A 60,948-nucleotide genomic window follows, 5' to 3' on the forward strand; every position below is an offset into this window, starting at 1 on the left:
AACAACTTTCCAATCAGACTCCAAACCACCCTTGTACTTAACACCTCCAATCTGTTAGAAAACAAAATTCAACCCAGTAAATCTGAAGATCCAGTTGGGTTTATTAAATGATTTATGAATTGGGCAGCATCTCTTCTAGCAAGTAGAAGGGTGCTCTGAAGGGGTTGTACAAAACGGAAGGTTTTTGTAGAAAGAAGAGTGGGGCAGGGAGTTATTAAGCTATCAACAAAAGAAAATAAAGGATTATTTTTGGGCTGGGCCATCACCTGAAAGGAATGAGAAAGGTTTTGATCGTGCAGATTCCTTTTTTTATGGGGGATGAAGAGCTTCCCCCCCCCCACCACCAAAGATTACCTTACTGATGCCTGACCAGAAAATTCCAGACTGGCTGGTTAAGATTACATTTTTGGGAGAGGTAGAAATTGCAATTAGGTCAAGTATTAATCTAGGTTTGGTATCATGGGCACAAGTGCACAAGTGACGCCATTTTGGGCCTGTGGTTTTCTCCTTAACCATTCTAACCAAATGACTCCAGAATATGTTTGGCACTTTCTTATCTTCGTGTCTCCTTTCTCACCTTCCCTGCACCAGAATCCCATCATAGCATAATATAAGTGGAACGGGACCCAACCTCCAGTCCATTGGGTGTAAACTGCCTATGCAGGGACCAGCATTATCAGTGTCACCAAAGATGCTTATTAGAGATCCTTGAGCTCTATTCTTAGCTGATTTTGGTGCACAGCCAAGTTTGGGAACCCCTAAGAGCCCAAACTCACTCACCCAATGCAGGTCTTTCCTCTGTACCAGCCTAACACATGGAAATCAACATCTGTTTGAACACACTCTGTGGTCTGGAATTCCATTTTGAAACAATGCTATTGCCGTTTGTTGAGGCAATATGATCTTCTTTGCAAATCCTACTTTTTGACCTACTTCTGTCATATGAACCTACCCAAAATAAGCCCAATAACTCTTCCCAATAGCAGTTGTTCAAATATCTGAAGATAGATATCACCTCCCATTCACTTCCTTCACTACTCCCCCTCTTCAGTCTTCAAATTTTCTGGCTAAACAACTCTAATTCCTTCAAATGAAAAATAATAATTTATCATCATCATCTTCATAATCTTTGCCATCGCTCCATGAGATAGGCACTGTTAATTATTTCCATTGTATAGATGAGAAAACTGAGACTGAAGGAGGTTAACTAACTTCCCCAACGTCACACAGTAAGTATCAGAGCTTGGACCTGAACAAGTCCATCTGATCTCAAAGTGGATGGCCTTAACCACTTTGCCAGACTGTCACCAATTTGTTCATGTATTTTGGGACAGGCTCCACTTTTAAAATCTCTCTCATTAAATGTGGTATCCAGAATGGGACACAATGTTTGTGAACGTGTCTGCCCAGAACAGAGTACAAAGTTCTCGAATGTCCCACTGCACACTTCTGTTATCACAGCCCAAGATAATCTTGGTATTTCCCGGCAGCTCCATCACATGGTTCACTAATATCAATTAAAACTCCTGGTCTATTTTCACATTGACTGCTGTGAAGTCAGCTATGATGTTTTATTAACTGCCTATTATGTGCAAATCAAAGAACTATGAGATACGGATATAGGACTGGATTCAATGTTCGATAGGCACACTTTGTTCTCAGAGGAACAAATGGAAGGAAAGGGAGGAAGAAGAGTGGTAAGTGGGAGAGATGATGTAACTGGTTCCCAACCATATCACTGGCATTATAAAACTGTCAACTGAAGAAATCTCAGGGAGACAATCCTTTTCTAACTTTGTGATTAATGTTACTTTGTGACTACGTAATCCCTGGAGGCTGAGCAGAAGGGCAGGTCAGATGCTTAAACCTTATAGATCTTATCCTGCACCTGTAAGTTTAATTTATTTTAAACCGGAGTTAAGGACTTTCCTTCTATTTGTACTTATTGTATCTTATATGTTTACCCTGTAAGTGTTGGTCTATTTTTCCAACCCTCAGGTGTTTTGTTGTTTAACCTGATTCTACAAGAAGCAGATTCTATGGTGTCAATACTCCCAGCTCTGACCCTCCCACAAATGGACTTAACATACCTTCTATATCACTGCTATAAGCATTAAGTGGGAATTAACCGTGGACAGGTAGCATTGCCATAGAGACACAAGCTCAAGCTGAGAAAGGCCAATGTCTGGCTTGTTCATCACTGAGTCCCCAGAACATAGCACAGGGCTGGACACAGAATACTGTGTCAAGCCTTGTATTAATCAGTCAATTAACTAAGATCCTTGTCCAGTTTCAAACCACAGAATATTAGAATATCCTAGATGGAAAGGACCTTACGAGTCATTTAACTCAACATCTCCCTTTCAAAGAATCAGAAAATGAAACCCAAAGAGGAACAATTATTTACCTCAAATCATCTACTTAGAGAAAAAGAACAAGAAAACCAGATACATAACTCAGACTTCCTCTTTTCTAACGCAGAGCACTTTCCACCACCCCAAGCAGTGGACTTACTAATCAACAGTCTCCTCTTGTATTATCCACTCCATAATTGTACTATTATTATCTAGCCTAGGGGATTCTGACTCGGAGGCCAAATACTCTTGGGTGAATGAAGATAAATCCCTAGCTCCTTAGGTGCTAAATTTATCATAACAAGGGAAAGATTTTTAACAGAGAGCTCCAGAAAATAGCTCTGCAGTCCCTGGGGGTGGGGTGAGTCTTTCCTCATTCCTTAGTCACAGCAATTGGCTCCCAAAGTAGCTCTCCAGGGTACTAGACCACATCAGAGGCCCACGGCCCCATAGGCTGAGCATTCTATCTCTGGGGCTGACCTACTATGAATTCTGCATTGAATATTAAATGCTACATTGAATATTCATTGAATATTAAATTACATTGAATATTAAATGCTATAGGTTGTTGAGTACCCCTACCAAATGTCAGCTCCCCATACTTGGCTTTTACCTTCTTTATTTCAAATCCTCATGACAACCCTGCATGCTAGCTTTTATAAGCCCATTTTCCAAATGAAGAAATAAAGATCCAGAGAGGTTATGTAACTTTTCCAAGGTAATAAATGGAGAAGCCAATATTGAAACCCATGTCTATCCATCTAAATCCAAGATTTAATTCAAGGCCATCCACTTTCTTCCTTAGCACCAGAATTCTTGACCTGTCCTTAATTATTTCAAATTTGACCTAAACTAGCCCTCAAACAAGTTACCCAGAAAAATATGAATTTGGCTACCACCCATATCTACAGTCTTTCCCATCTGCTACTCCAGACCAATCTCCCCACGGATTCCTAACGTAGCCTACATTTGCAGCCTTCTTCTGCAAGAACTCTGCCCTAAATGGTTCTATTTACTTAACCATATTACAGAATCAAAAACTATATGACTTCAAGGCTACATTTAACTCATTCAATACTACCACAGACAGGGAGGTGTCTGGGAGTTTTTTCCCCCCATTAAAGAAACGAAGATCATAAAAATAAACAAGTTATATTTTTCTGGATAGTCATAGAAATGTACTTGTTTTCTGTTTCTAAATATACAGTACATTTTTTTATCAGCACCGTACTCTGACCAACTGTGGTAATCAGCCACTACCCTGCATAGTACAATTTTCACATAAATAAATAATTTCTCTAATTTTTGGTTTATGGTGGTATAACTTACATAGAGTAAAAGGCACCCTTTGGAGGTACCCAATTTTATGAAGTTTGATTCTACACTTGTTATTATGGACTAATCACGCACCCCCAAGTCCTTATCCCCAATACGACTATACTTGGAGACAGGCTCTCTCAGGAGGGAATTATGGTGAAATGAGGTTATAAGGCTGGGACTCTAATCCAGTAGGACTGGTGTCCTACTTATAAGAAGAAGAGAAAATGGCAGGAGTGTGCTCACACAGAGGAAAGGCCATGTAAAGACACAGCAAGAAGGTGGCCGCTTGCACACCAGGATAAGAGGCCTCAGAAGAAACCAACCCTGCCAGCACCTTGATCTTGGACTTCCAGCCTCCAGAACTAAGAGAAAATTAAATTTCTGCTGTTTACACCACCCTGTCTGTGGTATTTTGTCAGGGCAGACATAGCTTAGAAATACAATTCTGTAACCACCATCATAATCAAGATATAGAATATTTTCATCATTTGATGTCTTCTCTTTGTAGTCAGTCTTCTTCCCCCACTCCAGTCCCTGGTAATCACTAACCTGACTTCTGTTTCTATAGTTTTACCTTCTCTAGAAGGACATATCGATGAAATCATATAGTATGTAGTCTGTTGAGTCTGGCTTTTTTCCCACTGAGTACTGTGCTTTGAGATTCACCCATGTTGCTATGTGGATAATCATCTCTTTTTGAGAAGATGTTTTGAGATTGTATGAGCTGAAGGAAAGAGAGAGAAGGAAAAGGAATAGGACACTGGCTTTGAGAAGTACGGTGATGTTAAGTCAAGAATCAGGTACTTGAAAAACTGAATACACTCAAAATACAAATAATTACTTTAGGTTTCTCTAAAACCTAGACTAGAGAATCTCTCCCCTCTTTCTCTTTGTGGACATAGGTCAGAGTCAGGATAATCGTTTTTCTCTGTTCCCAATATCTGAATATCCTTAGTCTGTGTGAGGCCTTACTCCTGCTTAATTGTATTAAGTTGCTCAATTTATTCTCTATACCACTGCTATTCTTCTCCCCCCAGATTCTCTTACTCTAATGTGTTCATTACATGTACTTGGGTAGATATGGATCCTTTAAGTCTATATAGCGCCGATTTATATATTTATGTGTTTTAAATATACATAAATGGTATTGGAGTATAGAGCTTGTACTGGTTCTTTTCCACTCAGCCTAATGTTTCTAAGATCAATCCATAATGAGGTAATGTGTAGTACTTTGTAAACTGCCAAGAACTCTACAAATATTTACTACTACTACTAGTAATAATAATAATAGTGATAATTTATTCTAGAAGTCTTTTTGAGCACCAACCAAATTCTAGGCACTTTTTAAAAACCCTGTGTAGAGAGAAATGAGTTTTAAAAAGACAATTCCTTGTGGAGAAATACAGTAAACAAATAATTGCATAATTAACTATATAAATATGATTGTAATAATCCTAAAATTGTAAAGAACTAAGTGGGATGAGAGTTTCCAACAGGAAGGCCTAACCCCGTCTTGAGATTCGGGGACATCTTGTCTGAAGTGGGGACACTTAAGCCCACTTTCCATCCCTTGAGCTCAGACTCATAAAAGACCCTGATAAACCACATATATCGTGCATATATCAGATAGGTTTTTTATTTTTTTATCAGAAGGGTAAATTTGAACAAAGGAAATCTAGGACTGAGCTGCAGAAAATTGGGTCCAATGACTGCTTTGGAGAAATGAGTCAAACTCAGGAGACGTGGAGATGAGTTAGAGATACACTGCTTATTTAAAATTGGACTCATCGGTATTGTGAGTCAACTTCTGATTTCATGCAAGTGGATGTCAGCAGTGGCACCTCAGCGTCATCAGAAGATATGTCGTTGAAACTCCTATGACCGTGCATTGTGACTGTGGGTTTGTTTGCTTGCTTGGACAGAGACAGTAACAGAATGCCCAGATGCAAAACCTCATCATCACTCTCAGCATTAGTACTGAATTGCACCCAAAGGAAAACAGTCCAAGTTCAAAATACGAGATGAATGCCCTCAAACTGACTAAGCAGTTCACACTGCACTAATTTCAATTTCATATAAAGTTAAAAGGAGGAACAAAAGAGAAAGATGCACAATCTAAAAGCAGGGAGCACATACCCAAGTGTGGCTGTTCAGAGAGCAGGCAATTCCAACTTTCTAATTCCATTAGTCTTAGTGTCATGTGGGTTAGTGGCATACGAGGTTGGACAACTAAGTTCGCGAACTCTTCCTGGAAAAAGCGCTGCACACCTCATTGTTGAATATCACTACAGTCACCTTCGAAGTATTCCCCGTGAGAAGCTATGCACAGAGGCCAGCGCCCAGTCCACCCTTCAAAGCAATTTTGGAACTCTTTTTCTGGAATGGTTATCAGAGCTGTCGTCATATTACCCCTGATGTCCTGAATGTCATTGAAACATTTTCCTTTCAGTATTTCCTTTATCTCTGGGTAAAGAAAGAAGTCATTGGGGGCCAGATCAGGTGAATAGGGAGGGTGTTCCAATACAGTTATTTGTTTACTGGCTAAAACTCCCTCACAGACAGTGCCATGTGAGCTGGTGCATTGTCCTGATGCAAGAGCCATGAATTGTTAGCGAAAAGTTCAGGTCGTCTAACTTTTTCACGCAGCCTTTTCAGCACTTCCAAATAGTCAACTTGGTGAACTGTTTGTCCGGTTGGTACAAATTCATAATGAGTAATCCCTCTGATATAAAAAAATATATATATTAGCAACATCATCGCAACAAGTTCATGAACTTAATTGTTAGGCCTCATATACTATCTTTCCTTTAGTGAGATAGCCAAATAAAGATCTTGAGAACTGTCAACAGGATTTTTTTTTTAATACAAGCCTATGTAAACATCGTTCTTCATTTTTAGAGAGCATATATGTATTTTCTAATAATGCAGACTTATTTGAAAACAGCCTGGTTTATCCTCCCAATCCATTTCTACCCCATGAACTAATCCCTTAAAAGTCTGTGTCCGTGTGTTGGAGGAATAACAATACATTATAACTGCTTACTGATTTGCAATGCTCTCTCTGACTGAGGAAATCTGAAATTGCAAACTGCTATGTACGATTCACCAAAATGCCTGATGTTTAATGTTGCCTAAAAGACTAAAGGTCATGGCTTATTCAAATATATTTTGAAAGCTTCTCAGTTTGCCTTGTAATATGTTGACCGGAGTGGAGATTTAATACCAAAGGTGACTAGAAAGTAATGAAACTTATCCATAAGCCCCAACGAGTACACTTCCATAATTATTTTTTAGTCTTACTACCTGTTTGAGTACGATTCACAGTAACAAATATTTAAGGAGCCTTTCTACTATATTTAAGAGAAAAACAAAAATTAACCAAATTCAGACTTAAAGAACCACAGTCCTTAAACTCAGGTCCTTAAATGGACTTCTAGTGTTGATTTAATGGCCATATTGTTATTAAATACCCATATCTCTAAATCTACATGGGGAAAAACTGGGCCCCAAACTTTCTTCAGATTCTCAAAGGCACCTATAGCTTCAGGACATTTAAGGATCACTGTCCTAGTTGCGGAATAAGTCATATATAAAGACTGAATTATAAATTGTTAAAGGCGAAATAGTACTTAAAAGTCATCTAGTCTAAAATCAGGCTTCTTCAGTTTACAAATGAGAGAACTGAGGCAGGATGAGGAAAGAAGACTGGCCCTTAGTGCCAGATAGAATTAAGAAATGGGCCAGGAGGTGGGCGGTTAGCTCAGTTGGTTAGTTGCCAGTTCGATCCCCACATGGGCCACTGTGAGCTGCCCCCTCCACAACTAGATTGAAACGACTTGACTTGGAGCTGATGGGTCCTGGAAAAACACACTTAAAATAAATAAAAGTTGTTTGTTTTCTTTTTAAAAGGCCACATCCGTCATTCTGGAACTAACCATAGATAAGACAAGGGTAGGGAAGATAGTTAACAGAAAAGAATTACAGGAGAAAAGGGGAACAATTACATTTGCTTGGGAGTGTCAAAAAAGGATGGGATGAGGGATGTGGCCTTTGTAATCAAATAAGTCTCAAATAAGGGATTTTGAGACATGTAATTGGGAAGGCCACAGTGAGAGTGGATGGAGTATGAGTGTCATCTGGGGAGAAGAAACTTAGGAAAAACAAAGTTAGGAATGTATGAATTCCATCTGACCAAAAGTCAGTGTGCGCGTGTGTGTGTATGTGTGTGTGTGTGTGTCTGTATACTCAGAGGAACACATGGAGATGGGACTGGAAAAAGGTATCAGAGAAAGAATGACAAATTACCCTCCACGCACAACACAAGTTAAAGAACCCATGAAGTATCTATCATATACCTTCTATCAAACTTCCAAAGACTGCTTTGAATGCTTATACTTACTCAGCATTGGCAAAAGCTCATAAAAACTGCTGGTGGGATTGTTCATCGTTACAACCTCTCTGGAGGGCAATTTGGGAATCATAAATAAAAAGCTTTGAAAAGTGCATAGCGTTTGACCGGGCAATACCTCTTCTAGGAATTTATTCTAAGTAAACAATAATCAATGTGCATAGAGATTTTAAGACTGTCCATTGCAGTGTTTGTTCTAGTCATGAACAATTAGAAATCACCTACTGTGACATGTAGGGGATAAGTTAAATAAATTATGGTACTTGCACAAGATTGGATAAAATATGATCATTAGATACATTATAGAAGAATAATTAATGGGGAAGTGTTCATGATAAATTGTGAAAATTTTTAATTTGTTTGATTATTTTACCTTCCCTATTATGTTTTTCTTTCTTTTCTTTTTTTAATGGGGAAGGGGAACAGGACTTTATTGGGGAACAGTGTGTACTTCCAGGACTTTTTTTTCCAAGTCAAGTTGTTGTCCTTTCAATCTTAGTTGTGGAGGGTGCAGCTCAGCTCCAGGTCCAGTTGCCATTGCTAGTTGCAGGGGGCGCAGCCCACCATCCCTTGCGGGACTCAAGAAATCAAACTGACAACCTTGTGGTTGAGAGCCCACTGGCCCATGTGGGAATCGAACCGGCAGCCTTCGGAGTTAGGAGCACGGAGCTCCAACCTCCTGAACCACCGGGCCGTCCCCTATTATGTTTTTCTTAGATAAAAAACCAGAGGCACTGAACTTCCTGTGTGTTTTATCTGCACAGAAAGCCCATGACACATTTTTAGAGAAATAAAGCAAGTTGCAAAGCAGTCATTATACTATCATCATTAGCATGAAAAGGTATGCAACACATGTATATAGGCTAAAAGGATATTCATCAAAAAGTTAATAGTGGTAATAATTTCACCCCTGATTGTGAAATTAATATTTAAACATTTTCACTTTCTGTTTTTCTATGTTTTCTAGGTTAAAAAAAAAAACAACAACAAAAGGTGATAACTTAAAAAGTAAAACAAAACAGGTGTTATTTTTAAAAAAAGGGTATCCCTGAAGGCTGTTTACTTTTAGTGAGAAAGTTAACCGTACCAGGATGAGGTCCAACCTCAACAGTTCTCTTTGGTATAACATATCAAAATGCCACATGTCACTTCCCTTTCTCAGCCCTTCCTCTCTTATTTTGAAGACTTATTTAGTCTGGGGTAATTTGTTTAGGGGCTTCTATCTCTTAGTACTTCCTCCCTTTTGGAAGCGTCTCTACAAACCAGCTTTTTAAACAGGAATATTCCAAAGACTCCTACCGAACACATATTCAGAACCTACTTCCTAGAAAAGTTACTTCGGGTGTTGTCGAAAGTTCCATTGCTGACCAGATGACACTGAATGATCAGCTAGTTACTACCCTTCTATTGGAGAGAAGAGGAAGCAGCCTTGGCTCTAACTTGTCCTTCTGTCCTTCCAGCCTGACGTCTCTTTGCACAGGGAACTGATGAGTCAAGCCAGAAGGCAAATTCCCATAATGTCACATGGGTAGGTATTTCCTACAGAATCACGGCTCTGCCACAGACTCTCAAAGGAGAAAAACTGATTGTTCCAGATATCACCCAGTGAAGATCCATCCCACCGCCATGCTTACAGAGTTTTGACCAACTGCTCCAAACATCTGTAGAGTGTACTGTTAAAACCTGGGGACCTACCATTAACAGTAACCTGGATACACTGTGGTATACTCATACTTTCGAGAAGAGGAGGGAGTAATGGGGGTTCCCAGGGAGCTAGTAATGCTCTATTTCTTGTTCTCGGTGCTGGTTACAAGGGTGTGTTCCATTTCTAAAAATCCTTTTAGTGTACATATGCGCCCTTTTTTGTATATATGATCTACTTCAATAAAAAGATTAAAATAGCCAACCTAGGGACCACCACTGCTGTTCTCAGGCCAAAGATCCTTAGTTGGCAATACTGAACTTGCCAAGAGACCTGGAGGATAGACTATAGAGGAGAGCTCGTTCTTTTGTCTCTTCCAGCTCCTGGTGGCTCCAGGAGTTCTTAGCTGTGGTTATATCACTCCAATCTCTGCCTCTGGGGTCACGTCTCCTCCTCTTGTCTCAGAACTCCCTCTGCCTCTTTCTTATAAAGATACTTGTGATTGCATGTAGGACCCATTCAGATAATCTGGGATAAACTCCTACCCTCAAGATCCTGAACTTAATCACATCTTTTGCCATATAAAGTAACAGTCAATCTTTTTACCACATAAAGTAATAGTCACAGTTTCTGGGGATTAGGACGTGGACATATTTTTTGAGGGGCCATCATGAAATCTGCTACAGATATTAATTACCACCACACCCCAAATATGCCCTCACATTCTTTTCAGGTATTTATTGTTCCTCCCCAGGGTCCAGATCCCACCAGGACTTCCGTTTCTTTTGTTTCTCCTTCAGAGGGCCCAGTAAAAGGAAGCTATCCCAGGAGTACTGCTCCCAAACAAAACTGCTGGAAACCCTTTAAAAAGTACATCCTGGGCATTTCCCTTACAACTCAAAGACCAGAAAATCAACTAGACATCAGCTGATTTGTAAAGCAACAAAAGGTCACACTCCATAAGGCATGCAGAGATTTGGGTTTTAGTCCCTACTCTACATCAATCTGTTTTATCACCCTGGCTGGGCAGTTATTTTCCTCTATCCATCTTAGGTTCATTGGCTGGGGCCCTGAAAATGAGACTGGCAAATGATGGATCAACAAGAGAAAAACAAACAGAAGTTTAACAACACGTGCATATACGCACGGGAGTATTCAGTGATAAGTAGTTCAACCGGTGGTTAGTATTTGCGCTTATGTAGCATCTTAACAAAAGAACAATACATTTGTAGAGAAGCGACAAGACAAGGCAAAGGACTTTGAGTTTTTAGGGGAGGCCAATTGTGGGAAGGTAAACATACGGGGGAAACTATGGAAAATAAGGGCTAGTTAGTCAAGTGGTGCCATCTAAGATACTTCTGGTGCCATCTAAGAGCTGGTAAAGGTCTAGAGTTGTCTCCATTGATTAAAAATCATCCTGCCCTTCCTAGGAGGAAGGCAGAGAGTTTCTTGTGTCTGCTTTTTCTCAATTGCCATCAGCTTAAAAATAATCCTTATGTCAGAGTGACATATTTTGGAGTGGCATATTCTGAACCCCTTCAAATTCAAGATTAAATATGTTCTTTCTCGGGATCCTTTGAAACATATGTCTTCTAAATTCCAGCAAAAAAACATAGCTTTTGCCTTCTCCTGCTGCAATGTGTGTGGGGGGAAGGGGGGGAGTGGGTGGGGAGGAAGAATCTGCCCTAGAAAGAAGAAAAGGATGAAGCAAGATAAAAATCTTCATTTCCCAGTCCTGAGGACACAGATCTAAACACTTGAGTCTTTTGCAATAAGGACGGTCAAGTTTCAAAGATCAGTATCTCTATTAAGCTCCATTGCTGTTTTGGAAAAAGTTAGAAAATCCTTCAGTTAACAAATGTTCTCAGGCCTAGCAACATATAACCCACTGAATGTGTATTCCTATCTTCCACCCTCATTCTGTCCCCCACCGTACTCCCTTCCCACACACCAGCATATCCTGAGGAAACCTTCCTTCTCTAAGTTATTGAAAGAGCCAAACTATTAATTAGACCAATTGTAACAAAGGATCAGAAAAGACACAGGAAAAGGAAAAGAATTATCATGACTTCTTCATCACACTCCGTTACTTAAGTTCTAAAGCAAATATATAAATTTTGGTACCAGGGAGAAAGGAACAAAATAACATTAACTGAGCACCTACTATGCTCCAGGCCTTTTCCTAGTTATCTTCACAACAACCCTGTGTATTAGACATTATCATCCCCTTTAAAAGATACGGTCACAACAGCCAACAGATGGAAACAAATGTCCATCGCCAGAGGAATGGATAAACAAAATGTGGTATATACATACGTGCACCAGAATATTATTCAACCTTAAAAAGGAATGAAATTCTGATACATGCTATTGCATAAATGAGACATTATGACATTATGCTCAATGAAATGAATCAAACACAAAAGAACAAATATTATGCGATTCCACTTATATGAGGTAACTAAAATCGGCACCATAGACACAGAAAGTAGAATAGAGGTTAGCAGAGGTAGAGGAGAGCGGGCGACGGGGAATTATAGTTTATTGGGTACAGACTTTCTGTTTGGGGTGATGAAAACGCTCTGGAAATAGTGGTGCTGTTTACAGAACATTGTGAATGTACTTAATTTTACTAAACTGTACACTTAAAAATGGTTAAAATGGTAAAATTTATGTTATGTATATTTTACAGTTTAAAAAAAGCATATGGAAACTGTGAGATTAATTGTCCAAAGCATATAGTTGTTATGAGGAGAAGCCAGGGTTTGAACCCGTCGGTAGAAAAAAGAATCAGTAGATAGAAGTAATACTGATCTCCAGACAAAGCAAAAACTGCAGTTGAGTAAACATTCTCATGTCTACTCCAAGCTAACTTCCTGACCCGAGGTGGTTTTTCAGATGATTACTGGGTGAGTGGAAAAAATGTAAACACATCACTCATTGGATATTATCTAACCACATCCTCATAAGTCTCTTCTGTAGACAGCTTCCTCTGCTGTGTTTTCCCCTGCTTCCACCTCTATCTGAACTTTGAGAATAATTAAAAAACAGAAAGAAAAATAAATATGACTCCTAAAGCCTACAAATAACAGCCTTAATGAGAGTAAATACTTGACCCTTGAACAACGTGGGGGTGAATGGCACTGACCCCCCCACCTATCCTGTGCAGTCAAAATATAACTTTGACTCCCCAAAAACTTGTTGTCCCTCGGTATTTCCAAGGGATTCATTACAGGAGCCCCTGTGGAGACCAAAATTTGGATGCTCTAATCCCCTATATAAAATGGCATAGATCAATGCATATAGTTGATCTACATCCATGGACTCCAACCACAGATCAAGAACAGTACAGGTGTTGATTGAAAAAAATCCACGTATAAGTGGACCCACGCAGTTCAAACACATATTATTCAAGAGTCACTATATAGTGATTCTCTTTAGCCAAGTGTTAGTTTTGAGATGTCCTTGACTGTAACTCTTAAGTTCAGCTTTGTCTCCCATCCTAGGTATTTGGCACAATATGTAGCCAATAGCAATACTCGGAAATTGTTTAATTAATAAAAAAAATTTTTAAGTTTTCACCCCAAACCTGATAGACGACACTGTATATGACCACCCTAGATAATGAATTATCCAAAATATCTAATGGGAATCAGTAGTCTGAGCTTTGTTTTGTTTGTTTGTTGGTTGGTTTTGTCTCCCCCCTTTACCACCACCACCATTACACACAGAGATTCGTTGTCTTTTTTGGTACCATGTCCTGGGCATGTTTGTCAAAAGGCCACTGAAGAAGTACTGTAAGTACTGTATCCTTTCTTGGTAATAATAATAGCTAATGCTGACAGTTTGACATCAAGTGCCTACCAAAATGATACAATATGAAGTACTCAACATGACCTATGAAGCACTATATTTTTGCCCCAAATATATTATCCAGAATATAATGAAGCCTTTAGACCTTGTTTCCATTTTAAAGGAAATATCCAAGACAGAGAAATAAATTAACACCACAAACAGTTATATAATGACAGAATGTAAGACATTCCTTCTTACTTCAAAACATCAATGCTATGGGAAAGTAAAGGGTGGGGTGAGCTACTCTTTTCAATTAGAGGAGACTAAAGAAATAACAAACCAAAATTTATTATGTGAACCTTCAGTAGATTCTGGTAAAAAAAATAAATAAAATGGGCAATTCAGAACATCTGATTATGGACAAGAAATTAGTTATTAGGGAACTATTCTTCCCTTATTATGACAATGATATTGTTATGAAGGAAACCATCTTTTTTAGGGTATGAATGCTGAGGTATGTAGGGCTGAAGTGTTATGATGTCTAACACTTATTTTTAAAAGGTTTAGCAAAAAAAAAGTATATATACACACATGCGCCTATGTGTACGTAAAGCAAATATGGCAAAATATTAACCATTGTTAAATCTGGATGTTTGGTGTTTGGGTGATCATTGTACTATTCCCTCAACTTTTCCAAATATTTGAATGTTGTCCCACTTAAAATTCATTTAAAAATTACAACAATAAAAAATAGCTAATGGTTGCTGAGTATGGACTAAGTGCCAGGCAATATTCTAAGACTTGATATTACCAGCTCATTTGCTCTCCACAAACGCGCTATGAGATAGGTATTAGTAGCCTTCTCACTTCAGTGAGGAGGAAAATATTCAATTATACAATCCCGATCTCTCAAAAAGAGAACATGGGGCCATTTCCGGACAGGTCTGAAGTGAATTGTTCCACTTACAATAAATGGCTTAAACAGGTACAATGCAAGCTCAGAATGAAAACGCCCACCTGAACTCCAGATTATTTAGTGCTCTCCTAACCCAGGAAACTCATAGCTTCCATTTTTAGCCTTTAAAAATTCATTAAGGCAGCTACCAGTATTTTTAAAGCTCCATCTCTTAGGAAGTTGTATTATAAAATGGCCTCGATGTTTCCAGAATATTGTTCAGTTTTTAATTTAGGGGTCAATTCATTCAGATTTGAAAGCAGGAAGGGGAAGCAGTCAAACGGGCTCAGCACACTTGGCCATTTGTTCCATCTCTGCAGCTATGACAGCTCTGGGACTTGGGGGACGTAAATTTACCTCTGTGGGCCCTTCTCTTGTGAAATGAAGAGTTTGGCCACAAAAAGTATAAGATTCTTTCCAACTTAGCCTTGCTATAACCAGAACTCAGAAGAAACCGTGTCGCAATCAATCTATTTTGTTCAATTATTACATTTTTTAAAGGAAGTTTTTCATGGCTAGGTAAATTACTTCCCTTCTAAAGTTTTATGGTTCTTTTTTTATAAGTGTCCTGCGTGGCCATCCCCTGGCCAATTTTTCAGCCCACCGGTCTGTTTATTTAATAATGAGGGCAGAAACCCCTTGGGATCTGAAGCAAGAGATTCAAGGTTCAAACAGTGGGATTTGTTGGAGGGATTTTAAATTGCAAATGTGCCCCTCAGGTCAGAAGTGCTCTGCCTGCTCAGCTCAAGTCTCAACCTTCTTCACTTCCTCAAGGTCATTTTCCACCAATAGGAGGAATTGCGCTATGTAAACCTTAAACTACCTAAGGGTTTGGGATAGTCAGCTTAGGACTGGAATGCACAAGAGTTCTGCTAACGTGTTAAATCTCCAGAACTGCACCATCCAAAGAGCCTTTCCATCTTAAGTTCAGCAAGAGTGACCAAGGTCAACTCCTCTGAGCAATTCGAGGTTATACAGATTCTAATCCTTCAAAATTGTCAAAAATGGGTCCTGGGTTTGATTTCTACAAGCTGCATGATTTCTCCAAAGTGGAACTCTTGAGGCAAACTGCAGTGCAGATGACCTTGCCAGAACCAGGCCACGAGAAGGACGCCAAAACAGGAGGCTGCACTCCCACCCACCTGCCCACCTTCTATCCATCTTGCTGCCACCACGCCCCCATGGAGTGTTTTCTCAGCATTTCCTTACTTAGGAAAACGTTTTTTAGCAAAAGTAACATTTCATGGCGATTGATTTTGTACCTTTATTTTACACAAACACTAAACAAAAAGGTGTAAGTGGACGTATATCAAACTACTTTGGGAAAGGATTTAAGGTTGTCAGTATTGTTTGTTGTCATTGGTAGTTTTAAAAATATCTACGGTATAGATTTCAACTGTAAGACATAGCACTAAACCCAAAAAGCCCTGGGGAGAGTGGGGAGTCCCTTTCCCACAGGAGCCCAGCGACTGTGGGAAATAGACTTCGCTCTTTGCCAAGCCTGGGTGGGAATGTGGAAAGGCCTTGTTTCACTTTGATCTGCCATCCTTGCTCAGAGTCAGACCTCCCTTCCTCCCACTTCCAGCAGCAGTCTTTCTAAATCAGGACCAAAGGCAACAAAGTGTAAACTCTGCCTTCCATTCTGTGGGTAAGATTGCCCTGTGAACTTTCCCTTCCGGAAAAGGGAGAAAGTGAAGGCAGGTGGAGGAGCTGCCATGGGACTGCTTCAAAGGGAGACTGGTTAGGGTAATGAATGCATCATGTCCCAACGTGGGTTGCGTGTACATTCTGCTACAAAACAATTCCATTTTTAAATAAGGTTGGGGAATCATGCATATGAATGTCTCTTGGAGAGTCACACTGCACACTGGCGTGTTCAATGTTCTGAGAAAGCCTATTGTAAGGACCGATTTATGTGTAATGTAAGATTTCTAAAAGCTGTTTGATCATACAGTCTTTTTCTCTGTCTCTTTTATTTAACACCTATGAACATCCGTTCTAAGGAATACAAACTGGGAAATACTTCTTTAATGGAAAATAATGAACTTCGGTGTAAGCAAATCTAGATAGGAATCACTTCTTTGCTATGGGGCCCTGGGAAATTTACCTAACCACTCTGAGTCTCCATTTTATCTCCTTTAAACATTAACTAATAATTCCATCCTCACAGGGTGGACTGTGAGGATTGAATAAGCGAAGGTATATTGCCTGGCACCTGAGGGAAGCCTGATAAATGGTAACTGCCATTTGTAAAAATGACATCTTATGGAATGGGGGTTGTGAGGTACTTTCCAGATCCTCCTTCTGAATTGTTTTCCCAGCTGCTGGTAATGCTGCTTGGAGACAGCCCTCTTCAGGAATTGAGCACTGCTTGGCCCACGGTCATGCCCCATCCTTAGGGCAGCTGTAGAGGGGAATAAAGGTCTGACTCTTACCCTGTTTGATGACCAAGATGAAGGGCTCTCTCAGTTTCAGAGCTTCCCATGGGGTTGGCTAAGACCTCCCTTGAAACTGTATTGCAACCTATGTTAGGAAGACCCTCCCTCCAAGTCCTACTTCCCTCCCCTCTACTCCCCTCCCATCTACAGGTATTAATGCAAGAGCACTCGCTAATAGACCTCCTGCACACAAATTTCCACCTCAGGGTCAGCCTCCTGGGGACCCAGCAGGCCCCACTGTGATTCTAATAGCCCACCTCCCATCAGGACTTTGATGGCTAGAAAGAGAGGCATGCACAGCGCAAAGGGCCTCAGCATGACCCAAATTTATGCATCTAATTAAGCATGAGTTCCTTAAAAAAAATGCATCCCATGCCAGGAAAAACGTCCTCTCCATCAATGACTCTGACACGTCCTCTCAGGAAGACAGAGTATGCTCCTCAAAGTGTGGTCCTGAGGCATCACCGGAGCAACTTGAAAACAATGGGGCTTGACAGGCCCACCTCCAGGCTGTCTTAGGAGTCGTCTGGATGATACTGGGAATCAATATTTGTAACAAACCCTTCAAGTGATGCTGACACAGGCCGTCCTTGGATGACCTTTGGAGAATCAGTGTTGCAAACTTTTTCTGGAAGGGGCAGGTAGTAACTATTTTAGGCCTGGTAGGTCATACAATCTCTGTCATAACTACTCAGCTCTGCCACTGTAGCATGAAAGCAGCCACAGACAATATGTGAGATGAATAAAACTTTATTTATAGAAACAAGCAGTGGGCCAGATGTGACCATAGGCCATGTTTTGCCAACCCTTGCCCTAGACTCTTACTATTTAAGGCATGGTCCTGAGAGCATCAACATGACCTCAGACCCTGCTAGAAAATCCTGAATCTTAGGCCCAACCCTAGAAGTACTGAATCAGAAGCTGCAATTTAATGAGACAGCTAGGTAATTTTCTAGTAAGCTTGAGTTTGAGAAGGAATGCGATATATTATCCATTGGGGCAAGATCACAGATCAATACAGCCATGAGCTTGTTAGCTTCTGTCTGCTCCATGATTCCAGAGGAGAGATGGAAACCGAGGCTGTGCCACGGTTGTAAAAGTCAGCCACATAGATCGGCTCCATGTGCTCCTTTACTGAGCAAACCAAGTACTGATTTTCTCACTGAGGGGCCAGAGGCTAATTACTACAAAGGGCATGCATGTTTTTTAAAAGATAGAGAAAAGCTGATCTAGAGAGAGAGGAAAAAATAGAAATGTTCTTGTTTTTGAGGGGAGGTAGAGTGGCAGAGATTATCTTGATTGCCAAGTGGAGCTCATCCTTTTGATTCATGCAGTCCTGTTTTTCCTGTAGAGACTTTGCAATACTGCATTAGTCAAATGATTCTGCAACATCATTTAAATGACATAAAATGTCTGCTTGTGCCTGAGCATGATTCTGAGGGCGGATTTGAGCTTGCCCATCTGCTCCTCTGGAGAATATACCCAGAATTAGTTCTATTAGAAACAACAGGCTCATTTTGGCGGAACAACCCTGGTATATATGAATCTATAATAAAAGGCCTGTGTCAGAAGAACTGTCCTTATAAAGGACATGACATCAGCATGAGGCCAGATACGTCTTGTCCTCCCCTCTACCCTGACAAGAGCCCAGAGATGCCTTCTTGGCTGAACTTAACCACTCTGTCCTCTCAGGCAGTGGTTGGCAAACTTTTTCTGTAAAAGGCCAGATAGCAATGATTTTAGGCTTTGTCAGCTATATAAGGTCTCTGTTACAACTGCTTGATTCTGCCACTATAGCACAAAAGCAGCCGTAGACAACATGTAAATGAATGGGGTTGGCTTGTTTAATAAAACTTTATTTACAAAAGCAGGCAGGAAGCTGGATTTGTTCTACAGATTTTAGTGTGCTAACTCCGGCTCTAGAGTCTGATTTAGAGCAGTTCTAGAGAGACCACTGCCTGTCAAATTGTTACATGCGTAGGAATAACCAGCATATCTTGTTAAAATGTGGATTCTGATTCAATCGATGGGGCCCGAGAGTCTACATTTTTAACCAGCCCCCACATGATGATGATGGTGGTGGCCTAGGACCACGCTTTGAGTAGTAAGGATTGGATCTAAACCAGTACTTCCCAACCTGGGATGCACCCTTGTAATCACCTGGAGAGCTTTAAAAATACTACTGCCTGGTCCCTAGCCCCACACCCTGAAATTTTGATTTCATTGATGTGGCCCGAGCATCAGGATTTTGAAAAGCTCCCCAGGTAATTCTGATCTGCAGCTAAAATTGAGAATACTGTACAGCAGATGAATGAAAGAACTGGGAGTTTCTTTGAGAAAGATGAAAGTCACTGCTCAAATTTCTAAAGTGGCACATTTGCTCAGAGTAAAGTTCTCCTTTGAGGAAAGAAAATTATTTCTACCTAAGTGGAATGACACTCTTCCTTATGTGTTAAGTAAGTAACCATGCCCCTGAATTAACCAAAGATCAGATTTAGAGCCCACGCAGACAAACAAGCCTTATAGAAGGGACGAGCCCCTTCCACCAAGATTGGAGCCAGAAGAGAAACATAAGATTTTGTTAGAATAGAATCTAGAAGTTGAGATATTCGTGTCAACTGTTTTGTAGAGGAAGAGATAATTGACCAGCAAGCACTTTGTGAGCATTTAGCATGTTCCAGGGAAAGTCCTCTGCTGAGTATGGGAAATGAAAGCAGAGGGAAGCACTTGGGAAAAAAAATGTAAAAATTTAGAGTAGGTTCTAGGAATACTAGGAGAAGATGCAGAGCCTGGGACAAATTGATATCCCAGTGCCATAACAGATCAGTTGCCATTAGAGACATTTTTTCAACTGAATAAAAGGAAGACTCTGCTGACAGTAAAACTGTCCAAAGTTGTCATGAATCAGAAATGGTGAACTCCCAGTCACTGGATGATTTCAACACTGGTAAAATCAGCACTTTTCATCCTCAAAAGTTATGTGTAAATGACAGCAGAGGGGAGTGTTAACAGTAATTTTTGGCTATTAGTAATTAAACTGCCAAACTTTGCAAGTGAATGACTTAAAAATACTGTTTAGAATATAATCAAGTCTGTCTCTGTAATATCGTGATTCCCCCAAAATAAGACCAGGTCTTATATTAACTGTTGCTCCAAAAAATGCATTAGGGCTTATGTTCAAGGGATATCATCCTGAAAAATCATGCTAGGGCTTATTTTCCGGTTAGGTCTTATTTTCGGAGAAACACAGTAGCAATGCCTCCTAATTATTTGCATTATTGATTCCCTTTGAGTGGAAAAAAAAAGGCGTGGCACAAACTTAGCTTGCCAGGAATTGCACACAATCCACCAACTGTCTTATCTCATCAGCAGAGGTAATGTATCTTACACGTGAGTATTACCCATCAAGTGTGGGGGAGTGGAAAAAAAGGACTGCGAACTGCTGAGACAGATGGCTGTCAGGGATCCAAGAACTGAATTCAGAGTGGAGATGTTGAACCAAACAACAGTCAAAAGTTCTTCCCACTCTGACACCCAGTGATTCTAAGAAAACACCTGTGCTTCTATTTGTTCTTGTGGTCCCAAAGTAAAAGCTTCATGTAAGAGGGGAATGAACCACTACATAAATTATTCAGGGCTTGAAGTCCTTTAGACAATTGCTCTCTGTCTAAAGTGATCTTTAGGCAGGGATCGTCTTCCATATCTCAAGTTTGGGTCAAGTCTGCATTTTTTTATCTCTCACATTCAGAGAAAGTCTACTCACAGATAGCTAGGCCATAGGTAACCAGGCTTCCTCCATCTCATATATTTATGATAAGCAAAAGCATCAGCTTGTGCATAACTTGCAATAAATTTTTTTTTCTTTAAAGCCCAGAATTGTTGTGTGAGCTAGAGTAGGTATTCCTGGAAAAGGATTTCTGGGCTAGTGGGAAGCAGTGTGACATAGCAGTATGCCCAGGTTCAGGTGTCAGCTTGACCACTTTCCAGTTGGTGACCGTAGGTAGGCTAGTGCCGTCCTCATCATCGGTAAAATGAAGATAATGATGACTACCTCGTAGGGTGGTATTATGAGGACATAATACAAGTCGAGTGCTTAGATTAGCACCTGGCAAGTACAAAGGTGATTGATTACTCAGGCTATGTTACTTATTATATAATTCCTGCCTTCTAGGAGCTGGGAGGCAGATAGACTTAAATGGACATACTTTTACAACATAGGAAACCAACAAAATAAGAACATAAAATGAAAACAAAATTGGGCAGCAGGTATTTTATTACTTCTCTTTTATAGGTTCAACTTGTTTATAACTAAACATCAGTTATCAACACTTTAGCTTGGCATCAAAGTCCTTCATGATCTCATGCCAACACTTCTATACACGTAACATACTTGTTTTGTAGAGGAGGCAAATTTATGTTCAGAGACTGAGCCTGTCCTTGCCAATAATTCAATACAGGTGCACTGCGGGAATCATAATAATTTCACAAGCCAATAGTATATAGGATATTGTCTCTTAAAAGCCAGTAAAGAAGTCACATACTCTAAACCATTGATGGACTGACTACACTATTGCTCCAAGCAAGGGGAGAGGAAAGGAATAAAGTTCAAATTTAGTCAAGTTATACCTTTCTATGAGTTGTTTCTCGGAGGAGTCAGCTTAGCTAACCAAAAGCTGATGTCCAGTTGCCAGCACAAAAGAGAAAGTACCCTGTTGCTAGAGCACGGTTGCTAGGGAACAATGCTGACCGTGTTGATGGGCAAGATGATCTCCTGCGTGGGGCTACTGCATAGTTTTGCGCTGCCTGTAAAGAATCACCTTACCACTGCAGGAGCTAATGCCCCAACGTCTCTAGAGAACTGTTTAGATCAGCAAAGGGTAGCCTTGCTCAGACCGAACACTCTCAGACGGTCCTCACAAACTCTGGGTATTTATAGTCTAAATGTCCCCTTGCCATCGTTTGCCTTCATATGTTTTTATCAATCAGCCTCCAGTGGCGCCCCTCAGCCGCTGAGCTACTGAGTGCTCATCAGCGACCACAGGTATCAACAAGGACATCCTGACTCTGATATCAAAACAGCTTTACTTATATAAACAACTTCGATCTTAGAACCAAACATCTCCACTCTTAAAAACAACTTCATTTGTGTCAGAGACAAGTAAATGTGAAATCCTATCAAACCACTGCACCACATTCTTCCCCCTTAAGGAAATGGTCTACACTCGAACCACGCCTGACCATTAACTGTGGTTCCAATGGGCTCTATACCTGCTCATCTCTGAAAACGTTTTCATGATATTTACTTACCCTGTATGTGATATACTTTGACGGTCAGTATCTTCCCATCCTTCACCATCACGGCAGAATGGCTTTCTCAGGGAAGTCTTCTTTATAACCCCGGCAGACAGAATGTATCTATCCTTCTCTGTGGTGTCTTAACACTTTATGCCTCCAGTACCATATTTATAATATCATTCACTCCCTTGGTTTAGAGTTATTTTGTGAGGCCTACCATGTTTTAAGTGTCTTGAAAGACAGACGCTGCTCTTTATTCATCTTTGTATCCCATCCTCTGACCTGACCTCTCCACTCCATCACCACTTTGCAATATGCACATTGCAGGCCTTATATTCTGCTGTGACATTTGTGGGCTTGGTATGTGACTTTCTAGGACGTAGGAAAGCAGATAATTGGAATAGAGATTGGGGAGAATTCCCTCTCTAGCCCAAGTGGGGCAAGAAAGAGCAGATGGCTGTAACCCAGGCACTTATTATAATTAGATACTTAATGATTAAGAACAAATTCTTGCACATACTTAGTAAATAAGCATCTCTCAGGTGCTAGCTACACTCATATCCCCTTCTGAAAAAACTTCCCCGTACTCACAGCCCCTGATGAAATGGATAGTTCCGCTGTGCTTTTTCTATCCTAGTCCACCCTCCAGCCTGAGTTGATTAAATCCGGTCAGCCAATTCATAGAAAGCCTGGTTTACCTATGGCCTCATGAGACAAGATGAGCTGAGCCAATGGCTCTCTCCACTGAGAATTTCAAACTGGGACTTGGAAATACTCAATCAGGCACTATAAACACCAGAGTTGCTATAATAAGAACAACAACACAGCTGTATTTATTGAGCATGTACTATGTGCCATCACTGTGCTGAGTAGTTAAGGACTCCTCACAATATCCTATGAGGTTGTGGCTCTTATTATTATAGCTCCATTTTATAGATGAGGAAATAGGAGCCAGAGAAGTTAAATGATAAATCAGGAGTCAAACTCAAGCAATCTGTCTCTAGAGTCTGTGCCCTTAATCTCTGTGCTGAAACGTTTGTTTCTCCAGGGCAGGAAAGGGCAGGATGAAATGTCCTGAAGAGTCAGAGATGGGAAACCCCTTTAAAGGTCACGGTCAAGCCAAGGAGTAAGCAGAGGAAGCCCATCTACAGAGGAAAACACAACAACAGGAGGAGGAGCAAAAAGAAACATAAATAAAAGATTACACAACCACAGAAAGACCTCCTTTCCTGTCAGCTGTAAAATTCCCAGGGGCTTCGCAATATTGTGCCTTGGGATTTTGTGAACCCAACTGCTTATGATAAACTGAACTTTGTGAAAGCTAAGCCAAGTGGGGCTATGAGAATGAGAAGAACCTACAGGCACTTGTTCAAAGCCTGTGTTTCCATATTGAATGTTCCGCTTGTAGACTCAGAAGTCACATTCATTACATGGTCCTCAACTCACCTCAGCTCCTACTCTGTAGAAACGTCCCACTCAGAAAATAATTCCTTACTTGGCGTTAGAGGATCTTGTTGGAATGCTAGCTCTGTCATTTTATTAACCGACCTTGAACTGGTCCCTGATATATTTGAACCCCAACAGCTTCCTTTATAAAATGGGTGTGGAGGACCGGAGAGACAATAACAAAACATTTGCCCTGCCTCCTACCTCCAGCCAAGAGTTGTGGTTGCAGCTTATCTAATAAGAGTACGTGAAAAGGCTGTGCGAACGTGGAGCGTTCCTTAGAGCAGGGATGTCCAGCCTGCGGGCCGCGGGCCACCTGCAGCCCGCAATCCATTCTTAATTGGCCCGCAGCAAATTCCAAAAATATATTTAGTTTACTTAAATAAACCAGGTGAGGCAATACGTACTTCACCTCGAGTGAGTGGCCCGGCTGTTTGTGTATTTTACCGCATAAGGCCCTTGGTGAAAAACGATGAAAAAAGTTTGGACAGCCCTGCCTTAGGGCCTGGGTATAAACCATGGCTTTTATTGATGGTACTGGGCCAGTCAGTGAAGAAAAAGATAATGTTATCACCATTTCCCTCACTCCTGTCTCTGTTTACAAAGTCACAGGAATTGCCAGAAAATACTCACATTCCTTTGTTCTCACTAATTAGTCATCTACGGTAACACAAGTCTCTTTATCAGACAATCTATTTTTCCACAGCTCTGTTTGCACATCAGCAGAAACACTCTCCAGAGTTGTTTATTGGCCCTGAGTCTCCCCAGGTTACTCTGCTTCTCCAAACCTTACCTTCTTTGTCAACTTGGGCCTAGATGGCCTCCTCCCCACCCCCAACAAGGGCTGTGATTCCTGTCCAAGGGACCTTGATTGGATTGTTTGTAGAGAAACTGACTTGGCAACAAAATGATGGGCCAGATAGATATCAGCTTGAGAGTCCAGCCAACTGTGTGATTCTCTGATACAGTTAAGTTTACAAGACACAGAGGGTTTCAAATTTAGTTTAATTTTTTTGGTCGGTTTGTTTATAAATGAACCATGCCTCCCTCATAAATACTTCGTGGGGTTTTCCCAACTTCGGAAAGAGTTAGTGTCTCATTAAAACCACGAAACTCACAAAATCATGGTCTTCCTATCTTGTAACTCACGCAGACATGACCAAAATATCCTATAAAGAAATTATGAGATAGTTGATGCTTACTTTATTAAGTTATGGAGTGGAATGGACCCTGGGAAAGAGAAGCCCTGAGACAGGGTTGCCAAATAAAATACAGAAGGCGGAGTGGAATTTGAATTTCAGATAAATAATAAATAAACAACCAATTGTTTATTTTTTAGTATATACTTCCCCATGAAGTATTATGGGACAGACTTACACTAAAAAAATTATTTGTTATTAACTGAAATTCAAATTTAACTGGGCATTCAGTATTTTTATTTACTACATCTGGCAACTCTACCCGGTTCTGACTCTTACAACAGATATTTAAATTCTTTGGTCCTCAGACTCCTCTGTAAAATGAGAAGGCTGAACAAGATGAAATCTCTAGTTTTTGCAACTCAGTAATTATGTAATTCTATGACTCTCATACAAATGAACTACAAATGTGATATTGGGTGAGTTATTTCATCTCTAGGAGGATCAATTTCCTCATCTTCAAAATAAGGAGGATAAAACCAACGTCACAGAACTGTTAGACCAACAGACCTGGCTCACACCTTGGTCAGAGAGACGAAGCCAAACATTAGGTCAAGTGGTGAAAACAGATTTTAGGCAGGACTACTGACAGCAGGGGTAAGAGCTGATCTCCACTCTCTCTGATTTGTGCAAAGGTGAGGGGCAGTTTAAAGGGAGAATGAGGAAGTGGGAGTGGTGGGGGATGGGCAATTGCGGGCTGAAGGAGAGTCATGGAAGTGAAAAATGACAAAGGATTGCGTAGTGTACCAGTGATTAAGGCAGCTGTGTCTGCTGGCTGGCCAAATACTGAAGTAGGAGTCTATCCTCCCATAGAGATGGGGAGGCTAAGGTCCTATCCTTACTGATGATTACATTTCAAAGGAATGGCTTTCAGGTCCTTGAGAAAGACACCCAAGAGTTGTGGGAGATACATATACATCTCAAAGGGACAAAGGAAGCATTTAGAATTGTAAGAGGTTTTTTTTTTAGCATACGTTCCAAGAAAGGAAAGTCAGAGGCCTATTCACAGGTGTTGGCTAGAACAAACTGTAAATTATTTTGACCGCCCTGAGCTTTTCCGTACAGGAACACAAAAGGGGGCTGGGTTGTCCCAGGGACAAGGCCTTAGGCTGCTGGAAGCTGTGTGAGGGTTGGTCAAGTGTCTTAGTGCAGGCATTTGTATAGAGTCCTTAAGAGCACAGAGTTCTTTGTAGTGCTCACCTCCAATACTGCCTGGCATAGGTACTTGTGCTTCACAAATAATCATTCATTTATTCATTCTAAGTCCTATAAGATCCGTCATATTCAAACTGTCTCCCACCAGAATGTTTGACAATTTGTATGTTCTTCACATGGCTTTTGACGCAAAGATTTAGTGTAAAAGAAGGAATCTGAAACTCACTTAACTTGCTCAAGATATTATTAAGCCTTAGGAACTTGTTGGCAAGCAATGGACATACTGCAGTTTAAAGGGAATCTTATTTCTTCATTAAGGCATCTCTTAAGACTTGTCAACATTATTGTTGACACAAAATACAGGCACAAAATACACATATTTAATTTATTCTAGAATTTGTACTATACAATAGCTCTTAGCTTGCCTTTTCTTCATTCAGTCTGAAATAAAAAAGATTTCTCCATTTCTGAATAGGTCAGGGGACTACACTGATTTAATTATATCTATATTGCAGCAGCTGTGAGCTGGGTCTGGGGAAGAGCATAGGCCCTATTTTTGTTTCTCTATACTCATTAGATTTCTATTTTTAAATGGTACTGAATTGTGAGTTTAACGTAATGCTCACAGAAGCAGTCATGGATGGAATTGTATTCTACCTTGAGTTTTCACTGATTTAGCCTTTGTAGAAAGAATCCTTGCATCCTTCTCAGGTGAGTTCCTTTTATTCCACTCCTATGGCTGTGCCTGAGTTCTGGCCCCCTTCTCTTCTTGCCTGGATTAGTCTAATCATGTTTTAACTGGTCACTCTACTTCCAGCTTCCCTCACAGTATCTGGTAGGATAACCTGATGTGAAAGTATAAATGAAATACAAATTTATTTCTCTTGTGCTTAAAAGTCTGACTGGCAAGACAGCTCTGGACCAAAGCCATCAGACCCAGGTTCCTTCAATCTTACTGCTTTGTTATGACACAGAATCCAAATGCCTCGCTCTCTTGCAGGTCCACATTTCAGCCTGTGGAGAAAGAGGCATAACCCAGAAATGGCGTTCAGCTCACATCCCATTGTCCAGAACTTAGTTATATGGCCTGCACTTAGCTATAAGGCGAGGAGAAAAACGTGGTCTTTATTCTGGCCAGCCGCGTGCTCAGCTTAAAAATTAGGGTTTCTATTAGTACAGACAAAGAGGAAAAAAATATATGGTGGTGCTGTCCAACATGATAGCCACTTGCCACATGTGGCTATTTACATTTAAATTGATCAAAATGAAAAAAAGAGTAAAAATGCAGTTCCTCAGATGCACTGGTCACACTTCAAGTGCTGAACAGCGTAAGTGGCTGGCTCTTATGGTATTTCACAGCACAGACACAGAACATTTCTACTATTATGGAAAGTTCTATTGGATAGAGCTGATGTTGACAACCAACAACCTTGTCTGCACCCCTCCAATCTCGTCTCCAAACAAATTGTATCAGAGATCTTTCTAAATATAAAACCGATCACCTCATTTGTGTGGTTCAAGTTTTCCCATGGGTCTCTACTGCTTTCAGGAGAAACTCCAAATATCCTCGGCTTAGCACATTAGTCCCTTGTTTAATCTGCACCCTTCTTACCCTTCCATCTTCATCTACTACACTTCTCCACAAATGCCTTTCACTTGTATCATGTGGAATTGCAGGTCTTCAAATATACAGTGCTTTGGCATTCAAATATACAGTTCTCTCTCCTTTGAACATCAAGTTCTTTATTGCTTAGCTTCTCTCTCATCTAATTACTGGAGTCTACTCTTCAAAGCTCTCCCCCCATTCTGTGTCCCGTCTTAAAATCTTTAGAGATTCTTATTATGCACCACTAAAGCATCATGAGCAATACTCCATCATAGCACTTAACACACTGAACAGTGATTTATGGCCAATTATTTTTTCTCTCCCACTGCCTAGAGTTTCCTTGAGGATAGGGCATCTTACTCAACTTTAGGTCTGGCACCTATATGCTTAAAATATGTGATAGAGAAAAATAATAAATTATTAGTTATTTTCAAACCCTTCCCTTCCTGTATCTTTTAAAGAAGGCAGATCCCCATGAAGACCTTTGGTTTTGCTCATCAGAGTGATTCCTGGGGATGCGAATGATAGAAGCCAAAAAAGAAATACCAAAATTCTTTGCGAGAGAAAATGTACAGACAGACCTTCTCTAGGTGGAGGGTTTTCCCCACTGGCATGGAGAAGAAATGTTGCATGGGACATGGGGTTGTTTGGGAGGAAGAGCTATGGGATGTAGAACTTTGGGGACACAGATGTTTAAGAGGGATGCACAATGTAATTCCCTCTTCCATATTCACAAGAACTTTAGTAACAGTTGACATAACTTGTCTGTGCTTTTAGAGAATCACTGAGGTTTGTGTGTCCTCCAGGGGGAAGAAACCCATACAGCAGATGCAAGGGGTTTGAGCCCAGGCTGTCTGACACCAACTCCAGTGAGGAATGAAGGGGAAAAGCACTGGACTTGGGGTCAGACAATCTGGGCTCACATCTTGACTTTTTTATCTACACTTACAAATTTAAGCAACTCAAAAAACCTCTCTAGGCTTTCACTTCTTCATCTATAAAATAGACATGATGTTATCTACCTCACAGGATAGTTTTAAGGACAAAATGAGCTCCAATAGATATAACAGTTCCCAGACCATGTTAGGCAGTCAAAAAGTTGAATCTTTGTAACCATGATATATCCCTTTCCACCTGGTCCTGTCTCTGAAAGAAGTCACTTTCCAACAAACACAGTCAAACAGCAAGAATGATAAAGAAGGGATTCCAAACTTTACTTGTTGGAATATATTAGGGTATCCAACTCATACTCTTAGCAAAACTTCTCACAGTTCTTTTTCTAATCTCACATCTCACAATTCTATGAATCCTCTTACTTAGCTAAATTCCTCCCCACCTCACAAAATACCTTTACCAATATCCTCTAGATTATGAAATGTTTTTTCTCTTACTCATCTTCATCATGTAGATCAATACAGCCTATCTACCAAGGCCTTTCCTTGCTCTCCAGATCTCTTTTTCTTCCCATTGTTTTCATCATAAAACTCCGGGAACTGGGCATGAAAGAGGCAGGTACTCCTCAAAGTCAGATGTCTTAGTCTATTTGGGCTGCTGTAACAACTTCTCACAGACTGGGTGGCTTATAAACAACAGACATTTATTTTCTCACAGTTCTGAAGGCAGGAAGTCCAAGATGCCAGCATGGTCAGGTACTGGTGAAGGCTTTCTTCCTGGTTGCAGACGGCTGAGTTTTCCCTGTGTCCTCACATGGCAGAAGAGGCCAGGGAACTCTCTCAGGCCTCTTGTAGGAGGGCATTAATTTATTCATGAGGATGATGGTTGACCTATTCACCCCCACCTAATACTATCACATTGAGCATTAGGATTTCAACATATGAGTGGGCAAAAGACTAAGTAGGAAAAGATGGCATTCCTCTTTTTAGGGAAGGAGAAAGCGTGGGAGCATTTACATTTTAATACTGTGTTTCCCCGAAAATAAGGTCTAGCCAGACAATCAGCTCTAATGTGTCTTTCGGACCAAAAATTAATATAAGACCCGGTCTTATTTTACTATAAGACTGGGTCTTTAATATAATATAATATAATATAATATAATATAATATAATATAATATAATATAATATAATATAATACTGGGTCTTATATTAATTTTTGCTCCAAAAGATGCATTAGAAATGATTGTCCAGCTAGGTCTTATTTTTGGGGAAACAGTAATTGCTTTCTTTTGTCATATTTGTAAAGAGACCGATTGAATGCCAGCCCCAGAACAAGACTTGCAATCAAAAGTTCAGGCAACCTTCCGGGGCATCTGGAATTACAGTCTGGAGCAGAGCTGCTACTTTCTGATTGGACAATAGCAGCCAGAGAACTAGGTTCCAGGTGCTTCCTAGTAGAGTCAGCATCCTGTCCAGGAACTCTGTGTGCCTCAGCCAGCAGGGCAGGTGTTCTCCCAAGAGCTTCCTCTGAGCTGCCTGGCGTCTGCTTTATCGCAAATCCTTTCTTGTAGGCAAAGGTTGTGCCCATGTAAATGTGTGTCTGCAGTTTTGCAGAAAGAAGAACTACGAGTATATCTCTGAGATCAACAAAACTGTCATATTCTGCTAAGGAGAAAAACTTTCCACGTTCTTCTGCTCTACTGCACCCATTAATCTCTTAGTCGAATCTAGTATCTCTTTCCTGCACAATACTCGGGATTCTGCCTCAGAAACAGATTCAAAAAGACACCTCACTAAAAAAAAAATGTGGCAGGTATTTACATAATTAATTCAAAGCTGTTTCTTGTATTTTTATCTTTTGAGGATCGCTTTTACCTTGGGGAGAGTTTCACCAACAAAAAGGCCGATGTCAATTTGTGATCATATTGTTTAAACAAGCCAATTTTGGTTAATATTCCTGCATTTCTGTGGAAGAGACCAGTATATGCCAAGGTATTTTATTCTATTGATTTAATCAGATTTTTATCTCTCATTTTTTTTCTTGGGTAAATACCATTCACACTGGAGTTTCCACACTTAGGTGGCCTCTCACAAATTTTCCCCGTACTAACCACTTGTCATCCTTGTTTGAACCATTCCACCCATTACAAAAGCCTGTGCCAAGTCATGCCCCATCATTTCTTTCAAAATTCATGTTCAAACTTCCCTCTCTCCCAAGCCTCCTTCCCTAATTAGCTCCACCACACTCCACATTCCTAAGTCATTGATAGGATGTGACCTGACATCTGTTGTTCATTGTTTGTTTGTTTGTTTGTTTTAACCTTTCCTGTGTTATTTCATACCATTAATTTTAATCTATTTTTATCAGCTATTTCCTTTGTAATCTTTTCCGCCTCCACCAATTCATTTAGCCCAGTAGCTGGACAGAGCAGATTAGTAAACTTTCAATCCATGCTCATTTTTCTGATGTGATATAGAAAAAAAAAATTTTTTTTTAAGAGACATACTACTTTAAAACCTAGGGAGAGGCAATCTGGTGTACTGAAAGGCTTTAATGTTAGACAAAGCTGGGTACAACCTAGTTTTGCCTTTGGCAAGTTTCTAAACCTCTCAGCCTCCTTATCTGTGAAATGAGTAAGATAATGCCTACCTCCTGCAGTTCTTGGGGGAAATGAATGAAATAACCATGGAAAGCACCTTTCTAGATTGTGCCACTTGGAAGGTGTTAAAGAAAAGGACACTAGAATTCTGGGTGAAAGAATTCCCAGTTTTGCAATGTTCCATTGCACGCACAGTAAACACTCCTAACAGGCTGGCCTTATGTCCCCCAGAGAGTCTCCAGTATGGGGTGTGGGCAGGCTACCTGAAGGGGAGCACACCTAAATTCCAGGAACGATAAGGGAAAGGACCAAGAAGTCACCCATCATTCACTTTCCTTTGAACCTCTCATCCAGCAAGCCCTCTGAGTTTAGGTTCAGCGACTGGATCCTGATTCAAGTCCACTTTTTGGTTTATTTGGAAACTGCTCAGATAAACATAAAATAAAATAAACTGGAGGACAACATAAAAGGATCCCCCCTACAGGATACTCCCGTTTGTGGTTCTCTTTGAATCTGAGAGTAAGACCATGCTTTAGTGATTTCAATCTCGTTACATGACAGACAAGGAAAGATTTTAAAATCTTCCCTGGAGCCTCCCACAATCGCCTAGGGTGAGTTGGCCCTCAAAATGATGGAAGGAATGAATGAATGGAGGGATGGAAAAGTGAATGATGAAGAATGAATGAATGACACAGAGCCAGGACTAGAACGTACATAGGGATTCTTGTTGCTATTTTCTTCACAGTTGCTTTTAAAATTCTTGGCTCACCTCCTCCTTTACAATTTCCCTTCCTCCCCACCTGCCTTTTACGTTTTCACGCTCCAACACCTTTTATAGAAGTGCGCCCCCCTTCCAGCTTTTGTCTCCTCCCCTCGCCCCGCCCCCGACCCGAGGCCCCGCCCCTCCGCCCGGGTTTTGCCAGATTGAATGACAGCGTTGCCGCCGCGCCGCTGTGAGTGCAGATTGGCCGCCCCGCGCGGTGACGCGCAGGCGGCCGCGGGAGCACGCAGATGGGCGGAGCAGGTGGGGGGTGGAGCCGGGCCTCGGGGCGGGGCACGGGTACCCGGGGGCGGAGAAGCCGGGAGGCGGGAGGCGCCGGGGCCGTTTAAGCGGCCTCCCTCCCGCCCCCAGCCGCCCGCTGCTTGCCCTGGCCCTGTCCCGACCCCCGGTCAGGCTCACTCCCGCCTTGCCCTGCCGAGCGGTCCGCCGGGCACCCGGGCGGCCTCCAGAGCAGCCTAAGCCCATGAGGGCCGTGCGCCCGGCCGCCTGCGCTGACGAGACGGAGCTCCCGGCTGGCGAGAAGGAGCGGAGGATCAATGCGGTTCAAGAATCGATTCCAGCGGTGAGAGGGATGGAGCCCCCGCGCCGCCGCCCGTGCCGGGAGCCGGTCCCAGATTCCACCTTCTCCCGCGTGGGTCCCGGCTCCTCACCTGGATCCATTCCCCCCACCCCCCGATCCCGCGCCTTGGCCGGGGACCAGCACCTACGGGATTCCCCGCCCTGCTGTCCCTGGGCGATCCTCTCCCTCCGAGGACCAGGATCTGGTGCCTAACCCGCCCCCCCCTTCCCCCGCATACTGCAGACCTCGAATTTTCAGACCCTGGACCCCCAGCTTTCCCTCCTCCCAGGGGAGTCCCATTGCTCACCCGGCTTCACCCTTCCGATCCCCCTTCAGGCGGGGCTCTTACTTGCTCTGAGGACTCCAACCCCAGCCGCAGACGCCAACCCCGGGTGCTCAGACCCTAGCTTTGGCCTCCACCCCTTACCCACACCGTGGAGTGGGGGGAGGGAGGGCTCCAGGGGCACGCGGCAGGCGAGCCAGGTGGCTACTGCGCCCAGCGGCGAGATTTGTCGTTAATGGGGGTGCTGGGCGTTTTAGGTGCTTTGTCTGTAAACGACCCTAGCAGCAGGGAAACTGAGGCACGCTCCGCTGGTTTAGCTCGCCTGGCCACGCCCAGGCCTTGCCGGTTCTCAGGCTCAGCGTCGCACGCCGGCTGTGCTATTTTGGGCATTGCGAAGGGGCAAGTTAGCCTTCAAGTGGCAAGATCTGCTTTTGGGGCGCCTGTGTTAGGAAACGAGGAGGAGGGACAGAGAAGGCGCCACCGGAAGGCTGGCAGGCTGCTCATTGACTGGAGAGCTGGTGAGAACGCCAGCCTTGGGAGGCACGGTGGCTTTAATCCCGACTCTTGGGTCTCTGCCATCTAGCAATGGATGGAGGCTGGCCCTTGGTTCCGAGAGGAAGCTCCAAGCTTTTTTTCTAATTCTTATTCGTCTAAGTGGGTGAAAGTTCACCTCTCCTGTTTGTGGTAACTCTCCATCCCTTTGTCTGAATCAGGCAGCCTTCCCCGTTCCCAGACCTTCATTCACTAGCTTAGTGTGCGGGCACGGGGAACGTGAAAGCAGAAAAGGGATGCATGAAGTCTTCCAAGGAGGTTATTGTTGAGTTTTTAGGCACTGTCTTTTGTTTCAGAAACTTAAAGTGCATTTTTTTTCTTTCCAATTCCCTAATCCCTCCATGCCCACTCACCTATTATGCTTATTTCATTCCTGCCCCAGTCCCAAAGGCTAAAGGAGTCAAAAATGCATAGGAAGAGTTGTGGTGGTCTGTGCCATCAGAAGGGCGATCAGTTTTAAGACTTGGATTAACATCTGAATATTGCTCATCACTCGGGGTGTTGAATGACTGGCACTGTTCCTCCCGAGGGAACGGAACGTCATATCAGTGCTTCTAAAGACAAAAAGAAACCATGATGTTCTGGCTTTAGAAGTCAGGAATGAAGACTGGGGGGGCTTTAAGGGAGAATGTAACATGCTTCAGGCACGACTGGCAAAGCCCTGTGCATGTGGCTTTTATGATTTGGTTTTACTTCTGCACCTTTGTGCTCTTCCTGTTTTCAGAGAACAGTGGCAATATTCTGTGAAATTACCCTTCCTTATTTGATTAAGAGTTTGTATTTCTTTCCTAGACTTTGAATTCTTCTCTAGAAAGGAAAAAAAAAAAGCCCATTTTACCGTTGGTTGCACAAACATTAAAACAGTGTTAAGAGAAATGTAAAAAACAAACAAAAAAAAAAACCCCACTTCATTTAGGATCCTACAATCTCAGCTAATTGAACTATCTTGTTTTTGCTGGACCCTTATCAATCACAGTTGTAATGTCGTTTTGTGCTCCACTGCATTTGTTTAAAAACAAAAAATAAAGGCATTTTCTTTTGGTGTGGCATAGACTTTGTAATTTTCTCAGTGGCTGCACAATACCAATGGCTATTTACCAATTAGTTTCTGGATGACATCTAGACCTTCCCTGAAGACTGACTGATCCCATAGTTTCTTGTTTTTGTATCATAGGCTAGATTGGAAAGAGATTTCTAAGGGTCATTTTGAGCTCGGAAATAAAGCCTGACAACAAAAAATAACATAGCCAAAAATGTCCTGGTTTTTGTGGTCCACACATTAGAATGTTGAGAGCAGCACCTCGTAAAGGTGTGTTCATTATATATCTTTTGAGGCTTCATGCTAGTTACAGGTAGGTAAATTACAGAGAATCGGAAGGGAGGAACACACTGTCTTTGAACGCATGAGCTCTTTCTGGTAGATTTAGCAGTTGAAGAGCATTTGATTGCAGTGAAAACATTTCATTAGGCCATAGTTTGTGGCTCTGCCTAAATTACAAGAAAACCTGAACTGGTTTGTTCATAATGGAAACTTGGCGGTCACTGTGGCTTCGGATCAACTTCCAGAGTTCTGCCACTTCGGTGGAGGAAAGCTGTAAGGCAACTTAGGCTGCTGTCCTAAGTGGGTGCTTTATGCGTGCCTGGCTTCTCAGAAAGCTTAGGCGCTGAGAAATTCCGCTGGGACACAGCGTATTTTAGCATTTTTGCCTTCTCCCTTCCACATATGAGCCCCACACCCCCAGTCATTCTCTTCCTTTCACACCCTCTCTGACTGAATAGTATCACTGCTAACATTCATGGACGGCCAACCTGTGCCAGGCGATGGCGGGGTATTTGTATATTACTCATCACATCCTCAGCTATACCCCTGGAAGACAAATTTTATACCTATTTACCAGAAGAACAAATAGGGTTTGAGGATAAAAGTGAACTTGCCATACTCACTAGGAAAGAGCAGATCCAAGGGTTCGGTTTCTTGTCCCTTTCATCACCCATGCTGCCAGTTCAGCTCATTCCGTCTCCATGCCCACACTGCAACATCTGTGTGTCCAGCATAGAGGCCTGGGACCCACAGAGCTTCTGCTATATTCTGCTGGTGCATACACATTTCTCCAGCCTTGAAACTGAAAAGCCAAGGGAAAGGATGCGTTTTGCCTCAGCCCCAGCCTCATAACCACTGGTTAGCTTCGAATTGAAGATGAGGTAAAGCATCTTCTTCTAAAGCCTTAGGAAGTCTTCCAGGGCTGCCTTTTTTCTTAGTTTTAACGTGTGCTCAGAGTACTGAATCATAGGCATGGGGCTGTCTTCTGTAGGCTTTCTCCCTTCTTTAATCATTAAATGTCCCCCGCCCCTATCACCACCTCTGGCAATGGTGATACATTATGATCATTCATAAAGGGGAACTAATTTACTGAGCACAGGGGTCGGCGTATGTTGCCCCATCAAGTGATGTTGAAGAAGCCATTGGAATGTCCATGGCTTGGGCCTTTTAAGAATTTTCTTTTCACGAAATGCAGAGTTCTTTTGGCTTTAAGGCCGTCTGTTTCTCTTTGTTACGTACAGAACCTACTGAACCCCCAGTAAAACCAGTTAGTGGTGGGATATCTCTGTGAAGAGAAAACAGTTCAGCAGCAGGCACATGTCCGTCTTTCTGTTTATTCATTCAGCACCTACTTGTTAAGCGCCCGCAGTAAGCTGAGCATTGTGTTTGGGATTCGAAAGGAAATGGTAGGCAAGGTGGCCTTCATGGAATTCACATTACAGTGGGGGGCGGGGAATGAAACATGTAAAAAATTAGATTCTTACTCAGTGTGAGAGGGCTGTGGTGGGGGGAGAGGGCCGAAGTGGAATTATAGGTAGGACGGCGAGGAAAACCTGAGGGAGTGACCTTTAGGCTGAGCTGGATGGGTGAGGAGAGCTGAGCATTCTGGAGAAGAATGTTCTAGGCGGAAATCAACAGCAAATGCAAATGTACCAAAGCAGACAAGAGCTCCGTGATTTGAGGGGCAGAAAGGAGGTGGTGTCGCTGGAGGATGGAAAGTGAGGAAGGTAGGAGTCTGATGCCGGAGAAGTAGTGAGGGCCAGACCACTTAGGGCTTCTGGGCCCCGTTGAGAAGCCCAAGGCAGGCTTTAAATTGGAGTTGGGGGTGTGTGACGACGCGATCTGATTTTAATAGACCATTGCAGCTGCTGGATAAAGAGTCTGTGTGGGGACAAGCAGGGAGACCAGTTAAGAGAATTGGTATTTTTGTAGACCAAGGATGTCCATGTCTTGATTGAAGGGAGGACCTGTGGAACCGTGGAGAGGCGGACTGATGTGGAATATATTTTGAAGGGAATGTTGGCAGTGCTTGCACTTGGCGAATAAATAAGGAGCACGTAGGAATCGAGAACAATTGGGATTTGATCTCAGGCCTCTGAGATCTATCTGCTGGGGGGGTGCAGATCTACTTTCAGAAGGCACAGTGCTTTGGGCTAAATTTAAAGTGTGCTAAGGAGTGTTGCTGGGTCCCTATCTGCTCTTTCCATAGTTTTGAAATTCTGTCATGGGGGGGCCCAGGCGCCAGGGTGGGCATACGGACACTGGGCAAGGGGGAAGCAAGAGAGAGTGTTGAAAGTGAGGAAGTGAGTGAACAAACCCTGCCTACATAATGGCTTTGTGAAGTGTGGTTCTTATAGCCAGGACTAAATCACCTTTTGTAGTGGTAATAACCACTAGAGTTACTCCGCCTTAAACAGAAGTGTGTTCCATAAATGGGTGCTGTTTTATGTAACACTTGAGAACCTTCCTCATTCTTTCCTGGGGCAAGAGAATAGGCTCCGTGTGGGAGTTGATTTGCATTTTATACCTCCTTTTCCATTTAGGTCTTAGGAATGATTTCTTCAGGAGTGGCTGTGGAAGGCTTCATCGCAGATCAGGGAGAAATGGAAAACTTGCATTGTCCATTTCCTGGCAGAAAAGTTATGCTGTCTGTCCCCGTGAGCCCCAGGCAGGGATCTGCTCCTAGCATGGTTGCTCTTCCTTGCCTTTATCTTTTGGCTCTGTCCTTAGCAGAGACTACCTTAACTCACACGGACGGGATATTTTTCTCTACCACTTCTGAGTTTATTTTTAACCTGAGTGATTCCAGGTGGGCAGGGTGACAAACACCCTTCTTTGCTTTTAGGAGAAAATGTGAAAGTGTATCCCTGTTGCTGTGTAATGGTCTAACTATTTTTAGATTGGGCTGCCAGAGATATAAATTGCTATTTTAGTCTGCAGCCGGGTGGTGGGTAGACAACCCTACCTAATGCACCCTACAAAGCACTCTCAATTTTAATCTGCCCTCTACCATCTTGTAGCCTCGTCTTTACCCTTTAGAATTCCTAATAGGGTACCCTACTTATAGCGCTGTTGTTCTGTCTCTGAGTAGTGATGTGGTAGGTCCTTGAATGTTTGGGACACTTTTAAAGCATTCTTCCCAAGAGTGTTAATTATTTTCCTTTTTACTAATAAGAGCTGTATAGCAACACTCTCGTCCCTCAGGAAATTAGTAAAATTATTTAAAGGATTATTAGGGGAGAAAAAATTCATCTATGTGTGAGAATAGCTTAGGTAAATTCTGAAACTGTTAACTGCACATTCCTCGTAAGCAGTTTTCAAGCTAGTATCTGGTGAATTCCGTTCAATCAGCATATATTTACACACTAGTTAGAGAGCTAAACCCTTTGGTGGTCCAAGTGAAATAACTTGACTGTCCTAAATTCCTTCTCCAGTAGATTTTCCACTTGCACTCTACATTGACTGAACAGGACTGCCATTTTATTTTTATTTGATCTAAGGATTCCAGGCTCCTTCTTGTTTCAGGGAGAAAGTGCTGTTCTTTTGTTCATACACTGGGCACTGTGTAGAATGGCTTGACCGTGTGCTTTAGCCATTTCTCAGCCACCTGGCTTTGCCATTTGGTTCAATCTGGTACCATTTTTCACTGTGTTAATAAGGTGTGACTAGTCAGGACTCCTTAGTGGCAGATAACCAAATCCCCCCCATCCTCCCAAGCTAGCTCAAGCTAAGGATAATTTATTGTGCAAAACCTGTTGACATCTTGCAGGCTCCAAGCACAGGAATGCAGTGGGGCCTCTGACACCTGAATACTACTGGGGCCCTTTGACCTCCGTTTGCTTCTCTGCATCTGTTTCTTTCAGGCAGCTGCTTTTTTATATCCCTGAGTTTACATCACCTCTTTTCCAGAGAACAGACAGACTAAACCAGAATGCCTCCTGACACGTGGCACAAGTATGGGTGGGGTTTGAGGGATTCTTACCTACACACTGAAATGTAAGAATGCTGTTCGTCCCTCCGTGTCTCCTGGTGTTTGTGCTTTTCACTGTGTTGCTATTTGTCACAGAGTTAGCCTGAAGAGAAGTGTGGAATGTGGGTATGTGTCTATGTGTGTCACAGATTATGATATTTAGATACATACACGCATTTGTCTGTATCTATGAATTTTATAGCCAAAGTATTAGGTACTTGTCATATATTTGGATTTTGAAGCCAACTCTGCATTCACGAAGAAGGCATGTGAAAATGTACCTCTGATGTAGGTGGCCTAGAGGTAGCCAGGCATCATTTATTTAAGCTGTCTGGTGCTAGAACAGACAATGCAATGTAGGGAAGACTGGTTGGACAGGCCGACTAATCATGGGATGTAGGGTTTAAAGATCTACACATATAAAGCTTTATACGTTTTGAAAGAGAAAATAAAAACCTTTCAAACGCATTGTATCCCCTTTCATTTAATGGCAGTTACTGGAATGTGTAAAGTTTAGAAAAATTTCCTTGATTTGTTTTCTGTTAAGAGCTAAGATTTGGTTGTGCCTTTTATTTTTATTTTAGTGTGTGTGGGGCGGGTACCAGTCGAACGGGGTAGATTTGGTTTGTTTGCTTTGTGTTGATAGGTTTTTCTTTTGAATAAACTGAATGACTACTTAATCCAATAAACGAGGGCATTTGCTTTAGTATTATTGCTGTGGTCTCAGTTTACACCTGCTTAGTGGCTTTGATTCTGTTCCTGTAACTAGATGTTTCCAGCGGTTGCCTCTCCATTTGGAATAGACCCAACAACCAGTGGCAGCTTTCCCCACTGTTCTTCACACGCTCTGAGCTGTTCTCACGTGATGTCTTTTTGTTTCTAAAGGTTCATGAACCACCGGGCCCCAGCCAATGGCCGCTACAAACCAACTTGTTATGAACATGCTGCTAACTGTTACACACATGCAGTGAGTATGCGTTTTCTGCCTCTTCCATCCTTCTCAAAAGGCTTTGCTGGGAAAAAGGGGCAATTATCTGTAGTACCCTCAGTTAGTTGGATTTAGCCATCCCTATGACCTTACCTAGGAGGGTATCAGAGCTGGGTCATGTCACCAGAACCTGTGTGAGCATGTCCCACACTGAGCGCTCTGACCTGCCGTCCACTCTGTCCATCCTGGATTTGCTTTCTCTGACAACATCTTCAAAAGGATAATAAGAGTAACTAGCCTAGTTACAGGAAAACCAAAGATAACTGTTTATGAAGACAGTCACCCCTGGAATGATGTGAATTGCCTTTTAAAGATAGCTGTGTTCGCTAGATCCATCCCTGTTGTTGCAAATGGTAAGATTTCTTTCTTCTTTATGGCTGCATAATACTCCATTAAGGGTGAGGGGATTGGAGGGCAATCGGTGACCATAGGATGGCCACGGGCTTGAAAATTAATCTGGGGAACGTAATTTGGTGGTTACCAGAAGGTAAAGGGGTTGGGGGGTGGGGGATGAGGGTGAGGGGGATCAAATGTATGGTGATGGAAGGGGAGCTGACTCTGGGTGGTGAACACACAATGTGATTTATGGATGATGTGATACAGAATTGCACACCTGAAATCTATGTAATTTTACTAACAATTGTCACCCCAATAAATTAAAAAAAAAAAATTAGCCATGGAAGAAAAAAAAAAAAGATAGCTGTGTTCGTTTGGCAAGGAGGGTTCACAATTTGTTGGGAAAGGTGCTTTTTATTACTAAGTGATCTGTGCTAGGTAGTCACTTCTCCCCACCCCCACGATGACCACCGCTTCTCCGAGCAGATGTTATTCCATATTGTTGAAGCAAAGGCTGATTTCATCCTTAGGTTCTTAGTTTATCTCTTTCTTTTTTTATAAAAACAAAACATGCTCATTGTACGAAACTTAGAAAATAGTGAAAAATGTATAAGAAAAACAAAGCTACCTAGAAACAAATGAACACTTTGGTGCATTTCTTCATTTCGTGTGTGGTGTTTGTCAATATGTATGTATTTTCATAGTTTTCCTATTAATGTCATATAATGGACATTTTCTTGTGTCTTTATAAATTTCCCTTTTTCTGTGATTTCATTATTCGCTTTCAAAGCTGTATTTAGTGAGACTTTTGATGGAAAAATGGTGGCTGGTATATAGTGTGAAAATAATAGAAAGGGAGACCAATTTACTCCTTTAGTGAAGAGTATTTAAAACAGGCTAATTTAATTATTGCAGACAGTGTTAGTACAATATGCAGGCTACATACATATGTCATTAGAATAAAAATTTGCTTGGATTCAAGTTGTGCATTTTCATTTCTTTAAACCTTTCCCTCAAAGAATAGTCACAGTGTTTTTTGTAAAGGAAACATGTTTCCAAATAACCCACTTTTCAGTGGATTCCTATATAATCTAATAGAACAATGCCATTTGGTCACTTTGAGTAGCATAAATCAAACTTTATAAAGCATCTGTTTTAGGTATTGTAATAGTGGGATCCAGATATCACTTGGTAATACTGAAACATTATCCTAATTTATCACTGAATGTCCTTTTTCCTTAGATGCTAAAAAGGTTTTTATTTAAAGAAGTAATATGCTAGAATCTTGGTAAATTCTTTTTCTTTAGGAAAAAATTAGTACCTATCATGCCTGTCCTGGATTCCATAAAAGGGCTTCAATAGTGCAATTTAGAGTAGCATCTCCAGTGGGCAGCCTCCCTGGACCTATGGCTTCAATTCTGGGGACAGGAAGGATTTAGTGGAATTCTCTAGACTTGAGCTGACCCCTGTCTTTGTCTTACTGACACGCTTATGTGAAATGAGCTTCACAGCACTAGTGGGTAAAAGTGTTTATAGAGTCCAAATTTGGTTTTAAAGAATGCATGGCCTAATTTGATTATCTCCTATACCTGCCAGGGTATCCATCTTTTATTCTTGACTAAATGTTAGATGAATTTCACAGATCTAAAAGTAAAATTACTTCTGAAGGTAATTGTCCACAGACCTGTAAGAAAAATGTGTGTGTGTGTGTTTAAGTCTAAGGCAGGATTAGAACATAAGGAATATAAAAGTTTGAAGAACAGTTTATATGGCCTGTTCCTTCTTCACTCAGTGCTCCAATATACATCCATTATTTTCTCCATTTACCAACTGCAAAACACTGATGAAAGTTACAGATAGAGTGCCTCGTTAGTTTCCATAGTGCTGACCAATAAAAGCAATCAATGAGGTGTTACTTAGCCAAATATTGAACTATTGACATGCAAGCTTTAGGAATATTATTTACTGGAGATGGACCTGAATAATCCCTTAATTCCTTATTTTATCTCTTTTGGATATTTCACAAATTAAGGAATACTTGTATCAAACAACGTTAAGGAAAAACTGTCAAAACCTCCATGTTAATTTTTTAGTAAAGAAAATGTCATCTTATTAAACTGTATTCCTGATTTTTGAATGTCACAGAGCAGTACAATTACTAACACAGACAAAACAAAAAACTTCTATCTTGATCATCTCATTAAAGAGAGGATATTTTAACATGAAAAAGGTAGAAAGGACATAATCTCAAAATAAATTAATTAAATTCTGTTTTATGAAAAACTTACTTTATTTTTCTTCATTTTCTCCTTTCGTCCAGGTCAATGAAAACTTAGGCATTTGAAAATTCAATGCTCGTTTTATCTAGAGGATTTAATATTCTGTTCTAAGAGGGCAAAAGTAGGTGTTGGGGGAGAAAAAGATAAGATTGCTAAAGTTTGTGTTCTTTGCCATGTATGCTTATTCTAATGTCTAACAAAGTAGTTTATTTCTCTTTAGGATGTCTGTTATTATAAAATATTTACTGCCCCTCAATTTTACTGTGAACCTAAAACTTTTCCAAAAAGTAAACACTTTAAAAAATGTTCACTAGTCATAGTCATACTCATATGACAGACATTGCAATTTGTGTCCATATGAAGTAAAATATGGTGCAGAAAGCAAAATTCTAAGATTCTAGTCTCTCAAATTATTGAATAGGTGGGAATGAATTACCCTTGCTTATGTGAAAGGTGCTATTAAAGAAATGAAACAACCGAAAAACGCCTTCACTCTGCACTAGCTCCCAAGTTGACATAATGTACACATCCGGACTAAAAGTCAGGACATATGACTTGGACAACTGTTTTTGTGTGTGTGCCGTGTACATTATAAAATTTAATTGACTTGACTCATCCATTATCCTTTGCTGAAATATTGGAATTTCAGTAGCTCACAGGAGAAACAGGAAAGGATATTTGAAAATCTGGGTATATGTTTGGTATTTGATATTAAGTCCTACTCTAAGTCACATTAGAAAATAGGATGAAATGTGTTCTTGTTTAATGAAATTAGGATAAAGAACATCAGTGGCCTCCTTTACTGTGTGTACCCATTGGTGGGCACAATCCCTGAGGCCTGAACAGCAGTACCTGTTCCCAGTACAACTGACAAATTCACCTGGCTGTTACTACGATTATTCAGGAAAGGCAAATGTTTGTTTTAAAGTGATCTTTCTAAAGTTGTCCTTGGTAAACCTATGTGTTTTTAACAGAGGCCTCAATTCAGTAAAAGCCAGGATATTTACTTTTCTTTCCCTTTCCCTCAGTTCCTCATTGTTCCAGCCATCGTGGGCAGTGCCCTCCTCCACCGGCTGTCTGATGACTGCTGGGAAAAGATAACAGCATGGATTTATGGAATGGGCCTCTGTGCCCTCTTCATCGTTTCCACAGTATTTCACATCGTATCATGGAAAAAGAGCCACTTGAGGTATGGCGCATTGCACGCTATTTCAACAGATCACAATAGTTGACTCAGGTTAGCGTCCCATACTGACATGTTTTGCTCAAATGAAGCAAGAAAGTAGACATTTTCCTGCCTTGTAGGCTATCATGCTATCCATTATTTAGGAAACTTTCTGTGGAGTGGACAGAAAGAGTTTGAGAACCCTATGAAGATTGTTCTGAAGCATGATTATCCCCAAGAATTCTGTTCTCCAGTCCATCAGGGTAACCTCCCCTCTGCCTAGAGTATCTGCCCTGTATTGTGCTGTCATCTTCCTGATTGATACCTCTAGCCTAAAACTATTTTCTGAAGGCTGGATCTGTCTAATCTACTTCTCTCAGGCCCCTGGCACATTTACTCCATCTGTCCCAAAAGAGAGCCGGCCTTTGCTCAGGAACCACAAACGAAACCACACTGCTTCCCCAGGACTTCCAACTTAAAATCCTGAGACCTATTTGCCAGTGTCATCAAGCCATACTGTAAGAGTGTGGCAGCTGTGGGGTAGTGACAGAGTACTCTGAACTCGGAGGCAGCACTTGGCTTCGAGTCCCAGCCCTACCACAGCCTTGCATAAGTCACCTCATGGTGTCCCAGTTTCTTCATCACAAAAGGAGGGTAGTAATGCCTGACTCACAGGGTTATTGTGATAGGTGAATGAGATAATACATGTGAAAGTGATTGGGAAATTTCACTTTCCAAAAGACTAGGACTGTGAGATGTAAGGCGGTATATAACTATAGGTTGGGTTTACCATTTGCAACATTCAGCTTTCAGAATTAATTAGGTCCTGAGTCTCTATTCCAACAAAATTCTCGTATTTTGCTATGCTTAGCTGTCAGGCACTTTCCAAACAATACTATGGCCCCTAGCCTCCCAATGAGAAGAACATAAAAACATTCCTTCTCTGAGGCAAGGATTAATTTGGGGGGATACAGGGAGAGCAGCACACCACTTAGTTGCTTATGAAGGTTTTGCACAACCCAAAGGGCAACATTTTTATCAAAAAAGGAAGATTCCAAGCAGACGTAGAGAGACTTAAAATAATACTAGAATATACCTTTTGGTTGTACAGAGTGTCCAAACCAGCATCCCAAATTATTCAAACCATCTAATATTAGAAAGACATGCTTTATTTGAGAGCAGGATTTGGGGTTCAGGAGATACCAGTTTCCTCATATGTGGAATTAGAGAGTTTTAGAGCTGGATGGATCCGTAACCTCTACTCCAAACCTCTTAATTTTCACCTGAGGAAACCTGCTCAGAGCAGGGGCCTGACTTGCGTGAGTCGGTGGTACCCACAGGATCTGATCATCCCAGGATGACTGACTCCTAGTCCTCAGGCTTCTTCACCCCACCCTTCACAGTATTGCTTGCGGTATGCAGTTTGCTACCTTTGCCTCTAAGGTGACAATTCCCTGGGCTTAAAATAAAACCACAGCACTGACTCACATGGGAGCTCTGAGACACACTCACCAGAGAGCCTCAGAGCACCTGTCCTGATTCCTCTGGACATACCGTCACAGAGCCAGAGGCCAGTGCACTTCATTATCTTCTGGGCACAATCCAACACTGTGGTCGCCTCAGCTGACTTGGCTTTGATGCCCAGATTTCTGAATCAATAGAGTTGTAGGTGCCTCCTTCAGTATCCAAGGCCTCCCTGCCAGGGGCTGGGGAAGTAGGTGTAACAGAAACCAGACTCTTGAACCTTGAAATAGCACTGCTAGACTCATAAGCTGAGTGTGGATTTTTGCTCTGCCTTAATTTATTTTAAATATCCAAGTATAGCCTTAATTTAGGTAAAAGAAGGAAGGGGATGGGGGAAGGGGATTAGCATGGATTGAGTACCTACTATGTGTGCTGGGTGTTGTGCTAAACACATAGCTACATTATCTCATTTAATGCTCACACATACTCTGTGATAGAGATGTTATGATTTCTGTTTTACCTGGAGGAAAGTGAGGGTCAGAGACGTGTGTGGCAGGTCTTGAGTAAAATTGCAGGTCTGACCTTACCTGCTATAATAGTGTGTACCAATTTTGAAAGCAGAATACAAAGGCCCAAACCTGGCTGGGGATCAGTCATCCGAGGAGTTTAAAAAAAACAACAAAAAAACAACAACTCTCCTCCACCCCATCCTCTATCCCTTTTAAATTAGAATCTTCTAGACTGGAGTCCATGGCTACATTTTATTAGCTCCCTCAAGCGATTCTGCTACGCAGTCAAGTTTGAGAAGCATTAATCTAGTGTTTACTGTTTTAGACCTGTGACCTAAGTTATATTCATTTCTTCACTAACGTGTGCCTCACGCTAACGTGACTGAGATATCCTAAGCCTGCTTCTGTTGAACATCGTGTGTGGGGTGAGGCAAAACACGACTGCTGCACCAAATCATGGCTCCTGAAAATGGAGTCAAGACAATGCAATGCATTCCTGCTTTTCAGTTTACCTCAGTAAAGGGTGGATTCTAGCTCATCCATTGTGTGAATACACCCCAGTGGGCCAGATCTTTCTACACTTGCTGACTTTCCAGTTTTGGAAGGGGGAACTTGCTTAGAAATCCAGGTGGCTGCCCTCTTGTAGCAAATGCACCTTTTTATTTACCTATTTTTGTTTTTCTTATTGCTGTTTCTAAATTAGTTTCTGAATTTCCTTTATTACAACTTATTGTCTGCACTAAGATACTTGAAGTAAAAGCTTCTCTAGAGACATTCTAAAAAGACGTGAAAACTGTGACTTCAGGGAGTGTTTACCAAACATCACTACACTATGGTAGGGGTAGAGGGCTGATCGGCCCTCAAAGAATTCCATTTTTCTGTTAGATAGAATTTAAAATGAATGGAAAACACCAGAAAAGACAGATTTTTGTGTGTTAGTTTATTTTAACCACATCAGAGTTCCTGGTTATTGTGGGGTTCTGTCCCTGTATCTCCTATGGTGAGAATCTATTGTATATGCAATCTTAAAAATAATACAAAGCTTCTACTCATGGTTGTATTTTCTGTAAACTTTGTTTAACTTGGCTTTTTCCCCCATTAGGACAGTGGAGCATTGTTTCCACATGTGTGACAGAATGGTTATCTATTTCTTCATTGCTGCTTCTTACGCTCCATGGTAAGCTATAGTCTTTCTATTTTTGAAGATTGTGATTTTTTTGATAGAATTCCTCACTCCTTTCTTCCCTTCTTCCCGTCTCTGTCCTCAGCCCCTATGCACATACCCAACCCCTTTCTCCCCAGCACACATACATGCACGCTTTCTTTTTTGCCATTTTGATTTACTTGGATCAGATTGCTGCTGTGAAGAATATATATATCTGGCACTGGACTGTTTAAGAGAAGTGTTATGAGCTTGTGTGTAAGAAGCATGCTCCTTCTGAAATACATTACACTTGTCTTCCATATTCTTTCTATACACATCTGCTGCTGTTCAGAATACTTGGTCATCTAATAGTTTAAGTGGAAAGGCTATAAATATGTATGAGGAAAACAAGCTCACTTTTGAAATTTATACTGTTTGTCTTTAGATCATGGCACAGTAGCTACTATATATGAAGTGCCTTTCTCATTTTTTTAGCCATATAAGTAAGAGAACGAGCCAAATCCGTTAGCTATTTAAAATATCTAGTATTCCGCTCAATTTCCCTGATCTTTTTAGCCTTTTGGTACTGATCAGATAGAATCTGTCACTACTTTGAAAGTTGTAATTAAAGAAACATTAGTTTTTCCTGTTAAGATGTGGTCCGGTGTTAAACAACTGCTATGGTCACTAAAAACAGCAGGCCTCTGTATTCTGACTAATGCAGCATGCAACACGCAGAAGAAACCTAGTTATCTATTGGAATGAAAAGGAAGTGCTGTCTCTCTCCAGCACCTGTTACTAAATTATAGGTCACATCATATTTGAGGGAGGACACTTAAAAGCTTTTGTGAAGTATACCTCAATTTAAAATTAGTCAGTACAAATTTTAAATGTAGGCTGAGGAATCATATTTACAGTAAACAATGTGTTCACATGTTACCTTTGATATGCAGGTGGAACTTTTTCCAGTCAGAAATATGACTTTTATAGTAATAGCCAATCAGAACATTTGTTTTTTTTCTTCCTGCTTAATATGACATTCGTACAAATATATTTGCAGCATTTTAAACTGCAGGCTTCACAAGAGTCCATGGTTAAATTCTAACAAAATGTCTTCTATCTATAATATATGTTGGGCTAATTCTTCTCCTGTTCTCTCTTGGCAGAGAGATTGATAATGGAAACACTTGATCTGTGTATTAGGTCTCTGCTGTGGTTATGTGATCTCATTTCAGGATTTTGTTCAGGGTCCCCTTTAAGCTTTGTAAGTAATCTACTCCCAATACATTGTCAGAAATAGGAAGGCAAGCAGCCTTTCCAGCGTCTGCCTAATAAGGAAAGTCGGGCATTATGGTGTGCTGGGACTCACTTCTACATACCTCCTTTTAGCTGGTTCTGTTTTTAAACCACGTTGGGACTAAGTCTAAGTCTTAAAGGTCGGCTGACAATTTTATTTCTGAGTTATTAATATCACCCAAATACCTTTAGAAAACTAGAAGAAAACACGAGCTCTGTGAATTCTCTTCATTTATCACGTCTGTTTTTTGTTGTCATGTTTACATTTTTAGGTTAAATCTCCGTGAACTTGGACCCCTGGCATCTCATATGCGTTGGTTTATCTGGCTCATGGCAGCTGGAGGAACCATTTATGTATTTCTCTACCATGAAAAGTAAGAGAAAATAATTTACATTTGATAGTTTTATACTATAGACTAAATTTTATCTCCATCACAATTTACTTCAATTTCTTTGCACTTCAAAATAGTAGAAATACATAAATAGAGTATGTATCGTTTTAGACAAACCTTCAGAACCATTTGGGTATTCATTACTGGCGGGCAGGGTGCCGCGGGGAAAAAATGAATGGCACTTGTGGTATGATGTCCTTGAGGGACAAGGGGGACTGTCATTTTAGAGTTAGTTGCACCTCACTCCCATCCTCAGGCAGGTGGGCCTTATCAGAAACTAGCCTTATCCTCTGTGATTTAGAGTTACCATGTGAGAAAAGTAACTGCTTTTCAAGAATCCTATGAAGACGGAAGATGATAGGTATTAAGTGCCTGGTACAACACTTGCCTAGATAGGAACGTCGACGATGTTCCAAACAGGATTCCCTGAGAAAGGGGATGTTTGCAAGGCATCTCAACTCTTTATATCCCAACCATGGGGCACAATTTTTTAACCCATTATCCACAGCTCACAGTCCTAAGTGTTATATTCAACTATCAAAAGGAAAGCTTATTGAAATTTAGCATCGTAGCTCTGGAGGAGACCGTCAAAGTCATCTGTTCCAGCTTCATGCTTAAAAAATGAGGACATGCATCAAATGTGTGACTCCTCTGGAATTAGGACCGAAGTGTCCCAGTTGCTATCCCATGGCTCTCTTCATTATTCCACATGGCTGAATGTGAGAAACTCACAACCAGGAAATCATTGTCATTGGATACAGCTTATTAAATTCTTTATCTATTGTGGTTGGCAGAACGGCTCACAGAGTTGAACATAATTCCTGTTTACCACAAAGCATTAAATTGTTTTCCCTTTTCAGAAGAAAGTGGTAGTTAACTTGCTAACTCGTCTCCGACTTTGAAATTCACTTACATGTATTTTTCACCATAATTAGCAATTCTGTTTGGCATTATGCAGTATATACTTGTATAAATCCAAGGAAACCGTTTGCTTCTTGGATTCAAACCCCTAATTTATATCCTTGGATAAAATAGGAAGTAAAGTAAGACAACTGTCTTTTCCCCTCTTCCAGGGCTTCTAATGTAAACCAGACCTGCAACCCATTCTCCCCCAGTTCCCTGATAGGATTACTTCATGGTGGACATTGAGTATGAAACACTAAGAATGAGATGAGGGTCACCCGTGGCTGTTTGGTTTGGCAGATACTAAGGAGTACCTGAATGGTGCCAGGTACTGTTCTAGGCTCTACGGATCCAAACATAAATAAAATTTGGCTTCTGCCTTTGAGGAATTTAGGGTCTAGTTTCATCAGGCAGAATGTAAGTTGAATTTCAGCACAGTGTGTTTCTTAATGTTTCAGACACTTTAGCCATACAAATTGGAGTGTTTTTTGTACACGAGCAAAATAGAGACAAGCAGAAATGCTTGCTCTTGGTTCTTTAGGGTTGTTCCCTTTGCCACTGATCAACTAAGTTGCATGCCCGCCCATCATCATAATTTCAGTGCCGTACAGCAGTATACGGGAGTGGTAATGCAGACCAACACTCGGGGATTGGATGGGGAAATGCGTGATGGATTGGATTCACAGTAACGACTTGGGGCAGAAAGCATTGTGCAGATAGTGTGTGGAGTCTGATGCCTTTTCAATCCTAAAAGAAATGCTAGTTCATTGTTACTCAGCTACAGTTTCAGTTAGCCTGATGGTCTCCTTCTGGGAAAATACATTTCATGGGAAGAGTTGAGTTTACTTTTTTCCCCGCCCCCCCAAAAGTAAAAAGGAAAAACTGGTATGGAAATGGTCTAAGTGTTGTAGGAATGGATACTTTAAATTAACTGCATTTCCGTCCTGCAGGTATAAGGTGGTTGAGCTCTTTTTCTATCTCACAATGGGGTTTTCTCCAGCCTTGGTGGTGACATCAATGGTAAGAAATGGCTTCATAATTTTAGTTGTTTCATCTTATTTCCCTTTAAATCACTAGGACTCTTACTTAATATGTCTATAGATACTATATGTAGTTTTTCTTTCTGAAGTTATGACAGGTCCATTAACTAGAGGCTCAAAAGAAAAAATATATAAGTTATAAAGTGCCCACAATTTATACTAGCTACTGTCTATAGTTTGAAAAGTTTCACATTTAACTGTATTTATTTCCCTGTTGTAACTTCCTGTATTTATTTTGGGTAACCTTTCTGTTCACCCCGCCCTCACCCCCACTCTTCACCCCACTTAGGTGTTATATTATGTGAAAATGGGTATGTCTGCTTGAATTATTTAGTGTCTTAACCCTAAATCCATGGAGGAGGGTAAATTTTGAGTTTCTTGCAATGAAGAAAATACAAATCAGTGACTTCTTAAATCTTAAAAATTGGAAGGCCCTTAAAAGGTTGTTTAGTACAACATTTCATTGCTTTTAAGTCATCCTATTTCTCTTTTTAGGAAAGTGTTTTGTTTTGTTTTTTGTTGTTTTTTTTTTACTTTGCTTAAACATTTCACTTAGGGACTTTCATGGGTAGAAGTTAACATCACCGGTAGTAGGAAGTTGCATGTATGTATTTTGAACTCCCTTTCAAACTGAATTACTGTTGAGAAATCTATGTACATCTGTCAATTTGAAACAAAACAAAAAGGTATCATTGCAACCTCATGATCCCATCTACTGGTTACTTACGCTTTTAGCTTATGTAACTCCAGTGTCTTATACTCTACATTTTTTGGCACTAGCCACTATGTTAATTAAGGAAGTCACACAGTTTGAATTCTCTTCTCAGCCTACTATGGTTAGAAGAATCGTACCTATAATTTCACTCCTGAGCTCATAGGCACATTATAAGAATGCAATTTTACTGTACGTAGTTCTTGCCATGATCATAAAAATACCTGTAGAGGGTTTAGGAGTTACAAGTTTGCTTATGTATTTTTCAGAGAATATGTCTTGTGAGAATGTGATGAAATATGTTCTTTGAGATATGAGGTTTGTGATGGCTTGAGTAATTACCCAGCAGCAAAAATACATATAATTTAGTTACCAAAGGCAACAGGGCATGGCGAGGAGAGGGAAGTGAATGAATGAAATGAGAACATCTGCCTTGGAGGCCATATAGTTGGAGGGCGATTGAGGACACCCAAAGCAACATAAGCGAGGTCTGTGTAGACAGAGTATTAATCGTTAAGGATCTTCCAGTACATTCCCTCTGGGTGTCATAAGAGCAGGTTTAGCTAGTATTTTTAGTAGTCTCAGTCTTTAATTGGCATTTTTACATGTGGTACAGCAGGTGACTCATGTTTATGATAATGAAAAAGGATCCCCACGCTTGTCCTGGCAGAACTTAGAATCAAGCAGGAAAGTACAATTCATTTTCAGCAAGAAGCAATAATAAAGTTTTATAACTTCGTTGATTGAGGAAAGCACAGGCTGCGATGGGAGCGCAGGACAGAAGTACCAAAGGAAATGAACTGTGAGCTTGTCCAGAAAGACAAGCAGGAGCCTAGAGATACTACTAGAAGGAGTGATGTGAGTGGTATCAGTAAAGAGTGCAGCCTGTGGGGGTGGTGGGGGGGCGCGCTAGCATCTTTGAAGAATTGAAAATAGTTCATTGTTTGGAACATGAGTGTGTATATACTTGTTTGAGTACATATGTGCATTGAGGGCGAGATGGGTGGGGGGCAGTAACTGTCCAAGTCTTATGATAAAACTGGAGAGCTGGACAAGCCCAGACCAAAAAGAACCTCCTAAGCCATCTGAACTAACAAAGGAACAGTATGAGTGAAGATGCCCAGCTTTGGTTCTGGTCAGAATGGTGGGTATCAGACTTACCCTTCTGCCATAAAGAACTACAAAACTAGAAAGAGTATGTGGAACCACTAAGTTGGGGTATTGGACACAGTAAAGGCCTGTGATCTTTGAGAGAAGAGAAACCAAAAGATAAACTTCAAATTCACCCCAGTTTTCTCCCTGGTTTCACTTTCCAAACTGCGACAAAAGAAAGGAACCAGAGCAGCAGTCAGGGTGAAGGAAACAGAAGCCGCATGTCAACTGCGTAGCTGGCTGTAGTTTGGGCCAGGGTGCCGAGGATGACGGAGCTTCCAGGGAAGAGTCCAGAAACCTACAGAGGGGTTTCCTTGAGCCCTTGCTTGAATACTAAGCTGAAGTGGTGCAGGGCGTGCCCTGGCCTAGAGCAGGTATTGGAAGGCTGTGGGATAAATGGAAATTCCAGAAGGTGCCTAGTGTGGGGAGGTATCAGAGTTCCAACCAGCCAGAGTAGATAGACCGTGCTGAACAGCTCAGGTACTCAGCTTCTTGAATACTTAGGAGAAGAGCTCTTCTAGCCCTAGAGTGAGGAAAGCTCTGAAACTGCCCTAAAAAAAACCCCAAACAAACCTGGAAAAGATACAATTGATCCTCTACTAAATAAACTGCCTACCAGAACAAAATTCAATATTCTTTAAAGGAAGATAACAAAATCTGTACTCTTTAACAACTTGGCGTTCCTTATCTAAACAAATAGTACCAGATAAGCAGGAAAATGTGACACACATACCTAAGGAAAATCAGGTCATTAGAAACAGAGCCAAAACGACAGAGATGTTGAAATTAGCATACAAGGACTTTAAAACATAATGAATAATCTCAGAGAAATCTCAGAAAAGACATGGAACTATAAAAGAGGAACCAAATGGAAATTCTAGATCTGAAAACTATTTGTTAAGAAAAGAAATTATTGGAGGGGTTTAACAACAGATTGGATATTGCAGAAGAAAAGACCGATGAACTTGAAAATGAACAGACACGCTATAGACTGGAGAAAATATTTGATTTCTCTGTATGTATCTGACAAAGGCCATGTGTCTTGAACGTATAAAACAAATCAGTAATAAAAGCTACTTCTATAAAACACTTGAACAGACTTCAGAAAGATATACAAGTATCCAATCCGATAAGCTTTTGAAAAAATGTTCAATATTATTAGTCATTAGGGAAATGAAAATTAAAACTTCAGTGTGCTACTACACAGCCTATACATGATGAAAATAAAAAAGACTGACAACACCAAATACTGGCAAAGGTGTGAAATAACTGGAACCCTGACTCATTGTTCGGGAGAGGGGTTATAAAATGGTATAACCACTTTGCCATCCTGACCAGAAATCTCAGAAAATTGTTTAGCGGTATATTACAAAATTAAACATACATACACTTATGACTCAATAGCTATTACCCAACAGAAAGAAAAACATGTATCTACAAAAAGACCTGTAAAATAACATAAGTACTAATTTTATTCATAAGCCCCCAAATGGGAAGAATTGATAAGCAAACTTTGTTAAACAAATAAATGGAATGTTAAGTAACAGAAAGGAGTGAATGACTGATATACATAAGCACATGCATGAATCTCAAAAATATTACATTGAGCAAAAAGGAAGCCAGACATAAAAATGTACATAAAGTATAATTCCATTATGTGAAGTTCTAGAGCAGGCAGACCATGGTAATAGCAATACGAACAATGGTTGGTGGAAGCAGGTGTCCAGGATTGGATAGAAATTTCTTGATAGGGGTTATGACTTACATAGGTAGATATGTTTATCCAAACCCATACTGTTTACTTAAGATCTATGCATTACATTCTGTAAATTAATCATCAAATTTTAAAATAACTCTCCCCCCCTGCCAAAAAACATAGGATGTAAGTTCAGGAACTGGACCACCTTGATTCAAATCCCGATTCAGACACTTAAAAGCAAGGTGGCCTTGAGCAAATGATTTATCCTCTCTGTGTTTTAGTTTTCTCATCTGTAAGTGGGGATAATAATAGTATGTCATTTAGCATTGTGAAGATTAATTGAATAAATACATGGAGCGCTTCAAACATTGCCTGATACACAGGAACACAGTGACATCGATAATGAAGAAAACATACTTCATTTTATTTAAACTGACCCATGAAAGTTGACAAGGTAAATGTGGTATCTTAAGGAACTACTTATTAACAGAATGTATGTCAAAACCAACCCGTGTACTTGGTTTGGTCTCTTGCTTATTGTTTCAGGAGAAAGAAAAAAAAGGGTGGTATCTTGGTCAGTGACCAGCTATGTGACTTTGTTCAGGTTACTTCATTCATCTGGCCGTACTATTTTCATCTCTAAAATAAGAGGGTCGTGTTACATGAGTGACTCTTAGCCACTGAGGGTCATATCCCCCTCTGAGAATCCAATGAAAGCATTATTAACCCTCTCCTAGAAAAATGCTCCTACTCTACAAACAGAGTTTTCTATAATCAATGGATATTAATTGCTTAATAACTTTTAGGAAAGTGTGTGTGTGTGTGTAATAAAAAAAAACATTGCTATGTTTCCATCTTACCAAGGTTAATGAGAAATCTGGTACGGTAGTTTTGGGTTGGCTCCTTTTTCATCTTTTGATCCTCCCCAAACCACAGGGGCTTAATGTGAACTTTGAAGAAAGGACTGATCCTTGCCTGTGGCCCTAGATCCTCATACATTGTTCTTAGCTCATGGTTGTCATTTGCTTCCATTGCTTTGGCCTGGGCCCTTGGACCCATTCAAGTAGGTGGCTGCATTAGAACTTCCCTGTGCCCCTGCTGGATGGGCCACAGGACCTGCTCCAAGGCTCACAGGCCACGGCTGTCAGTGCTGAGGACCATGGGACATCCACACACTTGTCCCCCTCCAAGGCCTTGCCACCCTCGGCTACAGTTTGCACCCACCCTGCAGAATCCAAGACCTTTCTATTCCTAGAACCCAGGAGTCCAGGGGACTGACTTGTTTCATCAGCTTCCTAGCCTTGCCTCTATTCTCCCCTCTCATTTATACAACCCAGTTCAATATTGAAGATGGACCTAGGTCTTTAAAAACCACGAGCAGCCTAAAAATTCTCCTTTTTGTGCTAAAGCACACATGACTGTTAACTTCCTGCTAAGCTAAGAAACACCCAAGCTCAAAGACAAAAGGGCCTGGTAACATCTATCAGGTTAGAAAGTATGTTGTACAACATGATCTCTGAGGTCACTTCTAGCTATGACTTTCCTGTGTAAGCCATAAGGAAGTCATGAGCTCACACAAACAGGGAAAGTCTCAAGAAAGCAATCAGTGTAGAACAGTGTCTGAGGAGGACAAAGGGAAGTGAAAACTTAGGCTGAGATGTAGATTATACGTGGAGTGGCGTGGGCATGCCTTAGTAGGGAAGAAAGCTTTTAAAGGCGAAGATGAAAGCCAAGAATTGTACTGTACTGAAATGAACTACTGTACCTGGATGCGATTGATTGCAGTCCACTGAAACACGCTGTAGGTGAGCAGAATGTGCTTCTCTGTACTGTGGGACCTGTAACCTGTAACCTGACTGCTTAATTTATCAAGATGGTCAACTCAAAGGGTAATCAGGGTGGATGGGTGTGAGCCTTTTAACTTTAGTTCGTATTTACAGATCAGGATTCTGTCTATGCAGAGCTACTTCATCATCTAGAACATCAGGAGGCTTAGGGGGAATTGCAGTTACCTCTTTAGCTTGTCACATCAGAGTAACCTCAAAACCTTTTCATTTGTTTCTTCTGTTGACAGAATAACACCGATGGACTTCACGAACTTGCCTGTGGGGGCTTAATTTATTGCCTAGGAGTTGTGTTCTTCAAGAGCGATGGCATCATTCCATTTGCCCATGCCATCTGGCACTTGTTTGTGGCCACGGCAGCTGCAGTGCATTACTACGCCATTTGGAAATATCTTTACCGAAGTCCTACAGACTTTATGCGACATTTATGACCAATCTATACTAGGTCTCCAAACCAGTATTATTTCAATGATGGCACTTGGGAATGGGGTAAGAGCTGAACATTGCACAGAGGTTAAAAAAAAAAAAGAAGAAGAAGAAGAAGAAGAAGAAGACAGATGCACTGACTTTATATAGTTTGAATATAATTACTGTGAAAGTATTCATGCTGTGTTCTGGTATTTTCCCCCTCACAGCAAATACATAGGTAGTGAATTAATTATTCATTCCATTCCACTCTCATGCAGGACTCTTGGATAGACTTGGCCAACTGATGTTTACAAACCAGAATTTTGTATTTTAATTTTACAGATTTTACTACATGATTTTTCTAAATTACTAAGTCAGGTTGTCAAAGTCAGTGCAATAACAAGCTTCCTTTTTAAGAGAAAATTGTTTCTATCACTTTCCCATCAGCTGTGTAAAGAATCATGGACAGAACTTACACTACTTTTACCATGTTTCATCTGGGCATAACATGGTTATTTTTTTAAATAGTAACTTTAGTTTTTTTGTAAATTTTTAAAAAATATTTCATTGACACGCATCTCTGCGGTTCCTCATTCATGTGAATTTTTGCAGCAAGCTGTCAACATTCCACAAATGAACAAACATTATACCTCTTCTGATAGTTTTATTAGGCATGGACAAATTGCCAATTTTTAAAGACTGCAGTTTTCCAGACTTTTTCTGCCAACCTCCGACTCTGAATTCCATGCTGCTTTGGGCCATATACTTGACCTAGTTTGGTTTACTAGTGATGGAAAAGTATTTTGATATCATTAACTTTTTCAAAAAATTCAACTTTTTCTCTATGCCTTTGCCATGTTTTCTTCAGGGTCTCTTTCAACAGTGAATGAGTATTCAGTCTGTATTATCGTGTTGTTGGGTTGGCCATCCTCTGAAAACTCCTGAGGACATGATGAATCACAGTGAATAGTGGTATTGCCTGTTCGGTGCCCAATGGTTAACTCATTGTCACTTAGTTCTCTATTATCAATTTGACATTCATTTTAAGTTGTGGAATTAGATGCATAAATTCACATTTCTGCCTTCCCTCTGTATCTCCCAATATACTTTTTTTTTCTTTTAGATAGAAAAATATTTAAAGCATTGTGTGACAGATAGAAACTCATGTGTCTGTAGTCCATGGGTGATATTCTGGCTCAGTGGAGTGGTATTTAATATATTATTTTTGGTTTTCCCTCAGTGTCTTATATTAAGATTAATGTATTAGTTGCACTATTGATTAATCTCCTGTTGGTGTTTTAATAAATGAGGCAACCTTGCCTTTAGATCAGGTGCTGATATTGACTGTTTTCTAGTAATGGGTTTGAGCAATGGAATTGTTGGTTTGATGATACATTTAGACTTATTCATTGAAATTTTGTACTGATGTGGCTTTAAAAGAGGGTTGTGTGTGTGTGTGTGTGTGTGTGTGTGTGTGTGTGTGTGTTTAGAATTCTAATTTTGGTGAATTACATGGGAATGAAGAACAGAAGAACTGATATTCACTGGTGACTTCTTAAATAGGCAAGGTACTCAGTGATAACACCAACCAGACCACCCGTACCTGCATGGTTCTGAACATCTGGATGCCTATTGTTTTATCGTGTACATTTTATTTTTAATATATTAACTTTTGTGGATTCATTTAAAGTCTGCTCAAAGTAACACTGTCAAAACCACTAAAATGTATGTAAAAAATTGTGCTGTAGACTAGAATAAAATTGTTACTTGGATTTGTTCCACTGTCTCTAAATTAGATGACTGTGAAAATGATAATGCAGTTTTGAGAGCTTGAGCTCATCTAGCATTTGTAATTCATATACTAGCCTTTTTTTTTTTTTTTTAAGTCAGGATGGGAGGTAAAACAAGTGTGCTCTATCATCTAGAACTTTCCAGTCTGCTTTTTAATTTCAAGTCCACTGGAATGCCAGAGCCAGCTCAAACATTAGTCAACACACATTTTTCAGTTTAATATATGCTAGTCAGCGCCTAAAGATTATAAATTTTATAAATGATGTATCTTTACCAAGAGATGCCTTTTAGTTTAGCTTATACAATAAACTGTCGGGCTGAGGTTACATGCTTTTATATTACCAACCAGACATGCATCATATTGCAAACCTAACAACTCTGTGAGTGTCAGCTGTCATTTTTTCTCCTCTACCATGCAGGAAATGGAGAGTCGGAGTTGGGACAGGAACCCAGGTCTGTCCAGTTCCAAAGCCTCACATTCACCATCTACCATTGCATTTTCAGAGTCAGCAAAAGCAAACGAATCAAAAAACTTGATCTGAAAATTCATCAGGCATGCACGTGGAAAACACTACGTGGAAAAGAAAACACCATTCACACAGTTTAGAGCCTCAGTAAAACCCCGAGGCAACCTGCCATCAAATCTCATTTTGAAGACTGAGTGTCTTGAAGCATAATTATCCCCAAGAATTCTGTTCTCCAGTTCCCGTCAGGGTAACCTCCCCTCTGTCTAGAGCATCTGCCCACCATTGTACTGTCACCTTCCTGATCAATATCTCCAGCCTAAAACAATTTTCTGAAGGCCGGACCTATCTGATAACTGCCCACAGGCCCCTGGCACCCTTTACTCAATTTGTCCCAAACTGAGTTCATTATCTTTCCTTAGTCCCCCACCAAACCCATTTCTGTGGCGTTTCCTATCTTAGTCAATGGTATGGCCTTACCATCCATCCTTCCTTGATTTCTGTTACCACTCCCCATCCCCCACCCCTTTCCAATCATTCATCCAGAACTATCACCTCCACCCCATTCATGACTCTCTGATCTGTTTCCTCCCCTACTTCCTACAAGGCCCTGAAAGGCTCTAGTTAGCAGTCCTCAGACTCCTGCAGTCACCTCCTGCTGCTGGTTACTCCTCTCCAGGGCGCTCCTCCACGCAGCTACCAGTGTTCTCTCCCTAAAAGAGAATCTGAGCATCTCTCCTCTGCTTTAAGAACTTCCATCTACCGTTCGCCTGTGCTCAGGCCAGCCCTCTTGGTTAGCAGCGTATCCTCCCACACTGACACTTCCTGACCTCCCCTCTCTCCCTGAATCCCACAGACACCGGCCGGCTGCACAGGGAATGTCACAGCCTTCCCCCACAACACCGGGCCCTCACAGTGCTTTTGTACATGCTGTTCCTTGGCCTGGAATGCCTTCACCCGAGCCTTCCTCCTGCCTGGCAAATGTTGGCTCATTCCGGACCTCCCGTCAGAGGGGCCCAGGCCCCATGCACAGGGAACCGCGTCCTCCCCTTTGACCCTACAGCACTATTATTCCTTCATGGCCCTTGTCATGTTGCATTGGGGTCAGTTTGCTTGTCTGCTCCCTCTGTGGTCCTGGGGCTGACGTCTTTCAAGGCAGGAGCTGAGTCTCTCCCACCTCTGTCCTCAGCTTTTAGCATAGCCCTGAGCTCATTATCGGAGGACAATGAATGAAAGGAGGGGAGGGTTGGAGGAGAGAGACTGCAAACCAAGTATTTGCTAAGACAGACGAAACGCCAAGTGTTTCTAAGACGACACGCTAGCACATGCACACGGAGGCAGGCTGTCACAGACGGCCTGGAGCCTGACAGCCTAGCTTCCCCACTCAGGGTCAGCTAGAACATTTGTAACGCCTGCAGGAAAGGTGATGAGCAACTGGTGGGGAAATGTTAGTGGGTCCTCAACAAGGACAAACCCAAGATTGTTATTAAAGCTTCCAGAGACGCAGCTGTCAAGAATTGATAAGCCTGGAAAATGGTTTTGCCCACCCTCCTTCCCTCTGGTCCTCTTTTCTGAACATAATAAAACAAACAACACTGAGTTCTGCACCCCTTGAACCTTAAGGCAGATTATATTCAAAGGACAACTTGAACATCATTGAGAATATTGTTTCAAACAGTTTGGAAAATACAGAACAGAAAACTAAAAATGACCCAGAGTTCATTTATCCCACTGCATGTGAATGTATTTCCTGTCAATCTTTTTGCCCCTAGTTATAGGATTTGTTTTCTAGTTTACACAGCTGTAAATATGCCATATATGGAATTTTATAAATCGCTTTTTGTTTCACTTATTTTAGCATAAGCATTTAAAAATATTATTACAGAATTTTCATAGCCAGAATTTTCAATGGCTCCATCATCTTTCTGGATTGGATATGCAGCCTACTTTCCTTAATCATTCCTTCAATTCTGGAATTTTAGATTGTTTTTGATTTTTTTTTTCATTATTATAAACAGTGTTGCAGTGACCGCTGTTGCATAGCTTTATCCATATTTATGATTGGGTCTTTACGGTATTAATAAATAATTGAGGGCGTTCTCTGTATTGGGTACTGTGCTAGTTTACATGGATTCTCTCATTTAATCTTTCTTAAAAACCTTAGGAGTAGATAACTGTACCATCCCCAATTGACTGAGGAGGAAGCAAGCACAGATGGAGGGTCCTTTCCACAGTAAGTGGCAGAGCCAGATTGAACTCAAGAAGCCTGGATTCTATTTTCATTCTCAGGAGTGCAATTCCTGGGGAAAGGTTTATGAATGGGTTTACCCAAAGGAAGACCTTTAAAAAAAGAAAACAGCTCATCCCAAGCCTCCATGTTTTTCCTTGGAGTCTTTAGGTGATGTCCACCCTTCTCATGTGCCAATTAGATGCACAGTAGAACAGGGAGATCTCCAAACGAAACTGACCTGGAAGGGGCGGTTCACCTCCCTTCTTGCGAAGCAAACTGAAGTTTCCCAAGAGGACCCAAGGCATGTTTTTTTCGTTTATCAAGGTTAGAATTACTGCACTCATGTCTTTCTGGCACTTTTTGCTATTTTCAACAGACAGCGCCAACATGTTCTTACGCTCTGTGCCATTCCCACCTACACCCCTGCAATGTAGCAGGGGTGTTTTTTTTTCCAAGAAACAGTGCCACTGTGCACTCCAGACGCTTTGCAAGGAGAGTTCAGCTATTCTCATCAGGGGCCTGTTCAACACAACAGAACACGCTCCTTCCCCTACACAG

At 41.1% G+C, this 60,948-nt stretch overlaps 1 protein-coding gene across 1 annotated transcript; it reads left to right on the forward strand.

The window, feature by feature from the left end:
• Positions 1-32,226: 32,226 nt before the first annotated feature.
• On the forward strand, positions 32,227-57,677 carry MMD (monocyte to macrophage differentiation associated). Its single transcript, XM_033090849.1, has 7 exons — positions 32,227-32,451; positions 39,460-39,541; positions 43,206-43,366; positions 46,418-46,492; positions 48,028-48,129; positions 50,001-50,070; positions 55,728-57,677. Exons 1-7 carry the CDS (start codon positions 32,426-32,428, stop codon positions 55,926-55,928), a joined length of 717 nt encoding a protein of 238 aa, XP_032946740.1. The 5' UTR covers positions 32,227-32,425; the 3' UTR covers positions 55,929-57,677.
• Positions 57,678-60,948: the final 3,271 nt, after the last annotated feature.

This window comes from Rhinolophus ferrumequinum, chromosome 21, assembly GCF_004115265.2.
Source record: "Rhinolophus ferrumequinum isolate MPI-CBG mRhiFer1 chromosome 21, mRhiFer1_v1.p, whole genome shotgun sequence".
In the NCBI taxonomy this organism is placed as follows: domain Eukaryota; kingdom Metazoa; phylum Chordata; class Mammalia; order Chiroptera; family Rhinolophidae; genus Rhinolophus; species Rhinolophus ferrumequinum.

Excerpts from the sequence above, each read along its gene's own strand:
- MMD (XM_033090849.1), top strand. The coding sequence starts at position 32,426 with ATGCGGTTCAAGAATCGATTCCAGCG. Across the intron at positions 39,542-43,205 it reads CTAACTGTTACACACATGCA|TTCCTCATTGTTCCAGCCAT; the intron begins GTGAGTATGCGT and ends CCTTTCCCTCAG. Across the intron at positions 48,130-50,000 it reads GTATTTCTCTACCATGAAAA|GTATAAGGTGGTTGAGCTCT; the intron begins GTAAGAGAAAAT and ends TCCGTCCTGCAG.